The 69,540-nt window shown below is 34.7% G+C and overlaps 6 protein-coding genes and 1 non-coding gene across 7 annotated transcripts; 5 read left to right on the top strand and 2 right to left on the bottom strand.

Moving 5' to 3' along the window:
- Positions 1-1,395: 1,395 nt before the first annotated feature.
- Positions 1,396-2,145, bottom strand: LOC107891636 (non-specific lipid-transfer protein-like). The gene is made up of 2 exons (XM_016816479.2): positions 1,731-2,145; positions 1,396-1,611 (listed from the first exon to the last, which is right to left on the bottom strand). The coding sequence occupies exons 1-2, from the start codon at positions 2,081-2,083 to the stop codon at positions 1,602-1,604; spliced, it is 363 nt and encodes a 120-aa protein (XP_016671968.2). The 5' UTR covers positions 2,084-2,145; the 3' UTR covers positions 1,396-1,601.
- A 12,585-nt stretch (positions 2,146-14,730) lies between these two features.
- LOC107891637 (BTB/POZ domain-containing protein At3g44820-like) lies at positions 14,731-16,187 on the top strand. The gene is made up of 3 exons (XM_041100519.1): positions 14,731-15,273; positions 15,612-15,681; positions 15,990-16,187. The coding sequence occupies exons 1-3, from the start codon at positions 15,227-15,229 to the stop codon at positions 16,155-16,157; spliced, it is 285 nt and encodes a 94-aa protein (XP_040956453.1). The 5' UTR covers positions 14,731-15,226; the 3' UTR covers positions 16,158-16,187.
- A 9-nt stretch (positions 16,188-16,196) lies between these two features.
- Positions 16,197-18,399, top strand: LOC121203248 (BTB/POZ domain-containing protein At3g44820). The gene is made up of 2 exons (XM_041100518.1): positions 16,197-17,198; positions 17,279-18,399. The coding sequence occupies exons 1-2, from the start codon at positions 16,197-16,199 to the stop codon at positions 17,897-17,899; spliced, it is 1,623 nt and encodes a 540-aa protein (XP_040956452.1). The 3' UTR covers positions 17,900-18,399.
- A 213-nt stretch (positions 18,400-18,612) lies between these two features.
- TRNAS-GCU (transfer RNA serine (anticodon GCU)) lies at positions 18,613-18,694 on the top strand. Its single transcript has one exon. It is a non-coding gene; the product is annotated as a tRNA-Ser (tRNA).
- Positions 18,621-22,320, top strand: LOC107891638 (protein RETICULATA-RELATED 1, chloroplastic). Its single transcript, XM_016816480.2, has 7 exons — positions 18,621-19,496; positions 19,913-20,011; positions 20,270-20,490; positions 20,778-20,847; positions 21,142-21,221; positions 21,509-21,573; positions 21,754-22,320. Exons 1-7 carry the CDS (start codon positions 18,945-18,947, stop codon positions 21,945-21,947), a joined length of 1,281 nt encoding a protein of 426 aa, XP_016671969.1. The 5' UTR covers positions 18,621-18,944; the 3' UTR covers positions 21,948-22,320.
- A 19,268-nt stretch (positions 22,321-41,588) lies between these two features.
- On the top strand, positions 41,589-53,713 carry LOC107891639 (AP-2 complex subunit alpha-1). The gene is made up of 27 exons (XM_016816481.2): positions 41,589-42,036; positions 44,288-44,419; positions 44,966-45,091; positions 45,475-45,537; positions 45,613-45,710; positions 45,803-46,010; positions 46,257-46,328; positions 46,410-46,502; positions 46,891-46,992; positions 47,133-47,230; positions 48,264-48,345; positions 48,475-48,563; positions 48,714-48,819; positions 48,919-48,984; positions 49,472-49,578; positions 49,665-49,769; positions 49,878-49,998; positions 50,093-50,284; positions 50,412-50,648; positions 51,284-51,364; positions 51,516-51,680; positions 51,812-51,898; positions 51,988-52,113; positions 52,420-52,500; positions 52,585-52,656; positions 52,990-53,069; positions 53,150-53,713. Exons 1-27 carry the CDS (start codon positions 41,905-41,907, stop codon positions 53,307-53,309), a joined length of 3,081 nt encoding a protein of 1,026 aa, XP_016671970.1. The 5' UTR covers positions 41,589-41,904; the 3' UTR covers positions 53,310-53,713.
- Positions 53,714-61,880: 8,167 nt separating this feature from the next.
- Positions 61,881-67,746, bottom strand: LOC121220855 (DDT domain-containing protein PTM-like). Its single transcript, XM_041100520.1, is given in 8 exon segments — positions 61,881-62,351; positions 62,459-62,583; positions 62,692-62,980; positions 63,735-64,899; positions 65,173-65,419; positions 65,422-65,834; positions 66,398-67,407; positions 67,520-67,746. Coding segments are annotated over 7 exon segments (3,540 nt in total). The 5' UTR covers positions 67,228-67,407; positions 67,520-67,746.
- Between the last annotated feature and the right edge of the window lie 1,794 nt (positions 67,747-69,540).

Consider the following 69,540-nt stretch of genomic DNA (forward strand, 5'->3'; position numbering starts at 1 on the left):
AGTTTAGATAAGTTTGAAACATTTTATCCTCCTAAAGAGTTATTTTTTATGACATCGTTGGTGAGATTATTTCATATAAAAGATTGAGTGCAAAAGAGGTTGAAAGTGATAAAAACCAAATTGAAGCCACACCTAGTGCATAATAGCATACACAAAATTAAAATTGAGAAAAGAATGAAAAGAAACAAATATGTTGTATATGCAAAATAGAGAAGTGGTTATGTTTTAACTAACTATAACTTGAATTTGTCTATTGGTGTTTATTTATTTTAAGATTTTAGTAATCCACCAAGAGGAGCTTAATTACATTATTCCACCCATAATAGAAGATTTTACATGTGGGAGCAAGTTAAATTGAACATTTAAAGTTTTCCACACTGTTGGAAAATATGGACATCACATATATAATAATAGTAATTGCACGTTATTATTTACTATCATAAAATATTAGCCAAAATTAAAAGTGATCTAATTTGGTTAAGGTTTATTTGGGCTTTAGTTATTAAATAAAGTACGAGTCAAATATGTGTAGATACTCTAGTAACTAGTTTCTAATTGATGATGGGATGATTAGAAATTAGGGTTAATCTGCAAAGGTTATACATTAGGGTTATGGTCTTCATACTACACATAACGTAACTTTTTTAATATCTCATCTTTAGAAAGTAGAGAGCCACCTTCTCTAAATTACTTGTGTGCTAATTTAGAAGATCAAAGCCATAAAATCCGAAGATTTCAAGAAATCAATGAATCCAAGTACGCTTCCGTATCTAACTTTGTTCTTGATAATTTTACATGACAGATCCTAATTTATTAAGCTTTATTTCAAATTTATTTTTGCAGTTCTAACAATAATAAATAAGCAAAGGTAGGCATGCCTTGAAATGCTAGAATGTGTATGCCACTAATTTTTGCTTTGTAGATAATGCATGACCAATTCTTATTTAGAGAGAGTAAGCTTAGCATGTTTAATTGTCCCAAGAGTGGTTATAGTGATGATTTAATGGACTTTGTTGGCGTTGGTAGAATTTGACTTGAAATTTTTACCCTATTATTTGAATGATTCTTCGTTAATTTCTTATTAAATTCTGGCATGATAATCTCATATTGATTTTGTGGTAGATTTATTTAGGTTTGAGAGGATTAAACTAAGTAATTTTGTTGTGTTGGACAGATTTTGAATGCATGCTATGAGTTTGACAATGCAACCAATCTTGCAAATTGAACTTTATGAAAATGGAACACTTGCATGATGTTCTTAAAAATATTGTTTGACATCCTCACGGTCTGCCGAATTTTTGCATGATTTCTATTTGGTAGTCATGGAAAAAAAAGGAATTTAAGTTTTATAGAATAATTAAAATTTTAAAAATAGAGGGACTAAATTTGTTAAAATGAAAGAAAAAGAAAATTGCAAATATTTTAGTTCTTCGTTATACGTTGTCATTCAATTAACTCAAAACTCATGCAATAGCTTGAGGTTTTATTATATTTCTAGGGACAACTACGACAAAGATAAAGAGCGCTGCCATCCATTTTTATTATGTAGCTATATATCATTATTTCCTTTCCCATTTGCTGACGAGCTTCCATGGCCTACTTCACTTGACACTGCAATGCGACAACAAAAACAAATGCATTCATCAGTTGAGCTTGGGTCATTAATTGTCCTTTGCCTTAATTCTGTGAAATTTAATTTTAAATTTGAGTGGTTAAAATGTAGGAAGAACCTTTTGCAGTTAGTGCTGGGGCTGATCTTGAAAGGGCTGTGCACCCCACACATGCCTGGGAGTTTGTTCGTAAGGTCATAGTTGATGCCAGAAATGCTGGCAGCTAAAGCTTTGACGCAGTTGCAAGCTGATTGGCGCTCTGGAGTTGATTGGGCAGCCTCGTTGAGAGATCTGATCCCATTGCAGCAAGATGCAGGCACGCCACCAGCACCGTTGTTTCTCACGTAAGGAATGCAGGGTGCCAAGGCTGATATGACTTGGCCACAACTTATGGCCCCTTCAGCCAGGGGTGCACCCACAACCAAGCACAAGACCACACCACATGCAAGCTTGAGGGCCACAGTGCTGGCCATATGATTCACTAATTAGAAGAAATCAAACAATTTTATATAACTTGTAAGGAAAATTGATTGTTGTGTGCTTAGGGGTTGAGGGGTTTTATAGCCAAAAGTTCAGTGAATTGGGATATGACAAGAATTAAGAAATTAATTGCATACCAATACAACACGTTAGGAATTGCTAAATGTGGCTCAATTCAATACAAAGCTTTTTTTCTTTCCTTCTCATGTTTCGGCTTTAAGGTTTAGTATCTTTAATGCTTGGAAATTAGGTTCCATCCACCACTATCAGTTTTATTTTGATCAAATTATAATTCTCAATTAGTTTGAATTTTAGTATATAATATTACCATAATTTCAATAGCTTTTACACATCGATCGAGTCTCAACTCAATTTGAAAATTATCATAAATCTATTTATTTTATAAACCGGATCATTCATGTCTTTTAACATTTTGATAAATCTAGAAATATATATACATATAATGATAATTATAGGATTTGGATTCAAAACATTATATCATTTTCTATTTTAACTTTACCATTTCAACCAAAACCACATTTAATTTTTTTTCCTTTTTATTTATAATGTAAAAAACTATCATGAAAGTTCATCATTCACTTAAATTAATTATTAATTATTAGTTTTAGTTTTAATTTATTTTTGAAATATAATTATTTTTAATGAATATTATTATTAAGAAATTGTTTCTCACCCATAAAGTATAAACCTTAATTACTTCTATATAATGGACTCAAATTTTCCTTTATTATTATTGATAACTTGATAAAATAAAATGTAAAATCTTTTATAAAAAGTGCGAATTTCATCTGTTTGCAATCGTTTTGTTTCAGTTTTATAATTTCATCCATCTGTCCAAATTATTAGATTTATACATAAATATAGGTATATTAATTTCAATGTCACATGCTACGTATAAGATATTATAAAATTATACATTAATACATAAATTCATTTGATAAAAATATAAATAGTTTTTTTACCATATTATATTAATATAAATCTAAAATTAAAATAGATTTTAATTTTTTTATTTAAATTTGCATGTAAATCATTTAAATATGAATATTACAATATTTTATAATGAAAATTACTTATTAATTAGTTTGATGTATTTTCAAAATTGTATTAAATCGTAATTAGTTTTCAATATAAATATATATATTTCCAATTAAGCATTATAAAGTTGAAGATATTTATAAACAATTTTAATTTTTTTTATTTAACTATTTTTTCCATCATGAATATTGCACGTGAATATAAACTTTTATTTTTTTGTTATTGAATAAAAAATTCATTTCATTCAATTAATTTAAGTAATTATTATTAAATATAATTAAAACATATAATATTCTAAAAATAATTAAATTTCAAATCATATTTCTAAAGTTACATAAAGTTAAAATTGAAAATTTAAATATATAAAGCAAAATGTTTAATTAACTATCATTGACAATGAAAATTTCTATTTTTATTCATCTTGCTTTCATTTCTTTTTTTTTAAAATCTCTTTAAAAATTTCTTAAATAAACTAACTTACTATAATTAAAGAGCTTTATTTAAAATATATCTTGAATAATAAAATATAAACTCTTTTAAATAAAAAAGAAAATCTAAACTAAACTAAGCACCTGGAGTCTTACTTCAACTCATATCATTATCCCCTATTAGAAAAATATTCGTCTTCAAATCTTGAATATTGTTTGATCGCAATATTATGCTATCATGTGTTATTTTTTTGGATGTGAATTTTAAAATTAACAAAACTAAATTAGAGTTTTAATGCTAAATGATGTGAAAATTTAATATCCGAGAAATCATCAAATCTTTAAGTTTAACAAATCGATAAGGAAACATGTTTTCTATATTAAAAAAGGTGATAGTTTCTCCTACACTACCTCTAATCAACTTATGGTTAGCAACAACAATAATCGATAATTTTATCAAATCACGAAAAGAATGAAAAATATGAGTAATTATGTTGTATAAGCAAAAGAATGAGTGAAAAGAAACCAAATATTTGTAGGCTAAAATCCTAAAAAATCCTAAAAGAAATAAAACACTTAAATAAATTAGTCTACCATAATTAAGGAGTTTTATTTACAATATATCTCTAGTAATTAAATATAAAATGTTTTAAATAATAAAAGAATTAAGCTAAACACCTAGAGTCCTACTTGAACTTGTATAACACTTTCGTCATTCGTGAGATCAAACATTACAAATTGATTCGTCTATTTAATTGACTTCTTAGATCAATTACGATCCGTTATTTTTTAGAAGATTTCGCAATTTACTCTTTTTAATTTTTTATTATTATTAGTTTTCTTGCAAGATGTAATGATGGGCAAATCTTGAAATTTTTTTAAGGGGGCTAGATTGAACTATAATTTTTTTAAGAGATGAAAATATAATTTTATCATGTTTTAATTTTATTATTTCATCATTTTTGGGGATTAAAGTGCAATCTTACCATATGTTAATTTATAATTTAATCATTTATATGGGGCTAAATTATTATTTTTTTCATTTTGAAAGGGGCCAAAGCCCTTGCCTGTCCCCTTTAAATTCACCGCTAGGTGGAATTAATCCATTGGAGTAGAACATTTGAGTGTAAACATGAGTGCTAATGGTAAAGAATTATTATGACTAATCGAAAGTTGAAAATTTAATCATGTCATTAAGTTGCAAAGAAGAGTTTCATGTTGGCACATTCTCATACTTGTGGTTAACAATGTCTTCCGTTCACATCAACGACTTCTTTACTTGTTTTGTTTGTTGTAGTCTCATCAACAAAAAGTATTCACGATATAGAAATCTTCTTTATTGTTCTGAATATTTTTAAAGTTAGCATTGGAGAAATGGCCATAGAACATAATACAAGGAAAAAGTAAGGAGTACATAGAAAGTTGACAACATTTAGTGAGGGAAAAGAAATCTACTTTGAACAAAGACAAATTCGTAATACGATAGACAAGTATGAGCAATTGATTAATGAAAGTAAGTGTAATCACATGACTATTTTAGAATCATGTTCTAATGATGATTTAGAAGATAGAGATGGGTCACTTTATGAAGAAAAATGTTAGTGAACAAAGCGTAAGAGAAAAAAAATTATATTGTCAGGGTTGTTCACTAAAGTGTAGTTTAGATGAGTTTGGAACACTTTATCCTCCTAAAAAGTTGTAGTTTGATGATTTGGGTGGTGAGATTATCTCGTGTAAAAAGATTGAGTGTAAAGAGGCTGAGATGGATAAAAGTTAAATTAAAGGCTTAAACTTGGTGAATAATAACACACACAAAACTAAAGGTGAGAAAAGAAGGAGTGAAAAGAATGAAAAGAAACAAATATGTTGTATATGCAAAAGAGAGAAGTGATTATGTTTTAACTAATTATAACTCGAATTTGTCTATTGGTGTTTCTTTATTTTAAGATTTTAGTGATCTATTGAGAGGAGCTCAATTACATTATTCCACTCATAATAGAAGATTTTACATGTTAGAGCAAGATAAGTTGAACCTTTACAGCACGTTTGGTTGGCATGAATAACCAAACTATTCCAAGCTGATTCGGTGATAAACAATGATTCAATAGTTTGGTTCATCGAATCCTTTATTCAAAGAAATCATCATTCATCTTCTATTCCACCTTCTCCCGTAATGGTCATTCCTCACCAGACCTAAAGAATAGGACATTACAACCTCCACCAAATAAAGAAAAAAACATAACCTTCCATTATTACCCTTTACCACTCTTCCTCACCAAACACCACAAGCCACCACACCCCCAGCCCTGTCTTCTCATTCCCATTCGGTTATTCTCATCTTACGACGATCATCGGCTGAGATCTTGACATTGTAAAAACTTCCCCAAAGTTAAGATGAGTAAGGTTATTATTCCCCTCAATCTCACTTCCATTGTGAGAATTTCATCTCTTTACTTCTCTGCTTGTGTTTCTTAGTAAGGAGCTGTGAAAAAATGATTTTTCGAAAAAAATTTGGTTGATTGGCTGATCCGATTGTTTTAGGGCAATTTAGGGTTAGAAATTTAAGCTTGTTTTTCTCGAATTGCATTTTTGTTTTTATTGCTTCTATACTTGTTTTTCGATTGTTTCTCTACTTGTTTTTTTTATTGGTTTTTATGGTCATTTCTATTTATTGCAAGGGATTTTAGGTTGTTTGTCTCAATAGTAAGGGATTTCAATTTCAGGTTGGGATTTGTTGGGTTTTAGCTCAGATTGATTCCCGTGTAAGAAATTGTGCATTTGTTTCACAGTTTGACTACTTATTTCTCTTCTCCTAAAGATTCTTCTCATTTGAATTTTTGCCATTATTGTTTTTAAACAACTTTTCATTTGGAATTACAGGTCAATCATAGGCTGGTTGACTGAACCAGTTTCCAGATTGGGTTTTTGTTTTGTATTGTAAGCAATTGATCCTTTTGGCATGTACATTGTTGGATACATCTGTAAGGGGAAGTTAGGGAGCGAGAATATGTAATGATGATGGATCGCACACATGCATGTATAGAAACATAAGGAGTTAGGTCTAACGACTTATTTTTCAGTGGTGACGAAAATAGTGGTTTCGAGACCACAATTTCAATGAGTGAGTCCATAAATATTATTTATTTAATATTTACGAGTTTATTAGAGTGTTGTATTAAAGTGTGGTCTAGTAATTTTGATGTTTGATGGGTCAATTAAGGTACAATGACTAAATAGTAAAATCATAAAAGTTATTTGCTATTAAGTTTTATTAGTTAAATAGCTTAAATAGTAAAAATAGGAGGACTTATATGGTATTTAAACCATAATATTATAGTATGGAGGATTAAGGCTTGACTTTTACTTATTTTATATGTTGGAGTTGTATTAAAATAACATGTATATGTTTATTAAACATTAAAAGATGGATATCATCTTCCTTAATTGGTCTTCCACCGAATAAAAAAAGCATAAAACCACCATTTTAAAGCTATAAATTCGGTATCACTTGTGTCCTTACATGTAAGTCCATTCTAAGCTCATTGTTAGTTTTTTTATGTTTTTGAGATCGTTGCAACTAGGTCCAGCTAACCTGTATCTCTGTTTTCAAAACTGTTAAAGATTTTAAAAGTTGTCATTGATGAAATTGGAAGCTTATGATGCTTAATAGCTTGATTGTAAGCTTAGATATGTTTAAAGATTTATTTGTAAAGTAAATTTTGTTAGTTTGAATATAAAGACTAGTTTGTAAATATGTCAAAATTTAAAGGTGAAATTCTAAAATTGTATCCTATAAAGGGTTATAAAAGGATGGAATTGATAATGGATGGAAAAATTGAGTTTAAATGTGAAAGTTGTAATAGTTTCGGTTTTAGGGACTAAATTGCATAAAATACAAAACTTTAGGGAAATTATGTAAAATAAGTAAAAGATGTTACATACATGAAATGAGATGAACTGAATTGTTTGGAATTGATAATGTGAAATGAATTATTATATAGATTAAGAATCGAACCAACCGGTAAATAACTGAGGAAAAGGAAATATTGCGGATTAATCTTTAATCTTTCTTCTACTGTTGTTTTCACTTGGTAAGTTCATACGGTATAATTATGTGGTTTTATATTTTTTTTTTGCGATTGAATTGCAAATTGATTAAGTTTAAATGTATAGTTGAAATGGTTACATAATAGTATAAAAAGGTGAGAAATGGATTGAATTGTAAAGTATTGTCCTGATATGTTAATAGAGCCCTAATGAATGTAAGATAGGATATAATTGACATGCCAACAGGGTTGATTACGCGCTAGTACAGGATATGTGTAAAAGATGATGTGGAGTAAAAAATTTAGCGGAGATATCACAATTTATGTTGGAATCCTGCATTTGTTGCGGATTACCAAGCTTTGTCTCTACGGAGACCTTGGTGTGGTGTAGTTATTGCTCTATTGAGCTATTTAGTGTGGTGGAGGGATGATATATTACATGATACGATATTATGCCTACAGGCTTTGCACTACGATGCCTTGGTGTGGTGCAGTTAATTCTTTGTTGAGCTATTTGGTGTGGTGTAGTTACCCGCGTATCTGTATCTTATTATTTTAGTTCATCAGGCTCATTGTTTAAAATGTTATCTGATTGTGAATATGCATTGATATGATCAATTTGTTAATATGATTCATGTTAGATATCTCCTACTGAGTGATACGAAAATGTATCGTATTGAATGAATGAGAGATTTACGATTGATACATGAAATGCTCACCTTGTTGTAAATGTCTTGATAGAAAATTGTATTAAATTAGTTATATCTGTTTACTTAATTGTGAATTGAGGTAAGAGTATTGTTTAAATACCTATGAATTGACTAAGCATATTAATGCTAACCCCGTTTTATTTTTTGTTTCATGTAGTTGTATCTTCTCGGAACTTGGCTACCGGATCACTTCCAAGGCTCACACTATCCAGTGTCGTTTTCGGTAGACTTTTGTTTCATTTTGGCTCGGTTATAAGTGGCATATAATAGGGGTAAATTTTTTTACGTGTTTAAGATTTAAACTTTTGAACTTGCTCATTTTGATACGTTATAAGTGTAATGTGGAAGAATGGTGATGTTGTTTTGGTTAGTTGAATATTGTTTATGCATATATGCCTTAGTTGTTGAACATACTTTTATTGATGTGTTATAATATATCTTGAAATGGATTGGCATGATGAATGTATAGATAAATGATGTTGTGGTGTGAATAAGTTGAATGATTTGAAATTCTTGGTTTGTGATGGTGTCATTGAGGCATATTGGTTAGTTATTTAGGATATGTTTGTATGGCATGTTTTGAATTGGTACAGGACTTATATATATATGAAACATTTGTTTAAGTGAACAAATTATAGTTAGTATAGAAATGGAAGTACTTTGAGCATGTTTGAACTATGGTTCTTGTAGGGTTTAAAGTGGTATTGATGCAGGACTAATGTATTTTGGGTTACTTAAGACGTTGTACTTTAAATTGAGAATAAATTGTGATTTTAAACTTATAACTTTTTGACTAGCTGGGAAAAAGCATCGATATTAGGGATCAAGGTATCGATAATTTTCTCCCAAAATTGATACCTACAAAAAGGTATCGATAAAATGATTTTGATTCAAAACTTCCAAATTTGGCATCGATACTCACAATAAGTATCGATAATTCTTTCTAAAATATTGATACCTAAAATTGGTAGATTGTCAAAATGGTATCGATAATGTTTTTTTGTATTGATACTTGTTGCAAAAATATCGATACTTATTTCCTCAATTTTGATACCTATTTTAAAGTTTTGAATTTTTTTAGATTGGTCCATATTCATGCTTGTATCTAAATGATTGTAGTTAAAAGTTCAATTTAGTCTCATATTTATAAGTAATTATTAATTTGTATATAAAGGCAATGATTTGAGATTGGAATTTGTTTGTGAATGTTCCGGTATGTGTAGTAACATCCCGTAGCTCAGATCTAACAACCAAGTTGGGTGAGAGGTGTTACATTTATTGATATCAGAGCTACGATTTAGTCAATTCTAGGACTAAACGTAGTGTGTTTGGAGTCTAAAAATTACATGCCACAAATAACTTGTGATATTGTGATGCTTTTGATCAGATCTAACCCTGTTTTCTTATAGATATAAAGATATGGGCCGAATCTAACTGTGTTGTTACCGATGGAGTCGAAAGTAATGTCTCAGCTCTTGAACAAGGAGCAAGTCATAGTTTGTCAGTTCTGCAGATGTCTGAGAATGAGGCAAAAAATGTCTTTTTTGGAGTAATAGGTCAATGGTTCAATGAATTCTTGCAAGCCAACCCTATGGCTCCACAACCTTCGCCCCCTACTATGCCTACCCTCTAGTCCTCAAAGCTTGAACCATATACTTGTGCATCGACCTTCAATCGACAAAATTCAAAAATGTGGGGTCAAAGTGTTCAGAGGCAAGTCAAATGATGATCCTGCTAGAGCTGAATTCTAGTTTAAAAATACTTCGAGGGTATTTGATGAAATGGCATGTTCACCTGACGACTATTTCAAATGTGTTGTATCACTGTTGAAAGATGAGGCGTGCCAATGGTGACATCCATTGTTAGCTATCGTACCAAAAGATAGAGTTAATTAGGAATGTTTTTGAGTTGAATTTCGAAAGAAATATGTTAGTAAATGGTACCTGGACAAGAAAAAGAAAGAGTTTCTTGAGCTGAAACAATGAAACAAGCCTGTAACAGAATATGAACGAGAGTCTATACAGCTTAGTAAGTATGCTCGCGAGATTGAACCAACCGAAGAAGAATTGTGTGTTCGTTTTGAAGACGAATTGAATGATAAAATTAAAATGTTGGTTGGAGCAATAGAAATATGGGGATTCGTGGTTCTGTCTGCTCAGGGGCAAAAAAAAATGGAAGAGATCTATAATGTAATAGCCTGATTTTAGGCTTAGTCGGAACAGTGGTTTCGGGACCACAAATCCGACGAAAAAAAATGTAATGGCTTGAATTTTCAGAGGTGTCGGAACGGTGATTCGAGATCACTAAATTCGACAAATGGGTAGAAAATATTATTAATTTAGTAAGTATAAGTTAAATATGAAGTTAGGAAAATTTTTGAAATAGTGAATAGTGCACTAGAAATAAATATTAAAATAATTAGAATCGAAATGAGGTATCAAGACCTCGGGGATTTTAAACTGAGCCATAAATATTTTTATAAATATTTATGGAGTGTTAAAAAGTTAGTATTAAAGTTTCGTTAAGAAATTTTAAAGTTCCGATAATTAATTGAACAAAAAGGACTAAATTGTAACAAATGAAAAATTTTGGGAAATGATTAAATAGCTTAAATGATAAAAGGAAGAGGGCTTAAAAGGCAAATAGACCCAAGGTCTATTTGGGCTGGACGGCAGAGGCATGAAATCAGCAAGAAAGTAAGGAGAATTAAGGGCAAAATTGGAAAATTGCAAAATTTGCTTAATAAAGTTAGGACCCAAGTGGAATTATCTAGATTTCTCTTCATTTTTCTGAATTCTCATCAGCTAAAACACCATGGAAGGGCTTCTTCAAGCTGGTTCTTCATATTTTTATTACAAGTAAGTTCAATTCTTGACTATTTCTTGAAATTTTTGTATTTTTATGACTTTTACAACTAGGCCCACTTGTTAAATCCATTAGTTTTTGATTTTATGAAAGAAGTTGAAAGTTGATATGAATATGTGCTGGAAGTATATGATGATTTAGCATGAAATTAGAGCTTTAAATTGTTCATATGCTGATTTTATTGAAAGAATTGAATAGAAAGTGAATGTTTGGGACCTAATAGTAAAAGAGTTTGAAGATAGAGTTATATGTGGAAATTCTGAATTTCAATAGTTGTGTAACAACTTATAATGTCTAGTAAAGTACTAATTGAGAAAATTAGATTAATTGAGGGGTTAATTGAGAAAGGACCGAATTGTATAAACTGTGAAATTTGGGGCAAAATGGAAATCAACATTTTGCACTAAAGCAGTTTTGGACAGCAGCAGTAGTGTAACTTTGAAAAATCACCCAAAATTGTAGAGATTAAATTAGAGGATGAATAAAATATGAAACTAAAGCTTATTGAGTCTAGTTTCTTATAAAAGAAATGATGTGAGCAATGGAATTGTAAATCATGAGATATAATAGATTTTGTGAGACAAGGTCAGAATGAATTCGGGTTCCCCTGTTCTGACTTTGGAAAATCATTAAAAATTGTACAAAAATGATTATGAGTTATAGTTTATATGGTTAGAATCCTTAATGAGTCTATTTTTAGAAGAAACAAGCTAAAACATCATCCGAATTCTGTACAATGAGATAATTAATTTTTAGTGAAGAGTGGTCGGAACTGTCAGACAGCGAAACAGGGGAAAATTTAAAGAATAAACTGTACTATTTGGCTGAACCAAAAATTATGAAATTTTATGGTATGAAGATATGTGAGTCTAGTTTCAGGGAAAATTAACGGATCTTAATTTGGAGCTCTGTAGCTCCGGATAAAAATAATTTAGTGACTCTGACTCGGATAAACAGCTTTGAATATACATGTTAGTGAATATTGAAATTATGATTAATGTTGTTTAAGTGTGTTATACACATTAAGGATGTGGAATGGAGAGGAGGAGGAGAAAAATTGGGAAATATATGAATGATTCGTGTATAAATGGTCATATGTTTGATTATAACTCATAAACGATGAAATATGAATGATGCTTATTTTTGTGCATTATTGGTCATGGTTTAAGCTCATGTGTGAAAATAAAGTTTCATAGTATGTGTGTATGGTATATTCAGTATATGATTTGGCATGAAATAATACCATGAATGGTTTATGAATTAACACATGTTGGTAAGCCTGATATATGAATAAATGATCAAATTGAGCGGAACGCCGGATTTGAGTACTTCTGATCAAATGACAAAGTGATAAGTGGTAGCTTTAGCTACACTTATCTGATCAAGTGACAAGTGGAAAGTGATAAGTAATAGCTTCGGCTATACTTATCTGATCAAGTGACAAAGTGATAAGTGATAGCTTCGGCTACACTTATCTGATCAAGTGACAAGTGAAAAGTGATAAGTGATAGCTTCGGCTATACTTATCTGATCAAGAGACAAAGTGATAAGTGATAGCTTTAGCTACACTTATCTGATCAAGAAACAAAGTGATAAGTGGCTACACTTATCTGATCAAGAAACAAAGTGATAGGGACAAGTGATAAGTGATCATACGTAAGACCATAGTTATACTATGGCAAAGTGAAAGTGAAGTACTCAATTTTCCGTGACCGTTCCCTAATTTGATTAAGGATGGTAAGTGACAAATGGGCCCAAAAGAATTAAAGTAAATGGATAAGTGGTAGTGTATTTATATCAGGACGATGTTGTTATTCAAACTAAGGTGATATTTTCATTGCTAAATTGAGAATTTCATAAATGTGTTATTGAATGGTATAATCAATAAACATTGAGTTAAATGGTAAATACGTATTAGTTTTGAAATTGATGTCATTGAATTGTACGTGAATTAAATGGAAATTGCTAGTGATATGATTTAAATTATGAGCATGAGAAATTGCGAATTGAATGAAATGGAAATGAAGCATTAAATTGCATGAGTATGTATCGGGTCTCGCAGGCCCTAATTATTATGATTATAATATTTTGAGGATATATTGTGAAAAGTTATAGAACATGTTAATTATTTTGAAAGTTTTAATTTTGATGAAATTTTATAACTCGGTTAAATACGTTTACAAGTGTATGTGTTTTGGTAATGCCTCGTACCCTATTCCGGTGTTGGATACGGGTAAGGGGTGTTACATATAACACTAAGAAAAAAGTTAAAATGAAATTTCGTGACTCTGGTAAACGAAATTAAATTCTCACGGAGTAAATGTCATACCTTAGAAAGAGCTCTCCAGAGAAATGAGCATCTACTTCGTGTAATACTTTCTGGTATCCTTTCTTTGATACCATATTTACACGGAAGAACACGTACCTATAAAGCACCATCCTTTGAGGTTAAATCATACCACAATTTCATAAGAAAAGAGATATTTTGATCCCCCAAATGAAGAAACTCAAGGCCTCCACAAGCATGAGGTTGACAAACAGAGTCCTAGTTAATTAAAGCTATCTTTTTTGAACCATTCAAGGAACCCCGAACGAACTGCCTAACCAAACGTTCAATCTCCGCACAAATTCCTTTATGGATCAACATGGATTGCATAAAATAGTTTCGGATAGACAAAAGCATAGACTATTCCAAAGTAACTCAACCTACAATGGATTGTCGTCTGGCATTCCAATTGAATAATTTGTTACGTACCTTTTCTACCACAAACCTTAATGCACTCTTAGTAACCCTTTCATGAGATAAAGGCACTCCTAGATATGTACCAGATTTTGCACCCTTTGAAAACCAAGGAAGCCACTTATTCTATCTTCCATGGCCTCATCCACCCTACAAGAAAAGTAAATATTTATCTTCCGAGCGTTAACCCAATGCCCCGAGAGGTCACAGAAATTATCAAGCGTCTCCTTAAGAATCTGAGCTTGTTGTATATCCGCTTTAGCAAAAATAACCAGATCATCTGCAAAAAGAAAAATCAAATGAGATAAGTTTGGACCAGACCTAAAAAAGCGTAAAAGGCACCACCTACCACTAGAGATAGTTGAATGGATATCGTGGCCTAACCACCCATGCATAAAGCAATTAGATACGACGACAAAGGACATTCTTGTCGAATCCCTCTAGCTAGTTTAAATTTCTGGGTAGAGAACCCATTTCACCACACCTGCATAGTAAAACCCTTGATGGCAAACATAATAACCCTCTTAAGAAAGTTTGGAATACCCGCAACCTATAAAAAAGCAGCAATAAAATCCCACAAAATACTATCATATGCCTTTTTTAAATCTATTTTAACCGTGATCCACCTCTTTTTATTTTCATCGAGGGAATAACGTCTGATATGCATAACTTTATTGAAAACATAATTTAATCAAATAAATTTAATTGTGAATAAATATTATAATTTTAAAATTAAAATTGCATAACTAAATCCACGTCTTATAATCTTAAAGAAAGAGAGAGAGGTGATAATGTTTCAAATCATTTACCTTTTGCCTTCTCAGTTCAGTTGTTTGCTTTATCGTGATCTGTGCATGCCTTGTTCAATTAAACATATTTATTCTCTTTTTTCAACCAAAGGAAAACACTGGTATTTTTTTAGTTTATGGTGTATCTTCTTTTACAAGGTTGCCTTTTTCTTTTTTCTTTTCCTTTTTTTCCAAAGGGTTTAGTTTCAGTAGTAAACAGCAAAATTTAGGATCCATGAAATGGAGTTCCAGCTTATGATGCAAGAAAAGGCATTTAGCTGTAAAGTTCCACGGTTGCCCACACGCCCCCCGTGTCTGTGTGGTTCTCTCTTTTTTTATCTGTTCATAAGATTTTAAATTTTAATCTCTGATTAGAATAAATACTATTATGCTTTTCATTTTAAAATTTTGATTTTGGTGGATTTTTCGTGTTGTGGGGGGCAAAGCATTTATTAAAGACCCCAATTCAAGAGTTGGGGTCTTTCCTTTCTCTCTCAGTCATGGCACCTGCCAAGCTTTCTGGGTTTTGTAAACAAGGAAATGACTGGTAAGCTCCAACACTTGTTCTATCTCTCCAATCTATATTTGTAATTGAACTTCTTTTACAATTCTTTGCTCTTTTTTCTTCTCTGGGTTGTCTAATTTTCGTTCAAATTTGAGACTGAATTTGAAATACTACTGCTTTTCTTTTTCATCTAATTTCATGAATGCTTTAAAAAAGCTAAACCTCTGTGCGGTTTGATCAAGTTTTGCTTCTTCTTTTCTAGTTTTGGGTTTATAGAAGAAAGACAAAAGGGTCTATTTTGGCAGCTATAAGCAAAATTATTCACTTATAATGGAGTTAATGTAGTATGTTTTGTGATTTGGTTTTTATGGGTATTACAGGCTTTACAACGCAAGGCTGCCAAGTGATATAACCATTATTGTGGATGGTGTAAAATTTCATCTTCATAAGGTAAGTCAAAATTTTCGTTTTCATTGATCACTTGGATAGTTGCATTAGCCTTCATGCATGCTTGCTCTTCTGAGGTTTTACTCTTACACCTGAAACAATTCGACCTAAGAATTGAATAGCTATGACCACCTTGTTATGTTAAGCTTTATGATCATATTTTCTGTAACAGCTTGGTCTTTTCCTATTGTTTTGGTAAATGTAATTGTCATAAACTTGTGTTTTCCCCTTTGTACTGTACCTTAAGGTAAGACCAACATGGTGATGTTATGCAATAAAATGTCATGCTTTATGATCATATTTTACTGCAGTTTCCTCTCATGTCGAAATGTGGAAAGATTGCTTGCATGTTGGAAGAAATACAAAGTATCCATGATAGGACTTTTACCACAAAGCTTGAAGAATTCCCTGGTGGCTCCGACACTTTCTTGTTTGCAGCAAAATTCTGCTATGGAATTCAGGTGGAATTTACAGCTTGAAATATAATAACAGTGTACTGTGCAGCGGACTACCTTGAGATGACAGATGAGTATGGGGAAGATAATTTACTTTTGAAGGCGGAAAGTTTCTTCCACAAAAATGTACTTCACAACTGGAAGGATTGTGTATTGGCTTTGCAAAGTTGCGAATCATGCATGCCAAGGGCAGAAAAGCTCCACATATTACAGAAATGTCTGAATGCTGTATCTACGATGGTTTGTACGGATCCGAGTTTGTTTGGTTGGCCCATGATGATGTATGGTAGCCTCCAGAGCCCCGGTGGAAGCATTCTATGGAATGGAATAAACACTGGGGCAAAAATACGAAGTGCAGAATCTGACTGGTGGTTCGAAGACATCTCTTATTTCAGTGTAGGTGTGTTTGAAAGACTTATCAAAACAATGAAAGCAAGGGGTATTAGATCTGAATATCTAGCTGGTGCTGTAATGTACTATGCCAGAAAGTATCTACCAGGTCTGGGCCGATGGCAGAGTAGACCGAGTAGCAAAGCCAGGACAGTCGCGAGTTTTAGCTCGACTCCTGCTGCTGTTGATCAAAGGGATTTACTGGAAAACATCGAAAAGCTTCTCCCAGAAAAGAAGGGCAAGTCATTCTGCCGTTTTTTACTTGGACTTCTTCGTGTTGCATCAATATTAGGTGTCAATCAGACATGCCTGGATTCTTTGGCGAGGAGAATAGGAATGCAACTCGAGCTGGCTAGCCTTGATGGTCTTTTGATTCCTTCTTTCTCGAATTCGGATACTCTATATGATACTGATTGCGTTGAACGGATCATCCATCATTTTATGTCATCCGAATCAGGGTTAACATTATTTTCCCCACCATCATTAGACCTCTTATCCTCACCATCATTTGAGCCCTTAAGAAAAGTTGCTAGATTAATTGATAATTATCTTGCCGAAGTTGCTTCTGATGTAAATTTGAAACCAGGAAAGATACGTTCTCTTGCAGAGGTCCTTCCAGACTCTTCTAGAACTTTGCACGATGGGCTGTACAGAGCACTTGACATCTATTTCAAGGTTCTTTTTTACTGAACCAACTTTGATTTAAATGGAGTCTTTCCTTTTCGAGATTTATAACTTCTACTACCATTGTGCAGGCACACCCTTGGCTTTCTGATAGAGAGAAGGAAGTCCTTTGCAACATCATCGACTATGGGAAACTCTCCATCGATGCCTGTGCCCATGCTTCCCAAAACAAAAGATTGCCACTCAGAGTTGTTCTCCAAGTCTTGTTCTTTGAGCAATTGCATTTAAGAACGGCTTTAGCTGGTTGTCTCAATGTCTTGGAAGCTGAAAGTGCTCCTACGGGTCAGGGGATTGCCCCAACGGAGATAGCTGGTAATGTGACTGCCACTGGTGAAACCGGCCAGCGGATTGTTCGAAGAGATGGATGGGTGACAATTGTACGTGAAAATCAAGTTTTAAAAGTGGATATGGAAAGGATGAGGTCTAGGGTTGGAGAACTTGAAGACGAGGTCAGTAAAATAAAGCGAGAAATGAAAAAAGTGAAAAAATCACGTAGCTCACTGAGTTCCCCCTGTATAGTTGCTGGGAAATTCGGATGCAAGCCTCTTTCAAAATCCTCAGATTCTCAAACGGATGTTGTTGGCAGCACAGGACCAACTCCAAGACCATCATTTGAGCATCCACGTTCTTCCCATCATTCCAGGCATCGAAAAAGTTTACCCTTGTTCCGAGATTTAACACATGGAAGCTAACATCATCTTTTCAACATACAAACAGCAGGTGGGTGCTCTTTCAAAAGTCACTCCCTAACAAAAGATTTCCTTGTGTTGTACATGAAATAGTAAAAAAAGGGGTTCATATTACCTATAGTTTTGGTGTTTACACTTTGAAATCTTCACCATTCATGATTTTTATTTTGGGATCATTAAGGTTTGATGTGGGGGGCCATAATTTTCATGAATGGTCAAGATTTCATGTGATCTGTAGGTGATATGAAGCTTTAATAGCATTGTTTGAGTTCATTAAATTGGATAGGTATATTCATTTAGGATGTTGAAAATTCACAGGCTTGAAAGTTAATAGGTGTTGCCCTACATTTTCTGTTTCGGTGCCATCATAGAAGTAAATATGATTCCATTGGTTTACATGTATAGCTCTGTAAATCTAAGTTATAGGTTTGCTTTTTTGCCCAGTGTTGTAACTTATTTAAATATTCAGTGTATACACACATTTACAAGGATGTTTGAGTAAATGTTTGTCAAAACCTTGAATCATTCTCTATCTGAATACGTTTACTTTTCAATTTCGATTTGAACTCTGAAAATCGAACTCAAACACTATTCTGTCCAAATTGATGATTTAGAATAACAGCAACTCAAATCTAAATTAACCTTCGGACAGAAAGTGTCTGAGTTTTATTGTAAATTACTTTTATATCATAAATATGGCACTTCTAATCAACACCGTCGCTTTGGCCGAGTGGTTAAGGCGTGTGCCTGCTAAGTACATGGGTTTCACCCGCGAGAGTTCGAATCTCTCAGGCGACGATTTAAATTTTAAAATTTTTTCCACTATCATATTTTTATTTTTTGCCACGCCGATACCTTCCTCTACCCGCGTAGTACTTGATCAGAACTCCAATCACTCCGGGGAAGCCCTGTCTCGCTTCGAAGTTCAAACCCAAACACAAATGTCAATTCCAAGGCCCGCTTTATTGTTCTTTACTTTCTTTTACTCCCCCCAATTTTAGCTTCGCTGCCGTCTTTCAACTCTATATCTCCGGTCTCCGTGTCGGAAATGTCAATATCATCAGCCCCAAGCTTCAACCTCTCAACTTTCTCCAATGGCGGAGCTAACTATACAACTACGAATAAGGTGATAGGGACTAGAGCTTTCGCTTGTCTTAAATATATTAATAGCATCGAATCTCGTTTGAAATTAACTTCACCAGTATCAGTTCATACGCACGTTTTAACTTTCACGAACCGCGACTTTTCGGTTCGCTGCGTTAGGCCGGATTCTACGGGGAACACAATTAGTGGTTCACTAGAAGGGGAAAAAGGTAATTTTGATGATGAATCTAGGGTTGCAGAGATTGGAAGTGGTGATCGACAGATAGATGACTTCGGCGGCGGCGGCGGAGATAATGGAGGCGGTGGTTCATTCGGCGGCGGCGATGGCGGTGAAGGTGACAGTGAAGATGAAAGAGAGTTTGGGCCAATATTGAAGTTTGAGGATGTGATGAAGGAAGTGGAAGCTAGAGGAGTGGAGCTGCCTCCAGACATGATGGAAGCTGCGAAAAGGAATGGAATCCGGAAATTGTTCCTTCTTCGTTACTTGGATTTGCAGGTCGGATTATAAAGCTTTTACTTTTACTCTTTTTTTTGTTGTTGATTTTGTTTGATTGATGAGAAAATGGAGGGAAAATAAACTGAAATAAAAGTGTGAATCTTCATTTTCAAGGAATTTGCTTACACAAGCAACTAATAGAGAAATTTGCTTCATTTGATATTGAGTAATAGTACAATTTCTTATCATGGTGTTTAATCAGGAATAACTGTATTCTAGGGTCAAAAAGTACTTTAAATTTTTGTTTAGGTCAATTGAATACTAATGCAAATTAAGGATAAAAAGTGGCTTAGATTGTGTTGGTTCTTGTTAGTTTCCTCTGTTTTACTTTTACATTTGCAGCAGTTAATTGTTTTTATCATTTTTTTATGAGTAGGCTATCTTATGCTCTCACTTTTCTTTTACCTTTTTGACAGGAATCAGTTTGGCCACTTGGCTTTTTAATAAAATACTGCTCTATGCTCCGGAACCGAATGCTCGCTGATCCTTCATTTCTTTTCAAAGTTGGAACTGAGGTTTGTTGAGTGTCATTTTTATATTTATTCGCAGGATTAGCTAAATGTTAATGTTTTCTGAAAGTTTTTCATAACCATGTTAAGGCAATATGAATGTACTACCAAGTGACTATTTACATTAACCATATACGTTGGTGCCTGTCTCCTCATTATGCTGTGACTAGCATGATAACCCTAACTATAGTTTAGGGGCATGTAGTTGTGGTTGGTGCTTCAGTTTTCCACTTTTGATTTTTTTCGTTTGATGACATGATGCAGATAGTAATTGATTCTGGCTGCGCAACATATGCGGAAATGAAGAAAAGGGGAAAGGATTTTTGGGCAGAGTTTGAGTTGTACTTTGCCGATCTTTTGGTCGGTATAGTGGTTGACATTGCTTTGGTTGGTATGTTAGCACCATATGCTCGTTTTGGTCAACCATCTGCATCCAGAGGATTATTTGGTAGCTTCCAGCGTGCTGCCTCTGTTCTTCCTAGCAGGTTATTATAACATAACAACAGCTTTTGTCTTATGAAATTCTGAGCTCCTAGTTTCATGGTTGAATTTTATGTATTCCTTTGAGTTTGTTCATTGGTAGATATTCTTGCTGTTTGATACTACAGTAGATTTCAAGCTTGAGATATTTGTTCTTTAGGTAAAACAAAAAGTTTCATTTTGCTCTTTTCTTGCTTTATGTGTTTTTCTTGCCTCCTATCTAGTTCCAACTTTATATGTTACTCAGATTTAAGTAATTTTTAAGACAATGTCAACTGTTCTACTATTGCAGTGTTTTTGAAGCTGAAAGACCAGGATGTAAATTCTCAGTGAAACAACGGATTGCAACATATTTTTATAAGGTACCCAGAGCTGAGTAATCAATGAATTATATGGAATGTTGAAGCAGGGAGGTGATATTGCTTCATGTTCTGATTAAATTATGATGACTCATTTACTTAGCCCTTAGAGAATTGTTGTAGAGTATCATTTTCTTGCATCGTCATAGCTCTTTGCATTTCCTCATACAGTTCCACTACCAGTGTCTTCTGCTGTTAATGTAACATTTTTTTCCTCTTCAAAAAAAAGGAAAAGAAAAGAAGGATCAAGGACATTTTCTGTTTTTTAGCTTATTTGTTGGCTTATTTTGGATCCAGGGTGTTTTGTATGGCTCAGTAGGGTTCGGCTGTGGTATTGTTGGCCAAGGCATTGCAAATCTGGTAATGACTGCCAAAAGGTACAGTTTTCTCGTTGATACTTGTACCTTTTCATGGTTCACCGGTTATACTCAAGACTGTCTTGGCGTTTGTTCCTGCCAAAATTTCAATGTTTTTTCCTCCAATAATTTGGGTTTACAATGGAGTATGTAGGCAATCTAATTGCCTTGTCCACTTCTTAGTCCCATCTCTCATCTTGGAATGATTTGAGTTGAGGTGCTTTATCTGAAAGCATTTATAGTATTGACTGTTTTTGTCATTTCCTTTTGAGGTATTTCTTACTTGTATAACTCTTCTAAATGATCAGGAGCATAAGGAAATCAGATGATGACATTCCTGTGCCACCTCTTCTAAAAAGTGCTGCTCTTTGGGGTATGTTTAAGCCTATTAAGATTCCGACTTTTAACTTCAGTCCCGTACTTCTTAATCATTCTTTACTCCTGACGACCATTTCATTCAGTGCTCGAAGTAGTTGGAGCCTTGAATGCTATTTAAATAACTGAAAATCGGTTTTCATCTCGATCCTGCTTAATGGTTTGCCATCTTTATCAGGTGTTTTCCTCGCGGTATCTTCCAACACCCGTTATCAAATTATTAATGGATTAGAGCGTCTGGTAGAAGCATCGCCAGTGGCGAAGCAGGTTCCACCAGTTGCAATGGCCTTCACAGTAGGTGTGCGGTTTGCCAATAATATATATGGTGGTATGCAATTTGTAGATTGGGCCAAATGGAGTGGAGTGCAATAGAGCAAAGCAATATCCTTCTTTCTGCCAGATTGGAAGACCCACCACCAGCCAGTGTGGCCATGACAATCACAAAAATGACACCCAGAGATAGGAACAAAATTAAAGAATTAGATACATAGGGTGGTTGAATGATTTTTCCGTTAAGAGAAGCTTTCTTTTCTTCATCTTCATCTTCATCTTCATCTTCATCAGGCTTTCGATCATGACAAGCCATTTGCATGGATTACTAAAATTCCGTGTTTTAGGTCAGTATTGCTGTTCATGTGGAGTTTTTCTTTTTTAGAAAATTCCCCTCTTAATACTTGGACTTATAAATTATTTTAACTGCCTTTTCCTTAATAGATTAAAATATAAACTAAATATGTTTCGGATATATCAGTTTTTTTTTCAAGTTAGAGGCATAAGGTAAATTACTTGCTCAATTTTGATGCATTTGACAAAACGGCACTCTGGTTTCAATTCAATCATTCAATTTTCGAAAAATAACAAAACAGTGCTTTTAATCATTTTCCGTCACAAACATAACGGAAAAGTGACATGGCATTTAACGGAGTCTTTGTTGTCATTAACCGGCTAGCTGGACAATTAGCACCAATTTAAACAACCTAATTTAGCACCAATTTAAGGTTTAGGCAATAAAAAAAGAGAAAAAGAAGAGGAGGAAAAGGAATTGAGTTGTTAACCTTGTGACCCGATTCAAATTCCTTCAAAGGATTGGGCTTACCTCACTTCAACCCCAGCTTTCGTCGCTAACCTTCCCTACCGCTCTTCTTCTGATCCATATCTTATCCTCCTTTTTTACAATACCCAGTCTGATTTCGACTTTGGGATCTTGGTAATCACTGACCCAACCCAGATTTTCACTTGTCGGCATTTGGTTGTCCCTTTGGAATAACCGCTTACTTTGTTCCGAAAATCATGAGTTCAATCAATTGTTTGGTTTGTCTAGATGTTCTCCTTGTTTTGCTTCTGATTTTGTTTTATGCAACTTGATAATGTCGGCAATGGAGTTTCTCCTCTTTTGTTTTTCTTATGTTAATTTTGTTTTGCTTCTGATTTTGTCTGGATGTTCCCCTTTTGTTTATATCATATCGTATCTCAAACTTGATAAGTTACTTTGGAAGATTTCCCCTCACCGATTTGGTTGTGAGTACTGATAGTTTGACCCCAAATTGTCTTCAATCCCATTTCAATCTGGTTTTTTTAGAATTAATGACTTTGGGCAGCAGAAAAAGACAGTTGGATCCCAACTGTGGTGCCTCCTCCATTGGGGGGTTGAAAAAGAAAAAAAGGACAGGGTGGTGGTGGTTTGAAGGTCAACGATGGTGATGCCAAAGATTGTTGTGGTGGAGGCGTCGACGGTAAGATTATTGGGATGGAGAAGAAGTATAAACATATTGGGCCATTTACGCAAAAAGTAAAAAAATAATATTGGGTCATTTATTAAAAAACAGTCACTCAACTTTAGCTCGTCCAACGTGGCAAGTTAACGGGCCACGTCAGCTAGTTAACTGGTCACGTTACTTGTTCCGTCAGGTCTATAATGGAAAACGTTAATGGGTGACTGATTTGTCACTTTTCGATAATATTAGTGACTGCTTTGTTATTTTTTGAAAGTTGAGTGACTGAATTGAAACTAAAGTGACTATTTTGTCAGCTGCATCAAAGTTGAATGACTGTTGATGTAATTTACCCTTACAAATAATACATTCAAACTATAATTAAGATCATATATATAATATATAAGGTAAACTATACAAATAGTCATTTAACTATGCTTGTGTTCTTATTTTGGTTATCCAATTTTAAAAATTTTCAATTTAGTCTTGTTTTAGTCACCTGCAATTTAACGGAAAGCTTTTTTCTAACTGGTATGATAACACATTCATACTTCAATACTTACATATTTTATTAATTTGATCTTAGTTCTAAATAATTCAATAAATTTAACTCCACACTTACAAATTTTATCAAGTTCATCCTCGAATTTCCTAATCAAAACTTTTAACTTTTAAAACAAAAGTATTTCACGTTTATAAATTTGTAAAACTCAAAAAAGAAAGAAAGAAAAACTTATCTCAACTAACGACTCGTTTTCGAGTCAATTCCTAATATCAATAAGGTTACCTTAATTTTTTTTTAAATATAATATTTTATAATCCTTTGATTGACAAAATTTTGGTTAAAGAAAATAGAAAATCTTTTGAAAAAACACTTTAAATGTACTCTTATTGTTAACAGTATGATATTTCCTTCAAGGTACATAGAAATAATACTCAAATTGGCCCTTGAAATTGGAAATTAAATCCAGAGTTAAAAAATATAGCTTTGAAAAATCCAATTGTTCAATCAATAATTATATAAGAAAATTTATAAACATTTAATTTTTCATAAGACAAAATATGGAAAAGTTGGGATTAGTATTTAAGGTTTTTTCTCTCCTTTGAGAGTTTTTCCTCTGCTACTACAGCTTGTTTTCCTCTACTTATATAGCCGTTTTCTAGGTTTTGTTATTCTTTTTTTCATTGGTGGTCTGGGTGTTATGAGGGTTTCGGGTTCTGAGATTGCTGATGTGAAAGGGGATTTTCAAGTGCTGTCGCTAGAAGATGCTGAAGAAAAGGAAGCTGTCAGATTAGAAGAACATGTCTCTAGTATCATGGGTTGCGCGTCGGTGCTCGCAACCATGACAAACTGGTGCGATCCATCGTGTTCGAGGGAGGTCATTTAGCCCAACCAAATTGGCCCAACCAAACTGGCCCAGTGATTGGAGAGATTAAAAGCCCATCTCAAGAGCCTGATAGAAATGGGAAGTGTTCTAGAAGATATAATTATGGAATCTTAGAGTTCTATTTGTATATAGCTGGTTATGTAAGCTTAGAGTTCTAATTGTATTCAGCTTTTAATTATAGCTATTGATATACTGTGAGGCTCAACTATAAATAGAGACCTCTTTGCTCATTGTATATTTCATTGAGTTATTAATAAGAATTTTGAGAGTATTCACTCAAACTTTTCTCTCAAGTGTTCTTACTTTTGTTCATCTTTCAAGGCTCGTTCTTACTTCGTTCTTCTGTTGTTCTTCGTGAAAATCTTAAGGGAATTCTATTGAATCCTTTATTGTTGCGAGTGAAGTTGACTTGGGCGTTTTTGCTGCTGAATCTTTTTTTTGTTACAAGTTAGGCTGACTTAGGCGTTTTGAGCAGAGAAACTGCATAAGGTCGCACGGATCGCGTGGGAAAACTCTAAGTCCGTGACAGTTGGTATCCGAGCTAAGGTTCGAAGCCACCGTTGAAAGATGTCAAAAGAAGTTGAGGGAGTGGAGACCCGTGGGAGGGATAGGAAAGCCAGTCGCTCAAGGGACATATTGTCAGCTTTAGAGGATCGCGTCGTCACTCTCGAGAGTTCAATGGGGGATATCAAGGAGAGGGTTGAAGATGTTGATGATAGGCTCCATGATGGACTGCAGTCCATGCAGGAGCAGCTTAAAGAGTATGTGACGGATAATATGAAACAGTTGACTGGTAGAGATGATGCCATTGAGGCTATGGTGGTGGCCTTGAAGGGAGAGATTGCGGAGCTCAAGGGTGAACTCACAATCTACAAGGTTGTCTTGGGCAATGGTGGGTTAGCGGCTGCTGCACCCAAGCCCAATATTGATGTTCCCAAGCCCAAAGAGTTTAAGGGAATAAGGTCCGCAAGAGATGTGGACAACTTTTTGTGGGGAATCGAGCAATACTTCTGTTCCAAAGGCATCACGGAGGATGTCACTAAAGTAACTACTGCTGCGATGTATTTATCTGACGTTGCTTTGTTATGGTGGCGTCGTAGGTCCACTGATGTGAGACATGGTGGGTCTGAAATCGGAACATGGGAGGAGTTTCGATGTGAGTTCAAAGCACAGTTTTACCCAGAGTATACCGAGGATGAGGCTCGGGCAAGGTTGCATCGGCTTGCGCAACAAGGCACTGTGAGGGAGTATGTACAGGAGTTTAGCGAGCTTATGCTCCAAATCTCAGATATGGGGGAGAAAGAGGCATTCTTTTCCTTTATGGACGGATTAAAACCGTGGGCGAAGCAAGAGTTGCAGCGCCGAGGAGTTCAAGAGCTCACCAAGGCTATGTCAGTAGCAGAATCACTTGCTGAATTTGGTGGGAGGAAAGACAATTCCAATTCTTCTAAACCCAGATTAAAGGGTAATAGTGGGGGAGATAAAGAAAGGCCCACTAGGAACGGCGATGGTAAGAAACCTTGGGACAAGAGAAAGAGTGGGCCTATAAGGTGCTTCCACTGTGAGGGTCCACATATGATCAAGGACTGTCCAAAGAAGGCCGCTCTCAAGGCTATGGAAGCAAAGTGGGAGTCCGATGTAGAGGATAACAACCTTGGATCGATACTAGGGGGTGTCGAAGATAGAATGAGCCATGGTTTGATGTTTGTAGACATCATTGTGGCCGGCAGAAAATTGAATGCGCTCGTCGACACAGGCGCTTCTGATTTATTCATGTCTGAGGAGGCTGCTTGTAAACTAGGCCTCAAGATAGATAATGGAGGGGGTCGGATCAAAACAGTGAACTCGGAAAGTATTCCAATCAATGGGGTTGCAAAGGGAGTGGATCTTCAGCTCGGCAATTGGTCAAGGAAGGTATCCATTAAGGTAATACCACTTGATGACTATGATTTTGTGGTGGGACTAAGCTTCCTTGATCAGGTTAAAGCTCTTATTGCCCCTTCGAGCAATTACATAGTGATTTCAGATGCGAAACATCAATGCATGGTGAAAGTGACAAGGAAGAGAAGCTTTGAGGGAAAAACACTATCAGCAATTTAGTTTGCTAAAGGTGTACGGAGAAATGAAGTCTCATATTTAGCCACCTTGAAGATCGAAGAGACCGCTGAATCTGTTAGTGAGACCCCGAAAGAAGTGGGACAATTGCTACAATCATTTCGAGATGTAATGCCTGCTCAGTTGCCAAAAAGTTTGCCACCCAAGAGGGAGGTGGACCACAAAATCGAGTTAGTATCCAATGTGGTGCCGCCAGCAAGGGCCCCCTATCGTATGTCTCCGCCAGAATTAGAAGAGTTGCGGAAACAATTGAAGGAACTTTTGGATGCGGGATTCATTAGACCATCTAAATCCTCATATGGTGCGCCAGTGTTGTTCCAAAAGAAGCAGGATGGGTCCTTAAGAATGTGCATCGATTATCGAGCTCTAAACAAGATCACCGTGAAGAATAGGTATCCTATTCCCCTTATCGCAGATTTGTTCGACCAGCTTGGTAGTGCAAGATGGTTTACCAAGTTAGATTTGAGATCGGGGTATCATCAAGTTCGGATAGTCGAGGGGGACGAACCAAAGACAGCTTGTGTGACACGGTACGGTTCGTATGAGTTCCTTGTGATGCCTTTCGGACTCACGAATGCTCCAGCTACATTCTGCACCCTAATGAATAAGGTACTTCAACCCTTTCTTGATCGTTTTGTGGTTGTTTACCTTGACGATATTGTGGTCTATAGCAAGTCGCTTGAAGAGCACGTAAGACACTTAAGGGAGGTGTTCCAGACTTTGAGGGAAAATGAGCTGTTCGTCAAGGAGGAGAAATGCTCATTTGCCTAACAAGAGGTGTCATTCTTAGGCCACATTGTGGGAGGCGGTAAGATCCGAATGGATAAAAATAAGATTCGAGCCATTTCAGAGTGGGAGCCTCCAACCAAGGTAACAGAGTTGAGATCTTTCCTTGGATTGGCAAATTACTATCGCCGCTTTGTCGAAGGCTACTCTAAAATTACCACTCCCTTGACGGACATGTTGAAGAAGGGGAAGGTATGGGATTGGAATCCAGAATGTGAGAAGGCCTTCAACCAATTGAAGCAAGAAATGACGAGGGAGCCCGTACTTGTCTTGTCGAATTTTACGAAGCCTTACGAGGTACGTACATATGCATCAGATTATGCTATTGGGGGAGTACTGATGCAAGATGGACACTCAATTACTTTCGAGAGTCGAAAGCTTAACGAGATGGAACGTAGATATACGGTCCAAGAGAAAGAGATGACTGCGGTAGTACACTGCTTGCGCACATGGGGACATTATTTATTGGGTTCCAGGTTCGTGGTCCTTACCGACAATGTTACCAATAGTTACTTTCTAACCCAGAAAAAGTTGTCTCCCAAGCAGGCTCGTTGGCAGGTTTTACTAGCAGAGTTTGATTTCACAATGGAATATAAACCAGGAAGTGCCAACAATGTTGCTGATGCACTTAGTCGAAAGATGGAATTCACAGCAATCAGTCAACCTGATGGCTCTTTGTTGGAACGCATTCGAGAGGGATTGTCCCATGATCCTACGACCAAAAATTTGATTGAGCTTGCCAAGGAGGGAAAAACAAGAAGAATTTGGCTTGATGGGGAGCTAGTATACACTCATGGACACTGCCTCTATGTGCCCCATTATGGGAAACTCCGTAAGGTAGTCATGAAGGAATGTCATGACTCGAAATGGGCAGGCCATCCAGGGATGCATCGCACTTTGGCCCTTTTGGAGGATCGCTATTATTGGCCTCACATGGGTGCTGATGTGGAAACCTATGTGAAAACTTGTCTAGTGTGCCAACAAGACAAGGTTGAGTTAAAGACTCCAGCCGGCTTGCTTCAACCCCTGCCAGTCCCAGAAAGGCCATGGGAGAGTTTATCCATGGATTTTATTATTGGTTTGCCTAAGTCTGACGGGTTTGCTAGTATTCTTGTTGTGGTGGACAGGTTTTCAAAGTATGCGACTTTTATTCCGGCGACCAAAGAGTGCCCTGCTGAGGAAGCAGCTCGGTTATTCCTTAGACACGTGGTGAAATATTGGGGAGTGCCACTATCTATTATCAGCGATCGAGATGGTCGATTTACTGGTCGGTTCTGGACGGAGTTGTTCAAGTCAATGGGCTCAGATTTGAACTTCTCCACGAGCATGCATCCACAAACCGATGGGCAAACTGAACGAGTAAATGCACTGTTGGAGACGTATCTTCGGCATTATGTGAGTGCCACACAAAGGGATTAGCCAAAGTTGCTGGATGTGGCCCAATTTTCATATAACTTGCAGCAAAGTGGGACCACGAATCAAAGTCCATTTGAAATAGTGACGGGTCAACAGCCACTCACACCCAACGCTGTTGTGACCCATTACACAAGACCAAATCCGGCAGCCTATAGATTCGCAAAAGATTGGCAAGAGAAGAATGACTTGGCTAGAGCTTGTTTACACAAGGCAAGTAAGCGTAGCAAGAAGTGGGCCGATCAGAACCGAAGGGATGTACAATTTCAAGTGGGTGACTCAGTCCTTGCTAAACTACACTTGATTTTACGATATACTGGTTTACACAAGGGTCTTGTGCGAAGGTATGAAGGGTCGTTTAAAGTTGTAAAGAGAGTGGGCAAGGTGGCCTACAAGCTGGAGTTGCCACCAAAACTTAAAGTACACCCAGTCTTCCATGTAAGCATGCTTAAGCCGTTTCATGAGGATCAAGAAGATCCGAATCGAGGCAAGTCCGAACGAGCACCGATGGGGGTAAAAGTCTCGTATGATCGTGAAGTAGAAAACATTGAGGCAGATCGGGTAATTAGACGAAAGTACCACCGACCACAGCATGAGTACTTAGTTCGATGGAAGGGACTTCCTGATAGCGAAGTAAGTTGGGAACCTGCTGAGGCATTGTGGCAGTTCCAAGGGAAGATTGACCAGTTCCATAAGGAGGATGCGACGAGGGCGTCGCTAGAACAAGTGGGGGAGAATGTCATGGGTTGCGCGTCGGTGCTTGCAACCATGACAAACTGGTGCGATCCATCGTGTTCGAGGGAGGTCATTTAGCCCAACCAAACTGGCCCAACCAAACTGGCCCGGTGATTGGAGAGATTAAAAGCCCATCTCAAGAGCCTGATAGAAATGGGAAGTGTTCTAGAAGATATAATTATGGAATCTTAGAGGTTTATTTGTATATAGCTGGTTATGTAAGCTTAGAGTTCTAATTGTATTCAGCTTTTAATTATAGCTATTGATATACTATGAGGCTCAACTATAAATAGAGACCTCTTTGCTCATTGTATATTTCATTGAGTTATTAATAAGAATTTTGAGAGTATTCACTCAAACTTTTCTCTCAAGTGTTCTTACTTTTGTTCATCTTTCAAGGCTCGTTCTTACTTCGTTCTTCTGTTGTTCTTTGTGAAAATCTTAAGGAAATTCTATTGAATCCTTTATTGTTGCGAGTGAAGTTGACTTGGGCGTTTTTGCTGCTGAATCCTTTTTTTGTTACAAGTTAGGCTGACTTAGGCGTTTTGAGCAGAGAAATTGCCTAAGGCCGCACGGATCGCGTGGGAAAACTCTAAGTCCGTGACACTAGTACTGGAGAATCGCTAGAGAATTGTCTCGTCAGAACATTTCTAACACGAGCGTGGTTAATTTTTCGTCTATGAAAGCCACTTTGGTGAATGTTTGGCATCCTATAAGAGGGATCACAATTTCTGGTTATCTGATGGGAGATTTCTGTATAGACTATTTCATAAGGTAGATGCTGATCGTATAGAAGCGAGAGGACCATGGAATTTCAATTCACATCTTCTGATCTTGCGAAGGTTACATGATGGAGATGATCCTAAGACTATCCCATTAAACACCGTTGATTTTAGGGTTTTAGTGCAAGAACTTCCTCATTGAGTTAATTCAGAAGTGGTGGCTAGAAAAATGGAGAATTTCATTGGGAAGTTTATCGATTATGATTGTAAAGCTATCACTCTTAGCTATACCGAAGTTTTGAGGGTAAGGGTTAGGGTGGATGTGGAGAAACCGCTAAAACAAAAAAGAAAAATAGTTCTGCCAAATGGATAAGATTTGTGAAATTTGATTACGAAAAATTAACTCTTTTTTTGTTTCCTTTGTGGAAAGTTAGGCCACAGAGAGAGCTTTTATCCATTATATGTTTTGCAGGATGATCAGGAGCTTTCTTTTGGTTGGGACATTTCTTTGAAGGTTCTGTTTAGGCGTGCGGTGGCTCCATCCAACAGGTGGTTGAGGGAGGAGGGTGGTGGTACACCAGAAGTGAAATTGAAAAATTTTAGGGGAACACCCCTGTCATGGGAAATATAGAGGCGAGATTGGTGCGACCTGGTAATGGGCAATTAAGGGCGAATCTTGGGCGGGTAAATGAGGAAAATTTGAATCCATATGTTTTGCCTGTGGGATATGGTCAGAATCAGGGGTTAAATTGGAGGAATAACATGAATTTGGTTATAACGCAAGATGAGCCATCAAATAGGCTTTCAAGTGGTGGTTTTGATGATGTTATGAGGGAGGATGATCCAATGGTTAATGGGGAAGGCTTGAAGCTGCCTCACCTTCATTTGGATAATAGTGAAGGAAATAATAATGGAAATGGTGATAAATACCAAAATGAAATATCGATAGGCCTCGCTCAGCGGGTCAACCGAGAGCAATGAGGCTCGTTAACTGGAACGTTCGGGGCTTAGGTAACCCCAGGACGGTTCGTTGTCTTCGGCACACACTGAATGACAGTAACCCCTCTGTAATTTTTCTGGTGGAAACGAAATTACAGAGTAGGTGGATAGAGGGTTTTCGGAGATCATGTGGTTATTTGAATGGCATTTATGTGTCTTCGGTGGGGAGCAGTGGGGGGCTCTGCCTGGGATGGAAATCGAGTATTTCTGTTACTTTACGGTCATTTTTTAATAGTCATATTGATGTCCTGATTAATGAAGATATTAATGAAAAATGTTGGCGATATATTAGTTTCTATGGAGCGCCGCAAGAAACTCGCAGGGAAGATTTATGGCAACTGTTGCGGCAATTAAATGATTGTCCTATTATTCCATGGCTTTTATTCAGGGATTTCAATGAAATATTATTTTCTTTTGAAAAGAAAGATGGCTTGCTTAGTAATGATAGACAGATGCAAGCTTTTAGTGTTGCCTTTGAGGATTGCGAGCTTGAGGATCTAGGGTATGATGGTGTATGGTACACTTGGGAACATGGGCGGTTTGCTAGCAATAACATCAGGGAAAGGTTGGACAGGGTTGTTGCTAATGGTGTGTGGAGTACAACTTTTCAGCTTTACAAAGTATCTCACTTTACACATTCCTTTTCAGATCATAGTCCAATTGTTGTAGATATGGAGGATGATGGCCATAGAAATTGGTTGTGGCATTTTAAATTTGAGGCAGCTTGGCTTCTTGAAAAAACATACAAAACTGAGATGGCACGCCTTTGGAATGATTCAGACGGTACTATACCTGAAAGATTGAGCTATATTTGTTGTAGTCTTGATAAGTGGTTTAAGCGGGTTCGTAGAGAAAAAAGAATTAACGTGTCCTCTTTGCGTTCTCCTATTGCTCCTTTGGGTTCACTAACCCCGACAGATGCTGTGTTGGAGGGGATGCTGAATGTTAAATTGCATATGAATATTGAGGTTGATAAAGGGGGGATCTATTGGGAAAAACGGGCACGAGAAAATTGGTTAAAAATAAGGATAGGAACACTGTCTTTTTTCACAAGTTTGCATCTCAATGGAAGCAGCTGAATAGAATTAAAGGGGTGTGAGAGTGGGAAGGATTGCACATGATTATTTTGTTAATTTGTTTGCAACACAGGGTGTCATTGATGAGGATGATATTCTCTTGGGTGTTGATAGGTGTATCACAGACTCGATGAATGCTGATTTAGATATACCATTCACTAAAGAGGAGATTTTTAGTACTTTGTTGTCAATGTCGCCTCTAAAAGCTTTAGGTGATGATGGTCTAGGAGCGATTTTCTATCAGCGTTTTTGGCATATCTTGGGAGATGAAGTGGCTGGTTATTGCATTGGTCTTTTAAATGGTGAGTTCCCTATAAACCTTATTAATCATACGTATATTGTTTTAATTCCAAAAGTTAAGAGTCCTCGCAGCATGATGAATTTTTGTCCCATAAGCCTTTGTAACGTATTGTATAAGATTTCTTCAAAGGCTTTGGTGAATAGGTTTTAAGAAGTTCTTTGGTTCTGCATTGATGAGGCATAAAGCACATTTGTGTTGGGGCGTCTTATTTCTGATAATATTGTGGCCGCTTATGAGATTCTCTATTTCATGAAAAATAAAATATTTGGTAAAGAAGGGTCATTTGCTCTCAAGTTAGATATGAGCAAGGCATACGAACGTGTTGACTAGCGGTTCATTGAAGAGATGTTATTGAAAATAAGTTTCTTGGTCAATTAGGTAGAATGGATTATGCGGTTCATCACATCAGTTACTTACTCGATTGTGGTTAATGGGAATGTGAGAGATAAGTTTACGCCATCTCGAGGTCTTCGGCAGGGAGATCCTTTGAGTCCATATTTGTTCTTAGTTTATAGTGAGGGTCTTTCGACTTTGCTTAGGTTTGCGAAAAGTAGTGGTGCGATAAAGGGAGCAAGAGTGGTGAGAGGGGCCCCAAGGGTTACTCATTTATTGTTTGCAGACAACAGACTCATTTTTGGGTATGCCACGGCAATGAGAGCATCGAATGTCTTGAAGGTGCTTCAATCATACACCAAGTGTTCTGGTCAGTTGGTCAATTTTGAAAAATCTAGAGTTTTCTTTAGTTCAAATATAGACATGGGGAATAGGTTAGATGTGAAGAGAATTCTGAGGGTTCATCATGCTGATAATTGAGAGAAATACTTGGGTTTACCTTGTATGGTTGGTCAGAACAAAAAGTGGGCTTTTGCTAGCCTAAGAGATAAAATTCGAAGTCGAATATCTTCTTGAAGTACGAGGCTGTTATCTATGGGTGGCAGGGAAGTTTTCATTAAATTCATTTTCCAAGCAATTCCAATATACGCTATAATGTGTTTTTTGTTGCCAGGAACTTTCTGTAAAGAAATTGAAGGTATTCTAGCTAAGTTTTGGTGGCAGAAGGCGGCTAACAAGAGAGGTATCCATTGGTGTACTTGGTCATTTTTGAGTAACCTGAAGGATGATGGAGGGATGGGGTTTAGGGATCTTACGAAGTTTAATGTCGCTTTACTAGCGAAACAGGGATGGAGAATTTTAATGCATCTTACGTCGTTGATGGCGCGTATTCTAAGGGCCAAATACTTTCCTAATACAAGATTTCTTAGTGCTTAGTTAGGTTCCAAACCATCATTCGTTTGGAGGAGCATTTGGAGTGCCAGGAAATTAATTGAGATGGGGCTTAAATGGAATGTGGGGAAGGTGAAAGCATTAATATTTGAGAGGACTGTTGGGTGCCAATGTCTTTATCTAGAAGAGTTTGAACTTCTAGATCAGGTAATATTGAGAGGGTATCTGAGCTTATTTTGCCAAATAGAATGGGTTGGAATCGAGATTTGATTGACTTACTTTTTGTAGCTACTGACACAATTCTTATTCAAGGTATTCCTTTACCATCTGTTCCTCAAGAGGATTGACTCGTGTGGGGCAGTGAACGTTCGGGTATCTACTCTGTTCATAGTGGTTATCGTTTATTACTCCAACAACCGACTTATTTATCATCTAGACATGAAGTTTTCAAGCAAATTTGGGCAACTAAGTGTCCCCCGGAAATCAAAATAGCTTTGTGGAGATCTGTTCATGGTTTTGTAGCCACTAGATCATGCCTATACAATAAAAAAGTTACAAATAACCCAAGTTGTCCGAGGTGTAATGTTGATCACAATACGGAAAACCATGTGTTAAGATTTTGTGCTAAAGCGAGAGATGTGTGGGTAATGATAGGTTACCCATTGCATGTGGTTAGTGCTCGAATGGATTCTCATGAGTGGCTTTCTTGGATATTGAAGATGCATCATACAACAAAGCGTAATGAAATTTGTCTTACACTATGGGCTATATGGTTTGCTCGGAATCGTATGGTGCATGAGGGAACAAACCAGCGTATGGGTGAGATTGTTAGCTTCATTCGCAGTTATTGTGTGAAATTGGTGTCTGTGATTCCTACAAATAATTGTATAGTTTCTGGCATTCAAGTTCAGTGGTCTCTGCCACCTATAGGAGTGGTTAAAATAAACATTGATGCTAGGTTTAGATTAAATCAAAAGACGGCTGCAGCAGGGGTTGTGGTTCGAGATGAAAACAGGAAAATTTTGGGGGCTTTCAATCTTTGCAGCAGAAGCAGTTGCGGTGATACACGGGCCCCGATTTGCTAAAGAGTTAGGTTTTCTGTCAATAATGGTCGAAGAAGATTCACGATCTGTTACTAGGAAGATTAATAACCATGAACATGATTTCTTGGATATAAGTGCTCTTACATGGTCTGCAAAGGAGATAGCGAAGGAGTTTCAGGCCCGCGCCTTCCACTTCATTGGCAGATCTGGGAATAAAACAGGTCATACAATGGCACAAGAGGGATTAAGTCGAGGCGAGGATGGCTACTGGGTCGAAGATGCCCCTGCATTGGTAGAAGCAGTGGCTACAAAATACTGTCGTCTTCATGAACCTTCATAGAACTGTTGGTTTTCTTCGAAGGGTTGTGAGGATTTGCGTTCTGATGACTCCAGTTCTTGTTTGGTTGCTCTCTATCCAGTATTATTAATGATCTTGTTTGAGCAACTACCGGTCGGAATCCCACGACTAAGGGATTCATTTTAGTGTTTTTCTTATAACTGTTGGTTCTTTTAATTGTTTTTCTTTGTTCCATTCTTTAATAAAGAGGCCGATGAGTTCAAAAAAAAATTGAAAGAGTTAATTGAATTTCCTTTTATTACATTGATAATTATTTTTTTTATAAACTCATAAGAGATTATTATGTGTTCTATTTATTTTTAATTATTTAAATCTACAATGAGTAACATATATCACTAAAAATCTGATTTGGTGTCAAATTATTTACCAAATTAATTAAAAACTAAATTTATACTAGTCAAAGAGAAAAACTAGTTTTTACAAATATTGAATTATTTACATAATTTTATTATATATTATATTGTTAAAATTTGTATTTTCTATTATTTTTAATGGTATTTAGTTAATTTCTAACACTAGCTTCTTAAAAATATGAACAAAAAGGGTTATGTACCAAATTAGATAATTTCAACCATAAGTAAAACAATTAATAGATGTGAAATGCCTTTGTCTTAAAAGTTGAAAACTTTGGTCAGGAAGTTTGAGTATCAAATTGATAGAATTTGTAATGTGAAGGGTTAAATGATTAAATTGATAGAATATGTAAGTATTGAGGATTGAATGTGTTATTATACCAATTAGAAAAAGACTTTTCATTATCAATTGAATGGCGGGTGATATAAACAAGAACGAATTTTGACGTTAATGCTTAAATTGAAATATTTTAAAGTTGGTTAACCAAAACAGGAACGCAAGCATAGCCGAGTAATTATTTGTATAGTTTACTCTAATATATAAAATAAGAAACAAAAGTATATATGAAAACATTGAAATTTAGATTAGTTCTTTAAATTTCAAAATATTTCCGTTTTTAGTTATATTTAAACTAAAGAATTAAATTTTAATAATAAATTATATTAATTAATAAATATAATAAAGTAATTTTTTTAATTTACATTTTATTTTTTAAAACAAGAAAATATATTATTTTTCTTATTTTTGTTTAGAAGAAAATAATGATGTAATCTTTGGTAAAAACAAAATTTATTGTACTTCTATTTTATTTTTTATAATTTTAATTATTAAAATAAACAAACTTATACTGTTATCTATAATTAATTGTAAATAAAAATTATTTTAAATTTTATTTAATTAAAATTTAAATCGTATGGAATCGAGAAAAAATTTAATCAATTTATTCATACAAGGGCACAAAGAAACAAACATTAATGCCATGAGATATCAGGACCAAATGGTGACGTTTGTGATGCTACCCTCCAAATGAAGTGATTCATCGGATGGTATCCATGTTGTGTCCTAAGATGTACCTGCTGCAGTAGACTGCGAATATCATCCCTCAAGGGTTTTAATTTCCAATGCACACTGGAGGGTTTAGAAAGTACCGAGTTCCATTTGTTGTCATTGGTAATGACAAGAGGATAGTGAACAACTTGAATATTTACCAGTTTAAGGAGAAAGTAAGGAAGAAGGGCTGCATCATGCAAGGTTGAATACATTGATATCCAAGAATATTAATTATTTGTTTAATAATTAAGAGAGAGGAATGAAATTGCTTGAGGTTAAACCCAAGTTCTCATATTACAACATAATGTTTTTACTATTAAGTTAAAAGATTTATTGACAAATTTAATTATTTAATATACATTCACTTTTAATTATTTTTCATATTTACGGTCGAATTTATAAATCAATGGAATAAAGATAACATAATCTTTGTTTATTTAAATTATAAAAAATTTTTTATTTAATTTTTAAACCATTTTTAATACCATATATCTAAACTAACAAATGAGACATTTATATTATTATATTTTTTATAAAATTTTAAGTGAAATGATATCATTTAAAAAATATTTTAAATAATTTAATGTATACGCATATAACCTGTGCATGACATGGATAAAAAAGCTAGTTAATAAAATGTAGATGAAAAAAAAATGTTTTAAGGAAAATTATTAGATACATTGGTAGTGGAATTTTTTAAACTCTACAAACGAGTTAAAGGTTTGACAAGTATAAGTGTAATAAATGTAATATTTGTCATACTCTCAACCCGATTTCACTGACAGCGTATCAAATAATTACCTATGCAAATTATAAGTTCCAAAAATAATAGATTGAATGTAAACTCTAAACTATATAAGTCTAAATTTCGAACATACCACCATTTTAAACTTTTACTAGGATAAAAAGAAACAATAAAAGAATCGAAAAAGCAAGATTTTCTATAGAAGGAAAAGAAAAACATTTTTTTGCTTAATAAAAAAGAAGAGGATCAAAAGTAGATTATTATAGTCTTGATATTTAAAACCTATAACATCATTAGTAGAGGTGTTCATAGTTGATTTGGGTCAAGTTTGGCTCAGTCTAAATATGATATTAATATTTTATGTTTATTTAAACTCAACTCGATTTGAAATATGAGTTTAAAATTTTGTTCAAACCCGCTCATATTTATAAAAGATTAACCCAAGTGCATTTCAGGCTTGCTCATCTTATTTTTTAAATATTTATATTATTTTAATTTAATGTTAATTATTTTTTATATTTTTTATATAGTCATCTTAATATTATTTTAATGTTTATATTAGAGTAGTATTATATATTTAGTATATGTTTATTTTTTTAATATGTTATAAATTACATAATATATAAAAATAACATAATATATAGTATTATAAACTTCAAAACGGATTGGGTCAGGCTTAAACCTTAAATGTTCAAGTCCAAACCTGACTCATATTTTAAATGGACTTAATTTTTTTCCAAGCTTAATATTTTTACTTAAATCCTCTTAAATTTCGAACGGACCTTAAGGCTTGAACGAATAGCTCAACGCATGAAGAGGTCTAATCATTAATAAGCAATGACATAACTCCCAAGCAAAAGATAGAAAATATAGTGCAAGTGTTAAGAAGCAGGTAATTTTTAGCAATAAAGCCGGTCACCATAAATTATGTATCGATATCTCTATCATATCAATCTAAAATATTGTCGATCTAAAATAGCTAAAAAAAATTATTTTATGTCAAGCTTGACATTCATGATTTACATGAATGTGTAGTTAATATGTTTTATAATTATGTGTTTTGACAAAAAAATGTGGAAATCTATGTTTATGTGTAAATGTGACACGTGGCTTAATTCAATTGGTTAGAGTTCGGAGTTTAGGTGATGAGAAGGGCTTATGTAATAATTTTTCTTTTAAAAAATTTAAATAATATATTTATTTGACACGTGACACTCTTGATGATTGTCGAAATCGCCAAATATAAATTTTCTATGCTCTAACTGAATTAAATAGTAATTTAGAGAAGTAGAGTCGATCCCATAGGGACTGGAATTCCTAATACCGTTTTTACGTGACTAGATTCTAAATTCGTGGTAGCTGTTGTGCCCACGACTTGTCGCGTGCTGAACTGAAAAATAAATAAAAGGGAGTTTTAGTTGATAAAGGTTAAAACAATAAATTGAATAGAACGAAATAATAACATAACAATAATTGCAAAATAATATTAAATAATTGAAATTAAATTGGTAAATCAAATATACAAATTCTTAACCTTAGACTCGGTAAAATTCAGTTTTGAATCGATCTTTGAAAGTGATTTTTTCCTTCCAAATGATAAGCTAATTATAGCGATCAATGACACATCAACCGCCACCTCTTCCTTGTTTAGTTGATTCCGATACGATTAATTTGTATATTTTAATTTCTAACAAAACTTGGCTTGTATATTTTTACAATGTTATTAATTAATCTAAATAGTTAATATAGTTAACTTTCCGATTAAAATATCATGTGGTTATATATAATTTGAATTCTCTGAGAGTATTAGAAACTGATACATGGCTTTCCTTTTCTTTTAGGTTTGCATTTTTTTTACATTATATAAGAAAATAAAATTTCAATTTTAGCTCTAGACTATGTTGAAACTTGATATTTAATCTATATATTTTAATTTTTAACATAAATTGGTCTATCTACTTTTATAGCGTCATTAGTTAATTTAAATAGTTAATATTGTTAATTATTTCAATCAAAACGCTGATTCAATTTTTTGTTCTTAAGAACTTTATTCTAATAAAAATGTCTTTTATCGTGACAATTTCAAAATGGTGTTTTTAAGAAAAATTCCTAAACAATATTTTCAATGTTATTTTGAGTGTTATATGAAATCAATTTTTTTTTAATTTCAAAACATTACACTAGAGAATTTTATAGAACAATTTTCTTGGTAGTGACAATTGGACTTGAATTTTTAAGTCCAAAAAGTAGAGGACTAAATTATTGACAATAAAAGTAAGGGAATTAAATTTCAAATGTATGAAGCATATAGGGACCAAAAACATATTTTAACCTTCAAATTTTTAGTTTATAACTTGACACAAATAAATAATCAACCATCCCGAATTGTGGGCCATGAAAGATACTAGTAAAATACATATTAAAGAATAGGGTAAACTATACAAACAATTACCCAACTATTAGCGTATTTCTATTTTGACTACATGGGTTTAAAATATTATATTTTAATCACTAACATTATTAAAATTTAATATTTTGGTCACTTCTCTGTCCAATCACTAATGGAGTGCTAACGTGGCCATTTTTCATTGGCAAAATAATAAACTTAACCCTCCAATGATTACAAATTCTATCAGTTTGGTCCTAATTCTAAAAATTCAACAAATTTAACATTCAACTTTACACATTATGTTAATTTAGTCTTAATTCTTCAAATTTTAAAATTAAAAAAATTTAAAAAAATTATTTAAAAGTTTATTTTTCAATAAAAATACATAATATTTTATAAAAATACACACAAAATTATAAATAAATGAATACTCATTTTCTCTTTTTCTAACATTAAATTATTTATTAAAAGTTTTATAAATAATTTTTTTTAAAACCTACAAACCAGACTTAAACCATATTCAAACATTTCATTTTTTAGTTTTATTTTATAAATAAAAAATTATTTATTATACGCTTACCTTATTCCTTAGTCCTCACTAAAATTGTCGAGTGTTGGGAACTACCTTCAACCACCGACATTGATAGCCCTTACTTCAAATTCCTTAATTTTTGCATCTTTTGTCGTTGTGCTATTGAATTAGGAATTAATTGTAGAACTAACAATATGACCTTTTACCTATTGGGTTTCCAATACTTCATCCTCTCCTATGTATCCTCAATTAAGCCAGCATTCAAGCACATCCTTAAATGCAACAAACTAGTTTTGGGCAACAACCTAAAAACGTTAATCTTTACTATTTCCGACCTCAGGTTGTAGTTTTTGACTCAACAAGGTGGTCATTAATGTTGAAAAAAAAGAAGGAAAAAGTTGAATCTACTTAAGTCTTCCTCATATTTTCCCCTTAGATTGTTTTATTTATAAAATTATCATTTTAATAAAAAATGTTATATTAGAAAATGAGAAAAATAGATGTTTATTTATAAATATATATTTTTTATAATTTTGAATCTATTTTTATTGAAAAATAAACTTTTAAATAAATTTTTATATTTTAAAATTTGTTTATTTTGAATGCTTAAGAATCAAGATTAAATTGATATAATGTGTAAATTTGAGAGTTTAATTTGTTGAATCTTTTAGAATTAGGACCAAATTGATAAAATTTATAAACTTCGAAAAACTAAATTTATTATTATATCAATAAAAAAGGGTAAGATCATCATTTCGTTAGATTTTTTTATACAACACTCCGTTAGGATTTAACGAATGAGTGACCAAAATAATAAATTCAAACAACATTATTGACTAAAATAAAAATAATTAAATATAAGTGACCAAATAAAGTTTTAACCCAAAACACTATCTTAGCTGTAAGCCTTTTTCAAAAGTCAAAATCCAATCAAAATGTCAAAAAAAGTAAGCCCAGAAGACCCGACCCGAGAAAACCAAAACCAAAACTGGACTGGAGTTTTTTTCTTTTATTCAAATCTATCAATTAATTCATGCATTTAAATATTTAATTAAAGAACATAACATAAATAAATAAATTTAAAAAATCAATTAAAAAGAAAAACAAAGGAACAAAAATTAAATAAAAGTCGTCTCCAGACTTCACCTATTCTCGACGGCTTATTGTTCCAAAATTTGGTCTATCACCGCCACCACAACCACCGTCTCCCTTTTAGATCAATCTATTCCCTCTCCCTCACCTCCTTTTTTTCGCCTTCGAGAAATTATCGATTCCTTAATGCCGGATCGGTTTCTCCGTTGCCGTTGATAGAAAAGAGAGAAACGATCTGGAAAATTGAGAGGCAGATCCAGCGGGAACAAGAAGTGGATCTGGTCGATAAAGTGGAATGGCAATGCACGGGATGAGAGGGCTTTCGGTTTTCATAAGCGACATTCGAAATTGCCAGAACAAAGAGCAAGAACGTCAACGTATCGATAAAGAGCTCGGAAATGTCCGTAATCGCTTCAAAAATGAAAAGGTTAGGGTTTCAAAGCTAATTCTTTTTAAAATCTTTCTTAATTCTGAAGTCTATGTTTACAGAATGACCGGACTTAATTTTATGTTTTAAGTTTTCTATGTGCTTCCAGTTGAATTCATTTAATATAATAATCAGTGAACTTTATTTTCTTTTTCTACTTAGATTTTGTTTTAGTGCAGAAGTCGAAGTTAATTTAGCTATTCAGTCTATTTTTGGAGTTTATCATTTTGTTATTTATTTTCCTTTTTATTATAATTTTTTAAGTATTGAAACTACCTTATTATGCCCAGAATAACTTTTTCATTTAAAACATATGCATTTGAACGCCATTAAAATTATCAATTTCTTTTTCCGTTTCGGTAGACTATTAGCAGAAACTTATAGCAAATAAATTTTTCATAATTTATCAGGAAAAAGGTTCTTAATTGTTTCAGAACGGTAGTGGCGGCTGCTTGAGTGAGCAAACTGCTATCATTTTAAGCTTTTACTGCCACATTTCTTCTGACTAAGCGTATACTGTTCGTATTGGAATATATATAGGCTCATTTTTACTGGGTTTTTGCTTTTTTACTTTCTACACTGTTTCAATATAAGGTGAAAATGGAAAAACAAAAATGAACTGAAAACATGGGGAAAAATAGCAAAAAGCACCAAGCACCAAGCAAATGGAGCGATAGAATATGTGGTGGGTAGAAGCTCATAGTCTTTTAAGAATTATTTAGAAGCCTAATTTAAGTGAAAACCTTCTCAATGCTGTTAAGTATGCTGCTAGCTAATCATGAGAATCTCTCACAACTTGATCTTCCAGTTAAAAACCTTTTAGGCACTGAACTCCTAACATGTATATTTCTATGGTCCCATAGTTAGTAGGCATCACTGTCTTTACACTGTAGCACAGCAGTTCTCTTATCGAATGAGCTTGTTGCATTTGGTAAAGCATAAATTATATAGGGTTGCAGTTAAAAAGGTTTGATGTAATCAGTTTGCTCAATTGGACTGCTGAATGAGGTCCATGACTCCTTTTGAAGAGTCAGTTCTGATCAGTTTGGCAGTGAGGATCAGGAAGATGGTATCGATTGTATTTTCATACAAAACCATGTCTAAAAAGCCAAACATTTGAACTATGTTGTTAAATTTTAAAATTATATCCCTTGGTGAGGATAATAACCTTTAAAGATGTGTTTCCATAAATTGATGAATTTGGCAATCGTTTGGCGTATTTTAACTGCAAATATCTTTTTATTTGGATTTATAGATCTGGCTGTCTTTTATAGTTAGGAGATGTTCTTGAAGCCTTCAATTAGTTTTGATGTTAGCAGTACTGTTTGTATTTCTCTCTATCTCACCTAACCTCACCCTTTGAGCAAATTTTTATGTGGTTCTTATTTGGGCTTTGCTACATTCCTCTTTCATGTTCTATATTGAATGGAAAAAGACTTAAGGTTCTCAATTTAGTTAATGTTTCCTTTTCCCCCTTCCTCGCCACTATAGTAAAAAAAAAAAAAAATCTTCTTGACAATGACAGTTATTAAAATTTTCAGTATTTTGTATTTTTCCTTTGGAAGAAGTTGTGTATACCAATTACCAACAACTCTCTTAGATTGTTGGGAAATTTTATTTCCATGATTTTTGCATCATCTTATTAGTTTCATCTTTAATTCTCATAAAGGTTCATATAAATCAACTCTAGTCTCAGTAAGAAATCTAAATTGCATTTGTTTTTGTTTCACATTGAGCATTTTATCCAGCTTCAGACATGCTAGAACAATAGGTTCTATTCTCTTCTACAGGAAACCATATATGTATTTATCTAAGGGCTGTTGATGAATGTCAGCCTGTCTTTCAGCTTTAAGAAAGTAGCCTTGTTGTTCTTATATGAAGTTATTTTTTCTCTTTTATTTTTATTGTTAACTTATATAGGAAGAGTTTACCTCATTCTTTCATGCAACATTTGAATCCTAGAACAAAATTGTCAAAACACTGATGTGGACCTTCGAGAACCACATTGCAAAAGCTAGCTATTGAGGTTGTAGAGCCTAGGTCCATTTAAGCCCCTCAAGGAAATTCCGTACTTTCCTATGTGGGATCCAAGTCCCATACCTTGCATTTGGGTCCATATCACACTGCCAGTTCCCTTTAGAAACATTTAAACAGAACCTTTTAGTCCCTTGTTTGGTGACAAGGTCTTTTTAGTGCCTTAAGGAGCTGAGTGAGCAGTTTTTTTTATTGAAAGTTCATGTTATTCTGACAGGGATTGTCTCCATATGAGAAGAAGAAATATGTTTGGAAAATGCTTTATATATACATGCTGGGTTATGACGTTGACTTTGGTCATATGGAAGCTGTTTCCTTGATATCTGCGCCAAAGTATCCAGAAAAGCAGGTAAGATCCACTTTTCATTTGCCCTTTAGTATGATTAAAAGCACATTTGTGAGATGTTAAATGGAGGGAAAGACCTGGTAGAGCCATGTTGTAGAAATGACAATCTGTTCAAGAGCCTGAAAGAAGAGGAAATTGGGAAAGTTGTATAACCAAGGCCTAAAGTAGTTATAATCATTTCCTCTTTTCCCAAGAAAGAAAGAAAATAAGGAAATAAAACTTGAGTGTATAAAGAGCTAAGAAGATAGCATGTTGGGATGTCTGACCTGTGTCACTTGTCAGAATCTGCCCTACCATGAAAGTGTCTTCCTTTATGCTTATAACAGTTACTGTTACATGCAATGTGTCTCCAACAATAAAGCTGGAATGTTTTGCTACTGTTGAAGCAGTATAATAACCATCACATAATTCTATCCGAATCTCTAATGGGGCTGTATGAATCAAGTAAAGGATTTATTGTGGAGGCTTGGATAATTAATAAAATAATTTCTGCATGCTTCCATTTTCTCTGCAGTTGTTTAACTTTTGTCCCCCCATCATTGATTGCAGGTCGGATACATTGTGACTTCCTGTTTACTCAATGAAAATCATGATTTTCTGAGACTAGCAATCAACACTGTACGCAATGATATAATTGGTCGAAATGAGACTTTTCAGTGCCTTGCACTAACCATGGTAAGGTTTAAAAATTGCTAGAGGTTCTTGATGTTCCATGTAATTAGAATGTGGGAGGAGTTATTTCTGATTTACATCATCAAATAGCTATCATACTACGTACTTAATTCAGATGCATGCAGAAAGTTCAGAGCAGGATTTAGTCCATGACATATTTCTCTTTTCTAAAGAGAAGTTTTCATTCACTTTTCTAAATATTATTCATCATTTTATAATTTCTATTGTAAGTCATTGTTCCTGAATCTGCAATAGCGTTTCTTATTATTACTATTGCTCTTGTTACCTTTTGTGGGTTGATTTATAGACACCTAATATTTTCCATATGTTTACTTCTATCCTTTTTTTCTGTATATTATACTCTTTTCCTGAAATTAACTCTGTAGGTTGGGAATATTGGTGGGAGGGAATTTGCTGAATCTTTGGCGCCTGATGTTCAAAAGTTACTTGTAAGGAACCAGAAACTTGTTAAGTACAAATGTTCTGTTTAGAAAATAATTTACTGATAAAATCTGTTATTCCAGCTTTCTAGCAGCTGCAGACCCCTTGTAAGAAAAAAAGCTGCATTATGTTTGCTGCGATTGTATAGAAAAAATCCTGATGTTGTCAATGTTGATGGCTGGTATGTTAGAATGTTAAAATTTTTATCCCAAATGGCTGTTTTATGATACTAGTTGTGCTTATTCTGAATTTCTTTTATTGCCCTATGTTTAGGGCGGATCGGATGGCACAACTTCTAGATGAGCGTGATCTTGGTGTTTTGACATCTTCTATGAGCCTTCTTGTTGCTTTGGTATCAAATAATCATGAAGCATATTGGTCCTGCCTTCCAAAGTGTGTTAAAACATTGGAGCGCCTTGCAAGGAACCAAGATATTCCACAGGAATATACTTACTATGGCATCCCATCTCCCTGGCTTCAGGTTTGTACTTCTGTTTCACTCCTGCAGATTCTATTGAGTTCAATGCCAAGCTTGGAAAAAAGTTATGTGCCTGGTCTGATTACAGTGTAGAACTGTTTTCACTAGGCTACTTGGTAACTGTTTTGAATAGTTTTCCTTTTTTTCTTTTCTTATCTCTTCTTTGGGGTGGATGACATTTGTTATTAATAATGATAAACTTATTTTTGGTAAAGCTTATCTGATGTTTATTATTTTCTCTTATAACAGGTTAAGACAATGAGGGCTCTCCAGTATTTTCCTACCATTGAAGATCCTTATACGCGTAGAACATTGTTTGAGGTTTTAACTTTTCCATAGAATTCATCTTTTGATGTTTCAAGATTATTTTGATACTGATGGAACTTTGCATACTTATTTCAGGTCTTACAAAGGATATTAATGGGAACTGATGTTGTGAAAAATGTTAATAAGAATAATGCATCACATGCTGTCCTCTTTGAAGCCCTTGCTCTTGTGAGTTTACTACTCATTTCTGGTTTTGGCATGTAAAATTTATTATCAATCATTCCCTTCTATACATTATTTTGCTTTCAGTATACATACACTTATTCTGCCCATAAGTAAGAATGTAATAGAAGTACTTTCAGATTGATGGTAACACCTCTCACTCTGCACCTGCACCTGCACGTAAGGAAGAAAAACATAATGGTTCTGAAGTAGCAACCTATCTGCTTTCTTGGCTCTTTTTGACATATTGTAATGATTTAATCTAATATTATTTACCCTCTCTCCTGGTCCCTCTTAGAGCTTACACACCATATGGTATACAACCATGTACATATGTCACTGTTCTAATTTAGCATGCATGTTTTCTGTTGTGTGTTTGCTGCCCTTGTTACAGGTCATGCATCTTGATGCAGAAAAGGAGATGATGTCTCAGTGTGTTGCCCTTCTTGGAAAATTCATTGCTGTTCGTGAACCAAATATTAGATATCTTGGTTTGGTAAGTTATAGAAATATAATACCTTAGTTTTCTTCTAAATGATCTTCTTCTTGAAGTAGCGATTATGTTCATGTGCTATATCAGGGTGGATGCATATAACCCAATGATTTACTTATAGTTTTAAAATTGCTTGGTTGCAGGAAAATATGACTAGGATGTTAATGGTTACTGATGCGCAAGAGATTATCAAGAGGCATCAGGCGCAGATCATCACATCATTGAAGGACCCTGATATCAGGTTGAGTTTCTGATTTTGCAGTTTTGAGTTTTGGAGGTGTTCTTTTTGGGGGGGTGTATGTATGTGTGTTTGAAAGGCAACTTGCATTGATACTTAAAAGAACAAGATGTATACAATCAAGACCTGTAGACAGAGTGAGTTACAAGGGAAAATCTCTTAGAAAAAAGATTATAAGGGAGCTACAAAATCAATTTTCCAACTAACTCAGGTTTTGCCAAACCATCTGCTAAGGAATTTGTCTATTTCAATTTGTGTTTAAAAGAAAGATGCCTATTCTTGCCTTGGAGATCACCAATACGGTTCATCCATGAAGGAAAAGTAGCATGATTGTTGATCCACAGAAGAGCATTAGTAGGGTCAGTTTCCAAAATGAGAGAGTGAGAACTAGCCCAAGGCGAGGATGTGAAAAAAGATAGACCTTAATAATCTGGATTACATCTAGGTAACATCTATCAGTTAGATTGTTATTTCTATGATTCTCTTCTGTGAATCAGTAATAGTCAAGACGCAAACCATAGCTAACATCTATGCTTGTCCCGTGTAAGACATGTCGAAGTGTATAAGCAGTGCTTGTAAATCCTTGCTATGCACTTGAAAAGTTTTGAAATCACCTTATATCATTGTCTATTAATGAGCTCCTCATCTGACTAATTGACACGGCAAATTAGTAACTTAATTCAAGTCTAAACCTTAATTTGTACTATATGTTGCTCCGACTCTTCATTTTCCTTGAAGTACCTGTATCCAATGCATATTAGGACATAGGTATGGCAACATGACCTTTTGAGGACCCTCCAAATACATGGCAGAACATACAAAAAAATGAGCATATCCGTGTAATAAAGATATGGATGTCTGACACGCACACTCATGTCCGAGTAACATACTCTATAACTAAACCTTTGACTATTGTCATATTATATTAAATGGCAACTGTAAGCAGTTTCAGTATATAAATTAAATTATTTATGCTTTGAACTGTATGCTCTTAAGATACATTTTTTGTTGACTAACGCCCATATGGGATTTCCAGTATCCGTAGGCGTGCTCTCGATTTGCTTTATGGAATGTGTGATGTAACAAATGCAAAGGACATTGTGGAAGAATTATTGCAGGTACTGTAGTCATAAATGTGAGCTTTTTTTTTTACTTTGAATAGTCCCTTTGATGTTTTATTTTCCTCTAACTATTCAAATGCTAAGGCATAAAGATGAGAATGTTACCGACTGTCATCTATTTACCAGTATCTCAGCTCGGCTGATTTCACAATGCGTGAGGAATTGTCACTTAAGGCTGCCATTCTTGCTGAGAAGTTTGCTCCTGATCTGTCATGGTAAGCATGTAGGGTGAAAGCTGGATATTAACAGATATTCTTACGAGCAGAACTTTTATACCTCAGTATTATCTTTTCTATTGTGTACATTTACTTCATATGATTACTTGTATTCCTTATCAAATTGACTAGCTTGCCTAAATCTTGCAGGTATGTGGATGTTATCCTTCAATTGATTGACAAGGCAGGAGATTTTATTAGCGATGATATATGGTTCCGTGTTGTGCAGTTTGTTACCAACAATGATGACCTACAGGTGATCAAAAAGCCTGTCACAGATTTACTTCTATATTTTATAACAGAATATTTTTTTCTTTGATGGTTTCTGGGCTGAGACTTTTATGCTTATGACCAGCCTTATGCCGCTGCAAAGGTGAAAGAGTATCTTGAAAAGCCTGCTGTACATGAGACCATGGTCAAGGTCTGTATAATTTGTATTTCCTTTTTTCCAGATGAGCTGTGTGGGCTTGGAAAGTATGGTGTATGATCCATGTGAATGGTTTAAGCACTTTATACTATTTTCTTTTTCAAAATTGCAGTAAAATATTAGCTTCTATGGTTTGGTTTCTCTGTCCTTGGGCAGTAGGAAAAGCATATTTGATTGCATTAGAGATCTTTGCCCGTTAGGACTGGTATTTATGTGACAGCTTACCTTTTTGAAGCTAAATTAGGGATTTGCTTTTTAAACTGAATTGATGTATAACGGACCAGACTGTGCACCATGCTGCATTTGAGTATGGCTGCCTTTTTCTCTTGTTTGTTATTAACTAAATTCAGTCTCATTTCTTTTTGTGTGTGTTAATCTTTTAAGTTGATATTATTTAGCACTTAATATTACTAATATATACGCACATATATATTTCAGGGATAGAGATATAAAAGTTCATTTTGGGATTTATATGTATCAGGTCAGTGCTTACATACTTGGAGAGTACAGCCACCTATTAGCTAGACGGCCTGGGTGTAGTCCAAAAGAAATCTTTGGTATCCTACATGAGAAGCTTCCTACAGTATCGTAAGAACCTTTAAACCATGATTCTCTCTGTTTGGGCGGTATTTGCTTTCCATATATTTTATTTTCTTATAATGGATGTGTTTCAGGACTACTACCATCCCTATTCTTTTATCAGCTTATGCAAAGATTTTGATGCACACTCAGCCCCCAGATCAAGAGCTGCAAAGTCAGATTTGGGCAATATTCAATAAGTGAGATTTTATATTTATATGTTTTTCTTTACATTGGTTAATATACCATCTATAATCTGTTTGAAATTTTAAAATTGTTTAATGCAATGTTTTTATTTGTTAACTCAGATATGAGAGTTGCATTGATGCGGAGATACAACAACGAGCTGTTGAATATTTTGCATTGTGTCAGAAAGGTGCTGCTCTAATGGATATATTGGCTGAGATGCCTAAATTTCCTGAGCGTAAGGTGTGTGTACTTTGCAATATTTGTTTAGAGTCGTCTGCCATATATGGTTTTGATTCAAGTGATGGTTAACCATGTTCATCTGCTCAATTTACAGTCTTCATTGATCAAAAGGGCAGAATATTCTGAGGCTGACACTGCAGAGCAAAGTGCTATCAAATTACGAGCTCAACAGCAACCATCGAATGCTTTAGTTGTAACTGACCAACCCCCTGCTAATGGGGCAACATCACCAGTTCCTGTTGGCCAGCTTAGTCTTGCGATGGTGCCCAGCATGATTACTACTGAGGTTAGATCTTTTGGAATCCTAGTGGCTACTTGTTTTTTTAGGTTTTTTATATATACATACATATATGTTTGTAGCTTTTGTTTTAAATCTAATTTGGACTAATATTATATTTGATTTATCTTGGCAGGATCATACTTCAACAGACCCAGCCTCGTCTCAACAAAATGGTTCTTTAACCAAAGTAGATCCTCAACATCCTTCAGCAGACCTTCTAGGTGATCTTTTGGGCCCACTTGCCATTGAAGGCCCTCCTGGTGCTACTGTCCAATCTGAGCACAATGCAGTCTCTAGACTGGAAGGTGGTCCAGATGCAGTTGATGGTTCAGCCATAGTGCCTGTCGAAGAGCAGAGAAATACAGTTCAGGTACCGCATTCTCTTATAATGTTTACCCATACCCCTTCTTCCTAGTTCAAAAATCAGAATGGAACCTTTATGTGCTTTATTTTCAACATTGAAGAAAGCTGATCTAATTGTGTTCTACTCTTGTTGTGTAAAAGGGCTGGGAAATTTTATGCGATCCCACCTCAATAGCATCCCTCGAACCCACTACTTCAAAAATTGTGCAGCATGACTCCTTTCCTTACCTTTTCTCTAGCTGGCTGCATTTTGTGCTGGGTTACAGCTTTCTCTGTTATCCTCTTTTATCCAATATAAAAGTAAAGGGTTTCCTTTTCTTGGCTTCTTGAGAAGATGAGGTTAGGGACTTCTATTGTTGTCTGCCACCTTAGAAAAAGTTCTTCCGGTGGTCGTTATCTGTCTGTTTGCAGTTTCTTTATTGTATGATTATAACACCCTTTTTTCACATATCCTCAAGTCATTGTACAGAGCATTTATATTTCCAATTCCTTTGCTTTAAGTTCACTGTACTTGTTACTGTATCTGCTACATGCAACAGATATTTTCCTAACGGAAACTAAAAAGTTGAGCCGTTATTGCAAGATGATTCTAGAAAGTGTATTATAAGTTTTACCATTTGGTCTCATTACTTGCATCTGCAGCCGATAGGAAATATTGCTGAAAGATTCCATGCTTTATGCCTGAAAGATAGTGGTGTTCTATATGAGGATCCTTACATTCAGGTATGAACTCTTTACTTTTCATATTCCATAGTTTCTGCTATCTGCTTATTTGTATTATTTCCTTAGGTTACTCTAGGATATATTTTGGTTTTCAAGTTGGTAAAAGCTTCCAAAATTTTGTTGCTGATTTTCTCACTAAACATTACTTCAGATTGGCATTAAAGCAGAGTGGCGAGCTCATCATGGACGTCTTGTTCTTTTCTTGGGAAACAAGAATACAGCTCCTCTTGTTTCAGTCCAGGCTCTAATGCTGCCCCCTGCTCATCTGAAGATGGAGCTTTCATTAGTGCCTGACACTATACCTCCTCGAGCACAGGTGAAAAGGAACCATTCTGCTTGTAACTAGTTGCTGGTTAATGGTTATTGATGCTTTTTTTTTTTCTTCCTTTTCCATTTCATACTTTTAAAGGACTGAGGATGTAGCTGTTTTTTTCATTGTTTCTATAGGTGCAATGCCCACTTGAGGTTGTAAATCTTCGGCCAAGCCGGGATGTAGCTGTTCTTGACTTCTCCTACAAGTTTGGGACCAATATGGTACTTTCTAATAATTTATCTATTATGTACTTCTAGACCAGAAGGAGCTGGTTAATTTTTACGAGGTAACTTATTATTACCTTTTACAGGTTAATGTGAAGCTTCGCCTTCCTGCTGTGTTGAATAAATTTCTTCAGCCTATTCCAGTGCCTGCTGAGGAGTTTTTCCCTCAATGGAGATCACTTTCAGGACCTCCATTGAAGCTTCAAGAAGTGGTATGTATACCTCCTGTTTTTTGTGTCTTTTTTATTGGTTGGGGAAGGGAGAGAAAGAGAAAGATTGTGTTCATCCTTTAGCCTTAAGCATGCTTTGTTATAAGTGGGTTGCTAGTGCCATTCTTTTCTTTTGTTGCTATTGGGGTGAGCAATATGTGGATACCCAACCTACACCTGCATGTAACTGTAAACAGCCATCATATAATGAACCTTCTTCTGTCTATGCTAGTTCATATTATTATTTACGGACTAGTTTATTTCCGCTGCTGGGCTCCCTGACTTATATATTTGCTCCAAATTGCGCAGGTTAGAGGTGTAAGACCCATGCCTCTTCCAGAAATGGCAAATCTACTCAACAGTTTCCGGTTAATGATTTGTCCTGGGCTTGTAAGTCCTTTCATCTGAATAACCCCTTCTATCGTTTATAGAGGCTTTGTTTTACCATTATTTTTTCTTTTATGCTTTTTCCAGGATCCAAATCCTAATAATCTAGTTGCAAGCACTACCTTCTACTCGGAGAGTACGCATGCCATGCTATGTTTGGTAAGAAATATATTCTGTTCAATCTACATGGCTGTTTTATTATAAGGGTGAAACTGGTTCTTACACTATGTTCTCGGTTGTTTGGTAGTTTTTTGAATTGTATGGTTTGTGTTGCTTATAATATTCTGGTTTAAAAAGGTGCTGAATTTGTTCCAAAATTATTTGTCCTTCAGCCCTTGCTCATTCCTCTATCCTAATTAAATTTCGTATGTAGAGAAATATAAGTCCTATAACTTGCCCTTTAAGTGTGGTTAAATTATCCATGAGCTTCTGGTCCATTAGAATGTGGGGAAGGTCAGTTGTTACAGCTTTTTTTTTGTGTAATATTTTCAGATCAGAATTGAAACAGATCCTGCAGACAGAACCCAGTTGCGAATGACACTTGCTTCAGGCGATCCTACATTAACATTCGAGTATGTACCTAAAACTTCACACGAACATGTTAAGTTCAAAACCTTGGTGTTGACAGATTTTTCTCATATTCCATCTGCAGGTTGAAGGAATTCATCAAGGAACAATTGATTAGCATTCCTACTGCTCCTCCTCAGTCACCAGCACCAGCACCAGCACCAGCACCACCTCCCGCAGCTCAAGCGACCCCACAAATACCACCGAATGATCCTGCAGCTCTACTAGCTGGTTTGCTGTCGTGAAAATGGAAGATTTGTTCAGTTTACACTTAGAAACCTTGGTTTCTATACTCTGCCGGCCACCCATTTGGCATTTGCCCCTCACAAATATGGAAAATTTCATGATGCAAGGGCTTGGCGGATCACGGAGGAGCTTAATTATGTTTTTCGGCTTAGTGAAAGAAGGGTTGGTCGGGTATTTTGTTATTCTTTCTGCACATCCATGGTGAGTATTTTTTTTCCAATTTTTTTTTATCCGTTTTCCTATTTCTTCATAGCATACCAGATTGGGTTTCTCTATCTAGTACGGTGTCGTTTTACGTGTATGATATGGCATGAAGTAGGATCAGTTGTAACAATGTAATGGTTTGTTAAACCTGGTATATTTTTGAATCTATAATATATATAAAAGAAGGACGAGTTTGAAATTTTTTTTGAATCCATTGAGAGTTTTTTTTTCATTATATTATTAAATTGGTATTTAAAATTAATTATAATATTTAATTTAGAAATATTTGGGATTAATGATCATATATTTAAAAATAATTGTAGTTTAATAGTTGTAATAATTAAAATTTTAAAGATAAATAAAATTTAATTTACAATTATTACTTAAAATATTATAGTTAAAGTAACTATAATCGAAGTAAAAGTTGACATAAAAAAGTTTTTATATTGAAGTAGTTTTTATTACATGACATTATTTTTGTACATATTAATTATATATTAATTATAAATTATTATTGTCAATATATTGATCATTACGAAAAAATTTTGAATAATGAAGAATTTATTTTACAATATAGTAATTTTTTATTATTTATGCAAATATTGTAATAATAAATTTTTTTATTAATATTATATTTGAATTATCAAAATAATTAATATAGTTTAATAACATGTATTAATTATTATTTAAAATAATAATTATATGAAGTAAAAATTATATTGTATACAGAAATTTGTACAAATGTTTTAACTATGATTTAACTTTTTTTAATATTATTAAAATTTTTATTGACGTACAAAATATTAATCTTTTAATATGTTATTTGAAAATTTTTGTTTATTATATTAGATTTTTTAAATAAATTAATAAATTTTAATTATGTTTAACAATTCGGGTAATGAAATAAAAAATTAATTATAAAAGTAAATGTATTATTTAAAAATTAACTAAAAAATTAAATGTATAAAACAGCATGCAAATGCATGTACCATTAGAAGAAGTTAATAAAATTTAAAAAAGTAGCATATAGCGGTAACAAAAGAACAAACATGCGAAATTTGATGATATATGTTGTTTTTTTTATATATATATAATATTCTTCAATTTTTTTTTTCATTTTCAGTTTTTGTTCTGTCCATGTGATAATAATTTCAATTATGTTGAAATTATTTTCACATGTCAAATTTTCCGGAAGAAAGTTTAGTATTAATCAGAATTCTCTTTATTTTTTATTAATAATTCGAATTTGGTAATTGTATACATTACCAAGATTTTGCCATTCCATTAGCATTTGGTATGCCTTGTTATGTCAAGCCTTCCTCATGTAATCTTGGAGATAATAGTAAATGGCCTATGTCGAAACCGTTTTTTGAAAAACAAAAATTTTAGTTGTCGACTTTTAAAACAAAACTGGAGTCGCCACCGATCTTTTATTAAGGTGTGATCGGGTCACCTTAAAAATTATTTTGGTCTACGAATTTTGAGAAAACGAGTTTGGGAGTCGGTTACGCACGAGGAAGGGTTAGCACCCTCATGACACCCAAAATCGGTACCAAATTGATCATTTAATGTCTTAGTGTCGAAAGTTAAAAAGATTTTAAAATAAGCTTGAATGATGAAATTTGTAAAAGGATAACAAATTGTTCAAGTCATGTAAAGAAATCGAGTCCCAATACGTCAGGGTACAATTCCTCATAATCCCCGAACTTTGAATATCACTTTTATTTCATGCGAAAATATTCATTTCGAGAAAGTAACATGCCACACCCAATACGTTAGGGCATGACAAGTTAAGTTCCCAAAAATGATTTTTATGCTCATGCATTTTGAATAAAGAATATCCTTGGTTATTTAAGATTAACAAAGAAAATCTGAACCCAATATGTTAGGGCTCAATTTCCTTCGAAAATCTCAAGCTTCGAACATTGCTTTTATTCAAAAAAAAAACCTTTGGAGTGAGAAAATAACTTTGATGTATGGTTAAAACCAAAACATATTTTCAAAAAGGGAACGTTAAAAAGGTAATGTACAATATGATACAAATACTTTAATTTATAGCATATACGAATAAATATTTACAAATATATATATACAAGTACAATATAAACAAGTAAATTTACAAATATGTGTACACATATATTTAATGCACATATACAAAGATACATATAAAAAAAGATGGAATGGAGCATATCAATCAAAACTAATAAAAATGCATGTATATATATTTGAAAATCGTGAAAATAAAATAAAAATATAAAAGTATGTATATGTATATGTATATGTATATGTATTTACAAAATTGAAAAAAAAGTATATATATATAATATAAAGTATATGAAAGATTTAAAAATAATAAAAACGTATGTATGAATATATGCATATATTTGTAAAGGTTTAAAATATATATACATATATTAAAAATATGCACGTATGTTTTATATGGAAAGAAAAATATGCGCACGTTCATGTATAGAAAATATAATAATTATAATGATAGTAAATGATATAATAATAAATAATGGTATAAATGTAGTAATAAAAAATAACTAAAATGGACTGAACTGAACTAGAACGAAAAAAGGGGGCGGATTCGCAATAAATAAAAAGGAACCAATTTGAACGCACGAACAACAATGGGGGACTAAGAGGGAAATTAATCCCACCCTCCAAAGCGCTGCGCAGCAACTTGGATTAAATTGAAACAGTAACAAAATATGTTGCGAAATTTAAAAGAAATAAAAAAACAATTTAAAAACACACAGAATCGAAAGGACTAATTGCGAAAATATCCCATTAAAAATAAAAAGGCGGATAGTATAGGCGAAACGGCACCGTTTTGTTTATACTATTAAAACAAAAATTTTACTTTTTAAAAAAAATCTATTTCATTTTTCTGTTTTAAAAAACAAAAAAGGGGAGGGGGTTTTCTCTGCTAGGGTTTTTTCTTTAACCCAACCCCCCCCCAAAGCCACCGCAACCTCCACAGCGGATTTGAGGCCCCTCTCTGACTCCGATTAGGGTAACAAGCAGGGTTCCTTCCTCGCAGGTAAGTATACTCTCTCTTTTCTTTTCGTTTATTGTTTATTTTAAGAAACAAGTAGGAAAATAAAAGAGTAAAAAAAAGTAAAAAAAAAAAGGAAAAAAACGAAGCAAATTTTCACCTTCAAAATTTGTTTTCTCTCTTTGATTCTTTGTTTTTCAGTATTCTTTTCAACACAACATCCCCCCCTTTCATAAATTAATCGGCTCCTTTTATAGCCGAGAAATACAAACTAAAATCAAACGAATCCCTAAAAAATCCCGTCTCTTAATCGGTTATCCTATTTGCGTGCTGCTCGTGTTTGTTGCAGGTATGGTTGTGGAGAAAAATATGCGCGACACGCGTGGAGTAACGTGCGCGACGTACGGGGGCGACGGGCGCGATGTGCGGAGGCTGTTGCGGGCGTGGCTGCTGTTGAGAGCGGCGGCTGGAGCAGAGAAGCTAGGGCTTCTTTTTTTGGTTTTAGGCTGATATGGGCTTGGGCTAGGGTTAATTTTTATTGGGCCATACGGGTTGTTGGGTTTTGTATATTTATTTGGGCCCGGGCATATTTGGGCTTGTACAGTTGCCCCTCTTTGCTCGTTGTCGTGTAACGGGAACAGAGCAAAGACTAAAAGCCCAATTGTGCCTGGTCTTACTAAGCCTCGACTTCTTCAATGCTTCATTTATTCAGGTAGCATCATTCCTTCCTACTGCATCTTCAGAGTTATAGGAACCAGTGCTTCGATCCACTCCACTGCAACGTCAGGGAGATAGGATTTGTACCTTGTAGCTTCTCAAAAGAACAAAATTTGCTAACTTTAGTCTGCTCCACTGCAACTTCAGGGAGATAAGACTTATAACTTCAACTTGTTCTGCTACGACTTAAAGATAAGTCTGATGCGATCTGCTCTACTGTAACTTCAGAGAGACGAGATCTGTGGTCTTAATCCACTCCATTGTAACTTCAAGAAGATTGGATTGGTTACTTCTGTCTACTCCACTGCAACTTCAGGGAGATAAGACTTGTATCTTCGATCTACTTCACCACCAGTATGGGAAGACAAGATCTGCTTACTTCGATCTACTTCATGCCAATACATGAAGACAATATCTACTTTCTTTGATTTGCTTCTCTACCAGTATGGGAAGGCAAGATCTGGTATGCCTGATCTACTTCACGCCAGTACATAAAGACAGGATCTGCTCTCTTCGATCTACTTCGCCACCAGTATGGGAAGACAAGATCTATATATTCGATCCACTTCGCTACCAATATAGGAAGACAGGATCTGGTATCTTTGATCTACTTCACGCCAGTACATGAAGACAAGATCTATTTTCTTTGATCTACTTCGCCACCAGTATGGGAAGACAAGATCTAGTATCTTTAATCTACTTCACGCCAGTACATGAAGACAAGATCTGTTTTCTACGATCTACTTCGCCACCAGTATGGGAAGACAAGATCTGGTATCTTTGATCTACTTCACACCAGTACATGAAGACAAGATCTGCTTTTTTCGATCTACTTCGCCACGTATGGGAAGACAAGATCTGGTATCTTTGATCTACTTCACGCCAGTACATGAAGACAAGATCTGCTTTTTTCGATCTACTTCGCCACCAGTATGGGAAGACAAGATCTGTATATTCGACACGCGCGGAGTAACGTGCGCGACGTACGGGGGCGACGGGCGCGATGTGCGGAGGCTGTTGTGGGCGTGGCTGCTGTTGAGAGCGGCAGCTGGAGCAGAAAAGCTAGGGCTTCTTTTTTTGGTTTTAGGCTGATATGGGCTTGGGCTAGGGTTAATTTTTATTGGGCCATACGGGTTGTTGGGTTTTGTATATTTATTTGGGCCCAGGCATATTTGGGCTTGTACAGCCTAAGTACAAACTAAGCTTTTGGAACTACGAGGGTCCAAGGGATAATTTTTTTTTATTTTGTTAATATATGTTTTAAAACTTTCTAAACTTTTCCAAGTTTTTACTTTACTTTTTAAATTTTTAAAATTTAGGTCCGATTGTTAATATCATTAAAAGTTGATTATTTTTACTAAAATAATATTTTTGAAATAAAAATTAATTAGTTGATAGTGAAGTAATAAAAATAGAAACGACAGTAATTTGAAGTAAAAGAATGAGATGTTATTATTAAATTTTGTTGTAACACTTTGATACTGCTGAATTTTATTTATTTTTAAATTCCATTACCGTACAAACATTGAAGAAATAGTAATAATAGATGAAACAAAAAGAAAGAAAGAACTATTAAGCTCTGTTTAATTTGTAGTTAACATGTTTAAAATTAGGGAATTACTTTGGTTTTTTTTTAATTTATACAAAAATAATGCCAATCTGATAAGCAGCACCAAAAAAGAGGCAGCATTTGCTTATCTTTCAAGCTCTTCTTCTACGTAAACATCTAAACCTTCCCTACCATTCATTGTAAACTCTTTTTTTTTCTTTTCTTTTAAAAAAAAATCACAGACTGATCAAATCAGAGGAGAGTCTCAACCAAAACGCAATTGCAAAACCTTCGCCTCAGAAAGATGGCACAGCAATGGGCATAAGGATTCTTCCTCCCAATGCATCCATCACCTCCATAATACAGGTGTCACCTGTAGGCTGTGCCTAGCTTTGCCTCCCCTCTTCTAAAAATTTAGACCAACAAAATACAGAGGACAGATCTCAAACTTATAAAACATCAGGCTAACTACCGCCATTCTCGGCATCGGCCACACCTCCAGTTGTTTTCTGAAGATGACGACTCTTCCCAAGGAGAACAATGACTGTGCATCAAAAACCCACATACATCACAATAGAGTTCAGGTGCAGGATCATTCAATAGACACACATGACAATGAAGTGCAGTCACATCAGCCTCCACTTGATTATCAACATCCTTTGCCGTTCCATCAGTTCCATCATCAGATGCTAGCAGCTCCGTAAATGAGAAATACGTCTGTGGTTCAAACTCCATATCCTCATAGTTGACATTTTCATAATCAAATATCAGCTCACCTTCAGGACCCCCATTCCCAGGAACATCCCATTCTGCAAATGGAATAGCTGAATCCCCCTTGGGCACTGCAAAATCATTAGGTTCAGGATATGTCGACAACTCAACATGTTCAACATCACCCCCTGCAAAACCATCCAACTCCCCTTCCCGCTTTATATGCCTTCTGACTGGTAACTTCTGCGGCCCAGGGGCAGAAGCAGTATTCAACTCAAAATACACTTCTGGAATGTTCTCCGTTATTTGCTCAACTTTGGAAAGGGAGAAAACATCAGGATCATTAACATATACAAGCTCATCCTCTGTAGAAATTATTGGAGTGACAGGACTACACACTTTAATGTCCGAAATAGTTCCAAGATCAGAGTCCAATGCTATACTTCCTTGTCCTTGTTTCTGCAACTTCCCTAACCGTTTCTTGCGCTTTTGCTCTCTAAGTTCAGGGGCCATGAAAGGACACTCAGGTCCTCTTATCCTCCGACACTTGCAACATTTGAACCCAACCACATCAGAAATCCTTGACTCCTCAAGTTCAACAGCATCAGCATGGTACCACTCTGAAAAAAATTACAGATATGCATCATGACCTAAAAGATCAAAATAATTTCTAGAGGAGGAAATGACAATAAAGATCAGTAGCATACTTCTGCAAGTTTCACAGTGAATATACATCAGATCAGAGTTATAGGGTTGTCCACACAGCTCGCATTGAGGCTTCAAAAAGTGGTTATCTGAAACACCCCTTGTGAGTATGTTTGCCAGCCTGAAGTCGATTCCAGTTTCATCACTGTTCCTTTTCCTCCATATGACACCCCAGTTACACAACTTACTTCGCTTCGATGCTAATCGAGAATGAGAAGCAGATTGCTTTGTATCAGAACTTCTTTCCTGAATTTTGACAGAATTCTCCTTGCTTCTGATAGAGGACAGTTTCATGGGTTGAGTAGAACTTTTAACCGGCATGCCTTTGGAGACTGCTGGTGCACTGCGACAGTCTTGTCCTTGCAAGGGCAATAGAGTGGTAGGAGACTTAGTATTGATTTCATTTCGAGCAAGAACTCTGGCATTGTAACACTCCTTACAAATGATCAAGCACTCAACTTTCCCATTCATAACTGTTGAGCTTAAAGTACAGTCCTGATGACAATAACCTGATCACAAATTGACAAAGCAAAATAAGACGGACATTCAAACCAAGCTCCCAACAAAAATAAACGATCCCACAGAGAAAAAGCTCCTGGCGGGTAAATTTTTTGTTTCAATAATTTTGGTATATTACTAAAATGGCTGTATCTCATTCATGTTTAAAAGAAATAATAATCTCACAGGAAATAAATGAGTTTGTATAGCTATTCAGTTGACTAAATAAGAGTCAAGATTCACGATTACCACTTTAGGCCCAGACAAGAACAAGTAATGAAAAGATAAATTATTAATAATAAAACAGCTTTCCACAAGGGCGCTAATGATCTGATATTGATGGTTCTCCCCTGAATCTAAGTTTTTCTAGGAACAAATTCACTTTGTCAGAACATAGGATCAAGTTTCCCTGGCTCAAAACTTACCAAAATCAATCAATTGCTAGTGAAGTCAAGAAATTTCAACAGTGTAAGTTTCAGATTTTCTTCTAACATTTCTATTTAGAGTAATTAATCATGCAATTCTTGAAAATATTTTGGAGTAAAAGCCAATCAAAATTATTAAACAGGATGATCAACTTCCAGACTGCAACATTACAGGAATTCTCCTTGCAAGGAAAATGTAAATCAAAACCAAGAAGTGCAAGGCAGATTATCCCCCACAAACATGTGAATCACAAACTTACTCTCATGAGCATTGAAAAAGGAAAATGGAACGGAAATACCAAGAGTCTACTAAAAATTCACAAACAAATGAAGACCCATAAATAATGGAGAGGCCCTACCCTAGCGTGACCTTTCTCCTTGATCACCTATAACAGAAGGCTAGTCTTTTTGTAAATTTATAAGTTTAATACTTAATTGCAAAAACACTAAGCAAAACAACCGGATTATACATTAGACAGGCGGTCAATTGAGAACACGTGAAGTTAGAACATAAGTCTGATATACAGATGCTGAAGAACATTAGAAGAAATTAGTTCAGGGACCCCTAAGACAAAATTGGGAAATAAAGTATAATTTAGAATGAGAGTCTAGAATGGTTAGCATACCTTGGCATGTGCCACATTTGACTGCATTCCTGATGATTGCACAACAGAAAAGATAAATAAGATTAGAGCAAGGAGGTGGAGAAAATAGGAATTTCAATATAAAAATATATGTATTCGACAACCATGTAAGAAGATTACCTCAATAAAACATCCATTTGACAAGAAGCACAAGAACACTTCTCTGATTTATCTCTTTTAGATATCAGATATGCAAATATATTCCTACGGGAAGCTTTCAACTGCCTTCTTTGTAACTCGGATAACTCACTTAAAGGCTTCTTAACTGGTGGAAAAGCAGAAACACTCTTTCTTTCTTCATATTCTTTGATCAAATATAAAGGAATGTATGTTACATGAAACCAATATTTCTCCTTTTCATCATCAATTTTCTCGATGTCAACTACATTCTTCATGACACGTGAAGGAAGGTGCTTTTGATTTCCAAAAGCAACTCCATATTGGATCTTGCTTTCTACAGTTTTCTTATCACATATAATTGCATTTCTAAAAACATATGCTTCTGTCTCCGAACCTTTTCCATCTGAGATGTTATGCTCAGGACGAACAAGATCATTCCATCTCACATGAAGATCTAGGTATCTAACCTGAACCAAAGTGCAATTAAAATTTTGTTAAACTTCCTCACAACCCAGTGCACTGTTGGAAAAAGGGTTACATGAATGGTTCATTCAAATGTAGTTTAATGACAAACCTGAAGTGCAAGCTGCGCTGCATTCTTACTCCTTTTTACTGCAGCTCTCCAAATTAATTGTCTGCTTCTTTTAGGAATCTCAAAATCATCAACATAATTAATACCAGAAATCTTTCTCACACCACCTAATAAGTCACAAAATCATAACTCTATTTACTTTATTTATTTTCACCAATTTTACTATTATAAAGAAAGCAAATTAGATTTCTTTATTTCATAGAGGACAAAGATACCTTGTTGTGCAGCTTTTCTAACCATTGAGGCAGGCAAAATTGCTTTCTGGAACACATGGGTTGACAACTTCCCTCCACGCCACCAGTCAATACTTTTACCATCACAGTCGTCAGCTGTAACTTCAGAAGCAACAGACTGCTTCCTACGTCGCCTTCCACCTGGCCCACGCTTTAGAGGGAATCCCACAGTGAATGAAGTGCTTTGAATCACAGAAGAATCTACTAACCAATCATCCATTAGCTTGACCCAGTCCAAAGAAAGAGCATTAAGAGAAATGTTCTCCTCAAGCTGAAAATGTAAATCAAAAGCCAAATCAACCAAAATATAGAGAACATATAGATGCTGATGATGCATATCATCTACTACATCAGAAACCAAAAACCACATCTACCAAGAGCAATCAGTCATACAGCTCATGGCTTCTCATCAAATTTCATGTTACAAGTTCACATGGGTTTGCATGGACCTTTTAACCAAACTATATATATTTTCGCAAGAAATTTTTTTATATAAATGGTTTATCAACTAAAGATGAGTTCAGAAAAAATGTGAGCAGGGAAAAGAAAGCAAAATAATCAAGTGACCTTAAATTATTAGTAGTTGAAAAGCGAACAAGAGTGAGGACAGACTAGACCAGGGATGAAAAAAGCATGAGCAAAGAATAAATTAATCATAAAATAGGAAAATCTATCATCACCCCAATAACCTGGTAAGCCAACATGAAAATTAGTAAGATCTGACCATGATTTAGTTAAACAATAAGATAAAATTAATAATACACAATGGAAAATTACCAAACTCAAACCTTCCACATCAATTAAGTCCTAAATTAATCCAAAATTTTATAGCACACAGTGATTGCAAATAAAAATTAGTTAAAGATAACACGTTCTTCGGTTCCTGGTTGACAACATGCCAGGAAACCTTGACAAGGGGGGGATAAGGTTAAGGTGATATTAACAAATATGTAAAACTCATATCAAGCAAGAGTGTTAATATGTAAAACTCACATCAAGCAAGAGTGTTAATATGTAAAACTCACATCAAGCAAGAGGACTTTTATCGCTCTACAGGTTGAAGCGTCTTCTACTTTTCTACGCCATTGTTTCCTATAATCTGGGTTTAAGAAGGAGCCAGCTACAAGACCACGTAAAGTCTCCTCCATGTATAAAATATATGTCACAATGCTAGGAAGACTACCCTCTCCATTCTTTAAAGAAGGAAGGCCACCAAGGATCTTATTGGCACTTTTGGTGGCAGTGGAGACGGCAGAATTCAACATGCATCCCCTCTTGCTTAAACCTGGGACCTTACAAGAATGACACCAGCCACACCTTTCCCTTGGGATATCCAACAACTTCTTCTCAGCATTTGGCCAGAAAAACCGTGAGGCTGCTAATGAGAAAGCTTTAACTTGCAGCAAAGTGCTACTAGCGGATGTAACTTTCCTGGCACTGCCTGATCTGTTTACCTCAGAAACCTGACTTTCCTCTGATGAAAGAACAGCCAGCTTTGCAGCTGCAGTAGCAGCAAAATGCCCATGGTTATAGTGATTTACATAAGCATGTGGTTTAAAAGAAATTCCCATATATTGATAATCAACTGCATAATTTCTTGCATCCCTTCCAAAACCCACATGATTGCCCACTTCTTCTGATATGTGACCATGACTATGGAGGCATGATCTATCATCGTCAACTAACTTGGTGGTTACATCAGAGCAGTTGCTGCTAACTGAAGGAGCAGACATAGCAGACTCAATATAAATCTGCTCAGACGGCTTCTTATTCATTGGAGGATGATCCTTCCCTCCCATTGCCCCACCATTGCTAAGAGAGCAAGTGAGGTCAGTTTGGTTCATTGCAAGCATAGAAGCATCCTGACATGAAACTCCAACATTGCTTCCACTGAAGCTGCTTGCATTCTCAACATCAACTGAACCCAAAGCTTTATGACTTTCCTTTCCAAAAGGCAGAGGTGATCCAGTAGAAAATTTTGCATCTTCCTTCACGTTTGCTACATTGCCGCCCATTTCGAGTGGAGAAAAAATATTTTCTGGGACATTCCAATAGCGTATAATTGCTTTGCATATATCAAAGTATAATGTTCTATGTTCAACGGATGAAGAAAGCACCTGGAGGACTCTGGGAATGTCATTCAGATTGTAATATCTGACATATGATTCAGTATCACGGGGAGCCTTCAGCCTGCAATTATCAATTTTAAAATTGTAATCAGAAATTTAGAACAGATTGGAAAGCTAACCGGAGAAAAAAATGAGGCATCAATGTCATGCATATTGGCAACTTAGCACACCAAGCAACAAGTCGAAGGCAGTGGAAAAATGGACAAACAACTTCACATAGTGAAACTCTCTTCAAATGATGAGACATTTAAATAATAGAAAAAAAATCAGGAGATTGAACATACAAACAGTAATTGTTACTAGCATAAAATAAAAAACAGGTTTAGAAGCTTACACTAGCAAGTGATACAAGTCTGCTCCTCTAAGCGAGGTGTTTAATGCAATTGCTGGTCCCATTTTATCAATAACACATTCAGGACAATACCAGGGCCCTTCAGGTATATGCATTTTGACGACACCTATACATCTTGTATGATAGGCAGATGGACACCCATCACAGCAAAGCAATGTCCCATCCATGCCACAAAGACGGCACTCATCACTATTTCCGTCTACATCAGTATCAACAGCAGCAGTCCCCCAGTACCTCTCAAACCCAAAGAACATGTCCTAGAAGATGACTTGACCCCATGACTTTCTGCATTAATCTCCATTGCCTCCTTTCCCTTGCATGCTGAAGTTTTAGAATGTATAGGATGGAACTTTCTAGGTCCTTTTTCAAGAGAATCAGTCACAACAGTATCAAGATCTACTCCTACTTCCGTTGCCTCTCGCATGTCAATTTCAGCTCTCACCTCTGCATAATCTAATACATCATCACATAGAATTTGTAGAATCATCAGCTTTCTGGTCACAGATAAGGAATAGTACTCTCTCTCAGCAACATCTTCATAAAATCCTTTCCACTCGGGTCCTCTTGCATATCCCATTATCACAAAATATTGGACCAGATAAGCAGGCCAAGTCAGTGTATCGAGCAAGCTCCAATCAAGACACCTGCAGATAAAGAATGTAACAATTATAATTATTATGAATATTCATGACCAAAGTGAGAACAATATTTTTTTTCTTTTTTGGTTATCGGCAGAAGGTATTATGCTGCCCTGGAAGTTTGAACCCAAACATATGTTCTGCTCCAAAGAGGGATCAAAGTCACTCAGTTGGTAGGAAAAAGTGCATTAACTGGATCATGCAATTACCTGGCACTTCTAGTCACTCATAAACCACACAATTTTCTTTTCAAGGAGAGATCATAGCTAATCAACCATAATTTTTTTTGGGGGGGGGGGTGCATCAATTGCATCATTAAAATGACCTGGTACTTTTAGTCACCATAAAGCACACATAAACTCACGGAGGATTGGAACAAGTGTTAGTTTTCTTTAAATTTTTAAGAGCTAAGTACTATCTTGCATCTTTAGCAAGAAAAGATAATAGTATGGTAGATTGTGGTGAGAACTATATTTTTCATGGAGCATCCCAGAAAAAAAGCCTTCAAACCATTAAAACAATATACTAATGCCTAACTATCTATGATGTGTGAAAATGGATAAACATACCTCAAGCATTTTGATGCAAGCTCTGAGCCTTCTGAAGAGATTGTTTCAAGATGACAACTCAATGCTCGCATCAAAGCAACATGAACAGCATCAATCAAAGGGTTTGGTTCACAGCAATTTAATGACCCCACAAAATCATCCAATCCAAACGGGCTCAAAAACAATATTATGCTGAAGGACCTAAGAAAACCATACACAGAAAATAGATTCGAAACGCACTCCTCTGGCACACCAATTGTTCCTGAACCAGGAGGCAACAGAGGTGGTGGAATAAGAGGAATTTCAGACTCCAAAGACAATCCCCTGTCGTGTGCATGCTCACAGGAATCACTTGAAGAATCTGCATCATCCTCTTGCTCTCCATCATTCTCGATCATCATCTCACTAACAGCCAAACTTTCCACGCCATCAGCCTCATTTTTTAAAACTTCCGCTTTCTTCTTTTCCTCCTCCAATTTACTCTCCTTTACAATCCTGTTTAACACTAATTCATCCAACCTAACTTTTCTCCTACTCAAATCATCATCGAAATATGAATCTTCCAAAACCAACTCTCGAAGTTCCCCACTCTCCAGATCCTCAAAATCACCATCCTCATAGTCTACTCTATACAATCCAGTGTCATAGGAAACAATCTTCCCTAAAAATACACTTCCCCCAAATTCTTTCAACACGTATCGACCTACAAAGGCCATGGATCTTGTCTCCAACACCCGTTTTTTAGTTTTGGAATTATTAGATTTCGTATCAGCAACAGCACTTTCATTTTCTTCTTCTGGTCGCCTACGTTTCCTCGGCCTACCTCTAGGCCGTTTTACGATAACCTCCATTGACCGACCGACCCGATAACAGATCGAATCGACCCCTGGATTTGATAAACCTAGTTTCCAAACAACCCACTAGGGTTTCCAAAAAATTCCTTTTATTTCCAGAGCCTGATGTTGCCTCTCTTTTTTTTTTCTTCTGATTTTTAGTGATCTATGGCTCGCAGAGGTCCTTTAGAAGAAATTCTAAACAAATATTGAATAAATCATTTTTTTAAATGATAAAAAAATCGGAGAAATAAAATCAGAGTAATTTTCAATAAAAAGTAATTATGGAGGAAGAACTATGGAGAGATACCTGGTTAGGGTTTTTTGATAACCGCCATTGAAATTGTCTTCTGAGATTCTAGAGATTAGAGAGAAAGATAGAGAGATAGGGAGTCCTAATAGCAGTGAACAACGGCCTCTTTTATCGCGCGTGAGAAAAGTGAAAAGTGGGGAGTGGCGGGCTCGGTTTTTTTTGAGTTATCGATTTGAACTCGTCCGAGTTGGGCCGTGAAATTTAATGATTTTCTTCTGCACCAGATTTTATATGGGGAGATATTTTGTGCGTACATGTTATATGTTATATGTGCTTTTTAATACTCTCTATTTGTATTTTTAAATTTATAATATTTAACTTTTTTAAATTGATTTTAAGCAAGTGAAAATTAATAAATTTTATTTTAAAGGAATCAAATTTGTACTTTTATACTTCCCTCATGTTATATTGTTATTATAAACTTTTGATTGCTCAAATTTGGTTAAATACTACTTGATATAATTCATTAAAAATTTCATTTTATATAATAAGTAAAATAAATAAATTGTTGTCAGGATCAGAGTAAATTAATCGATTGAACTACTTAAACTTAAAATCAATGATCCGATCAATTTAATCGATTAAGATAAATGAAAAATCAGAATCGTTTTGGATCGATAAAAAAGGATAATAAATCAAAGAGTAATGATGTCTTTTATTTTTTTTTTGTAAATATGATTTTTTTTCTATTTTTGAATAAATTTTAAATGTTTTTAATGAAATTTTAAATTATTATTATTTTAAAGTAATGGAATTGTCTTGTTCAACCAGATTGATTCTTATTAGCAAAAAAATACATTTCATTTAATCGTCTAGTATTTAATAAAAAATTAAGAGGTTATTGAAAATTTAAACTTCATAACTTAAAAAATAACATAAAATTAATTTGTATTTATTGAAATTGACTTTTGATTAGTATTGAGTAAATTATCAAAGCAAAATTATGTGCATGGTTCACAGTGTAAAAATATATCAGTGCACGATAACAAAATTCAAACCAAGTCCACCAAAAGCAAAATGGTCATGACCTTACACAACTCAGTCCAACATCTGCTCTAAGATTAAAACTTAGGACTAATGGTCGAATTGACTCAGTGTATAAACGAGGCAACTCAGAGGTAGTTAGACTCATGCATGTTTTAAATGAGTCGAAGCCCATTCGGCTTTTGCTGCTCTTCTTTTGATATTCAAGCGGGTAATCGGGTCGAGTAAAATTGAAAAGATACAAATACACAACACAAACAAAATTATGATGTGGCGGGAAAATTTTTCCCCGCCCTTTAATGGTTTTTCTCGCCATTTTTTTAGGGGATATTAATATATTAATAAAATCAAACAGAATGTTGTAACACATATTTATTGGTTAAATGCACCCCAAACATCTTAACAGCCTATTTTTTTTATATTTATGATACGTATTACCATATTAGTTAATCAATCTGACACAAACAAAACATATTACACCGTTTACTAAAATCATAAAATTCACTTGTGATATTATACAAGTATCAAATAATCATCAAGGAGAATTATTGTCACTTCTACTAGTACAAAGCCAAAATGATGAGAGAGTTGATTTTTTGATCTCATTAGTATATATTTAAACACAATTAACTCGACATGAGCACAAAAAGATTAAATCTTGTTTGTTAGGTATCCCAAGCATCATACTAGAGGATTGTTGCCCGTGGAACAAAAGACTTTGTGTATGATGGATGTCGACGGCAATGTGCAAGGGCAAAGTTTTATTTTTGGGAGTGTCAATTGGGTTATTAAGAAAGTTTTAACGAAAGATGATTCTCCGGACAAAGGTGATATGGAGATAAAATCCTGAATGAGCAACATGGTGAGGGAACTTCTAGTAGGTAATTCAATTGATTCCATAGATAAGTTGTTGAACTCTTTGGATAATTAAATAAGAATGTAGATTCGAACGGGGAATATGATATTGGACTATTAGATGGTGATGTATTGATTAATGTAATTAATGGAAAAAAAGCATGGCTAAAACGCTTATT

The sequence above is a fragment of the Gossypium hirsutum genome, chromosome D09 (genome assembly GCF_007990345.1).
Source record: "Gossypium hirsutum isolate 1008001.06 chromosome D09, Gossypium_hirsutum_v2.1, whole genome shotgun sequence".
NCBI classification, from domain to species: Eukaryota; Viridiplantae; Streptophyta; class Magnoliopsida; order Malvales; family Malvaceae; genus Gossypium; species Gossypium hirsutum.

Bases quoted from the DNA above. Each gene is read 5' to 3' on its own strand.
- LOC107891636 (XM_016816479.2), bottom strand. From the start codon at position 2,083: ATGGCCAGCACTGTGGCCCTCAAGCTTGCATGTGGTGTGGTCTTGTGC.
- LOC107891637 (XM_041100519.1), top strand. From the start codon at position 15,227: ATGGCACCTGCCAAGCTTTCTGGGTTTTGTAAACAAGGAAATGACTG. The intron at 15,274-15,611 runs GTAAGCTCCAAC...TGGGTATTACAG, and splicing joins TGTAAACAAGGAAATGACTG to GCTTTACAACGCAAGGCTGC. The intron at 15,682-15,989 runs GTAAGTCAAAAT...ATTTTACTGCAG, and splicing joins TAAAATTTCATCTTCATAAG to TTTCCTCTCATGTCGAAATG.
- LOC121203248 (XM_041100518.1), top strand. From the start codon at position 16,197: ATGACAGATGAGTATGGGGAAGATAATTTACTTTTGAAGGCGGAAAGT. The intron at 17,199-17,278 runs GTTCTTTTTTAC...ACCATTGTGCAG, and splicing joins CACTTGACATCTATTTCAAG to GCACACCCTTGGCTTTCTGA.
- LOC107891638 (XM_016816480.2), top strand. From the start codon at position 18,945: ATGTCAATATCATCAGCCCCAAGCTTCAACCTCTCAACTTTCTCCAAT. The intron at 19,497-19,912 runs GTCGGATTATAA...CCTTTTTGACAG, and splicing joins TTCGTTACTTGGATTTGCAG to GAATCAGTTTGGCCACTTGG. The intron at 20,491-20,777 runs GTTATTATAACA...CTACTATTGCAG, and splicing joins GCCTCTGTTCTTCCTAGCAG to TGTTTTTGAAGCTGAAAGAC.
- LOC107891639 (XM_016816481.2), top strand. From the start codon at position 41,905: ATGGCAATGCACGGGATGAGAGGGCTTTCGGTTTTCATAAGCGACATT. The intron at 49,999-50,092 runs GTGTGTGTACTT...CTCAATTTACAG, and splicing joins CTAAATTTCCTGAGCGTAAG to TCTTCATTGATCAAAAGGGC. The intron at 51,365-51,515 runs GTATGAACTCTT...ACATTACTTCAG, and splicing joins ATGAGGATCCTTACATTCAG to ATTGGCATTAAAGCAGAGTG.